The 63,745-nt window shown below is 34.6% G+C and overlaps 11 protein-coding genes across 15 annotated transcripts in view; 4 read left to right on the top strand and 7 right to left on the bottom strand.

The window, feature by feature from the left end:
* LOC105172767 (probable carotenoid cleavage dioxygenase 4, chloroplastic) lies at positions 2,568-5,767 on the bottom strand. The gene is made up of 2 exons (XM_011094343.2): positions 4,362-5,767; positions 2,568-3,074 (listed from the first exon to the last, which is right to left on the bottom strand). The coding sequence occupies exons 1-2, from the start codon at positions 5,765-5,767 to the stop codon at positions 2,714-2,716; spliced, it is 1,767 nt and encodes a 588-aa protein (XP_011092645.1). The 3' UTR covers positions 2,568-2,713.
* Positions 10,281-17,674, bottom strand: LOC105172764 (protein root UVB sensitive 1, chloroplastic). Of its 2 annotated transcripts, XM_011094341.2 has the most exons (7): positions 16,794-17,674; positions 15,995-16,270; positions 15,662-15,718; positions 15,259-15,457; positions 14,504-14,619; positions 13,818-13,994; positions 10,281-13,123 (listed from the first exon to the last, which is right to left on the bottom strand). In XM_011094341.2, the coding sequence occupies exons 1-7, from the start codon at positions 17,553-17,555 to the stop codon at positions 12,833-12,835; spliced, it is 1,878 nt and encodes a 625-aa protein (XP_011092643.1). In that variant the 5' UTR covers positions 17,556-17,674; the 3' UTR covers positions 10,281-12,832. The 2 variants fall into 2 exon arrangements, with proteins under 2 accessions (XP_011092643.1, XP_020553022.1); XM_020697363.1 differs by lacking the exon at positions 14,504-14,619 and having other exon boundaries at positions 15,428-15,457.
* On the bottom strand, positions 10,861-12,057 carry LOC105172765 (pentatricopeptide repeat-containing protein At1g31790). Its single transcript, XM_011094342.2, has one exon. It carries the CDS (start codon positions 12,055-12,057, stop codon positions 10,861-10,863), a length of 1,197 nt encoding a protein of 398 aa, XP_011092644.1.
* On the bottom strand, positions 18,490-22,488 carry LOC105172763. The gene is made up of 9 exons (XM_011094340.2): positions 21,619-22,488; positions 21,218-21,398; positions 20,909-20,986; positions 20,120-20,483; positions 19,874-19,986; positions 19,551-19,715; positions 19,258-19,397; positions 18,997-19,089; positions 18,490-18,898 (listed from the first exon to the last, which is right to left on the bottom strand). The coding sequence occupies exons 1-9, from the start codon at positions 21,729-21,731 to the stop codon at positions 18,736-18,738; spliced, it is 1,410 nt and encodes a 469-aa protein (XP_011092642.1). The 5' UTR covers positions 21,732-22,488; the 3' UTR covers positions 18,490-18,735.
* On the bottom strand, positions 29,602-33,035 carry LOC105172762 (ubiquinol oxidase 2, mitochondrial-like). The gene is made up of 4 exons (XM_011094339.2): positions 32,495-33,035; positions 32,244-32,372; positions 31,377-31,865; positions 29,602-31,283 (listed from the first exon to the last, which is right to left on the bottom strand). Exons 1-4 carry the CDS (start codon positions 32,903-32,905, stop codon positions 31,224-31,226), a joined length of 1,089 nt encoding a protein of 362 aa, XP_011092641.1. The 5' UTR covers positions 32,906-33,035; the 3' UTR covers positions 29,602-31,223.
* LOC105172761 (urea-proton symporter DUR3) lies at positions 39,206-42,621 on the top strand. 2 transcript variants are annotated; one of them, XM_020697034.1, is made up of 9 exons: positions 39,206-39,588; positions 39,683-39,790; positions 39,876-39,971; positions 40,262-40,344; positions 40,442-40,662; positions 40,909-41,015; positions 41,094-41,332; positions 41,426-42,075; positions 42,174-42,621. In XM_020697034.1, exons 1-9 carry the CDS (start codon positions 39,403-39,405, stop codon positions 42,461-42,463), a joined length of 1,980 nt encoding a protein of 659 aa, XP_020552693.1. In that variant the 5' UTR covers positions 39,206-39,402; the 3' UTR covers positions 42,464-42,621. The 2 variants fall into 2 exon arrangements, with proteins under 2 accessions (XP_020552693.1, XP_011092640.1); XM_011094338.2 differs by having other exon boundaries at positions 40,753-41,015.
* LOC105172760 lies at positions 44,130-46,893 on the top strand. The gene is made up of 4 exons (XM_011094337.2): positions 44,130-44,881; positions 45,876-45,931; positions 46,029-46,221; positions 46,362-46,893. Exons 1-4 carry the CDS (start codon positions 44,231-44,233, stop codon positions 46,713-46,715), a joined length of 1,254 nt encoding a protein of 417 aa, XP_011092639.1. The 5' UTR covers positions 44,130-44,230; the 3' UTR covers positions 46,716-46,893.
* On the bottom strand, positions 48,540-50,362 carry LOC105172759 (acyl-CoA-binding protein). The gene is made up of 4 exons (XM_011094336.2): positions 50,206-50,362; positions 49,082-49,199; positions 48,932-48,994; positions 48,540-48,823 (listed from the first exon to the last, which is right to left on the bottom strand). Exons 1-4 carry the CDS (start codon positions 50,215-50,217, stop codon positions 48,744-48,746), a joined length of 273 nt encoding a protein of 90 aa, XP_011092638.1. The 5' UTR covers positions 50,218-50,362; the 3' UTR covers positions 48,540-48,743.
* LOC105172757 (probable polyamine transporter At1g31830) lies at positions 53,716-57,704 on the top strand. 2 transcript variants are annotated; one of them, XM_011094332.2, is made up of 2 exons: positions 53,716-54,000; positions 56,094-57,704. In XM_011094332.2, exons 1-2 carry the CDS (start codon positions 53,791-53,793, stop codon positions 57,546-57,548), a joined length of 1,665 nt encoding a protein of 554 aa, XP_011092634.1. In that variant the 5' UTR covers positions 53,716-53,790; the 3' UTR covers positions 57,549-57,704. The 2 variants fall into 2 exon arrangements, with proteins under 2 accessions (XP_011092634.1, XP_011092635.1); XM_011094333.2 differs by lacking the exon at positions 53,716-54,000 and adding an exon at positions 55,279-55,490.
* On the bottom strand, positions 58,043-60,117 carry LOC105172758 (probable ribosomal protein S11, mitochondrial). Its single transcript, XM_011094334.2, has 2 exons — positions 59,853-60,117; positions 58,043-59,011 (listed from the first exon to the last, which is right to left on the bottom strand). Exons 1-2 carry the CDS (start codon positions 59,986-59,988, stop codon positions 58,380-58,382), a joined length of 768 nt encoding a protein of 255 aa, XP_011092636.1. The 5' UTR covers positions 59,989-60,117; the 3' UTR covers positions 58,043-58,379.
* LOC105172755 (ATP-dependent Clp protease proteolytic subunit 4, chloroplastic) overlaps positions 61,002-63,745 on the top strand; it is a 3,356-nt gene continuing 612 nt past the window's right edge. For both annotated transcript variants that reach the window (XM_020697503.1, XM_011094331.2), the window contains exons 1-2: positions 61,002-61,488; positions 62,625-63,128. In XM_020697503.1, the coding sequence (XP_020553162.1) occupies positions 61,055-61,488; positions 62,625-63,111 (921 nt within the window). In that variant the 5' untranslated portion in view covers positions 61,002-61,054 and the 3' untranslated portion in view covers positions 63,112-63,128. The remainder of the gene's footprint in view (positions 61,489-62,624; positions 63,129-63,745) is intronic.

Raw genomic sequence — 63,745 nt, 5'->3', positions numbered from 1 at the left:
ATAATGTTTCACTTTATTTTTTACTTGTTTTGGGTATTTTGTGGAGATAGAGAGAGAAAAACAAAAATAAATAAGTATAAGTTAGAGATAGTGTGTATGTTTGGATTTGTTTTTAGAGATAATATAAAATAAAAATGGTATGTTTGATGTTGGGTAGTAGGGAGATAAAAAGTACTGTTCATTATTAAATCATATCTCTTTTATATATATATGTATGAAAAAATATATAATTAGTTGTATTTTTTAGATGAAAAAATAATCAAAATACTGTTTTAAAATAATGCAAAATATACCTAAAACTTGCAAACTAAAAAAGTCAAACATGATGTATATTTTGGCCCATCTCAAAATCAAAATTGATCTTTACTCAAAGTCGCGCCAAGCACTTATTATGTTGCCCAATTGATTAAAAATTATTCACAAATAACAAATTAATTAAAACCCACAATTTCTAATAATATATATAGTCCAAATAACAAATGCTGAAGAGCAACCTAATTTTAAAGATGGAGGGATAGACGTGCACGCTATATAACTGAACCCATTGATCCTCCACGAAATCAATTTTGTGAATATATAGTAAAAGCAGTTGAGTCGACTAATTTAATATATTAATAATTTAAATTAATAAATACGTGTGAAGCAAAACAAAAAATTATTATAAAAATAGACATATATCCATATTTATAAAATTCGAAGTCACAATTTAAAAAAAAAAAGTAAGATTAGCTAATGAGGTAAAGGCCTCGATATATGGTAGGACCAAGCTTTTGTCTTTTAGAAAAGTTATGTATGCACTGTAATAATGTTATGAATATACACTTTATTTATTATGAAATTGTTGATATTTTTAAATAATGTCTTATATAATTTTGATATATGATGATGTGAGTAGATGTTTCTATTAAATGATTTTAAAAATGGCTCAACTAGAAATGACAAAAATAAGAATGGCGTTTCTTATTTAATATTTTGTCGACTTATTTGATTTGTTTTTCAACTTCTGACTTCAAAAATTGAATGTATGGGAGTATTGATTCTACTTCTAAAACGAAAAAAAAAATGAAATAAAAACACTTTTGCGATCATGTGCTTGTAGCTCCTTTCGAATAATAATTTTATTTTTAATATTTTTTATGTGTTCTTTATTTTTAAAAATTAAATTAATTTTAGTTATATCTTAATTTCAATTAATATATGTTGATTATCAATAATAAATATATAATTAACTAACTAATAATTATTATTATAATAAATTAATGACTACTATTAAAGTATATTTATTAATACCTACAAATTAATAGAAGTCGAATCCATCACCGTATCTTGGTGAATTAATACATCTAAAATTATAGGGTTGGTCTGAAGATGTATGCAAGTAGCAGTGATATTTAGGTGACTACATATCCTCCACAAGTTGATGTGCTTAGAATTCGTATACTTCAAATTTAACTCTCCCACACTTTTTTCTTTTCTCCCTCCCCAGTCCAGTAAATTTATAAGGTCACCCTTCTTCAACCTCCATCGCCCAAAATTTGGGCATCAGGGGTGACATTGCCCTGGATCTGACGACCATCACCTTGATCCCGGGGATGTCGCCCCCTTTTTGCAGGGGCGACGATGCCGTTGCCGTCGCCCAATCTGGATGTGACTGATTTGACGCTTACGTAAGCGGTGGTCGTCGTTGCTACAAATACATATATTATATTACATTATATATATTATATAGTTATATTATACTATATATATAATGTATATATAAATATATAAAAAAATATATTTAAATTACTTAACATTTGGACCATTAGTTTTTTACATTTTACGATCGATGATTGTTATAAGAAAGGTATAACGGTCAATTCAGCAAAAATTTAACGTCATTAGGACTTATCTAACAGAAGGAGAAAGTATGCAATATTTTGAAAAATACAGGACATTTTTTTGCCTATTTTTTTAATATAAAAAATTCTTTGCTAAACTTTAAAAATACGGAGTTTTATGCCATTTACCCAATAAAAATATTAGTTCAAAATAAACTCCAATTAAGGAAATATGATTGTTCCACAATATACTCACATTTAACTTGATCTTTGCAATTCTATAAACTCAATCTCTTATTATTGGCCTAAATTTTAATTTGAATGATCGATAACAAAATTAATTAAATTCCATAATAAATTGATTTCAACTTAATTTTGAAATAAATCGGTTCTTGAAAAATTGTGATTGCTCAAAAAAATAAAAAAGTGATAATTTTAATATTATTACTAATTATATAGATTCAGTGACTAAAGTTTTTATTTTGTTGTAATAATGAATTTCAATGTTTAATAGATATAATTATTTTTGTAAAAAATCTAATTACGGAGAATCAATGAGAAGAGGCCGTGTGTTCACTGTACACTATAAATAATTTATGATACGTGTCTAATGAAAACCTAATGGTAATATCACTATATTAGTCTTGCCACTAATAAATTATTTTGTAGATATATTATTAAATATTTGTCGTGACAACTTTATACACAATTTTTTATAATTATTACATTGTGGGCGAACACTCCAAATTATAACTTTTACGAAACACGCAGTTTATTGCGCCGAACAATTGAACACTTGATGATGTATAAAGCCATACGATGTGATATATAGTACATTAATAATTTCTATATTATTAATTAACATTATGTTTTTGAGTATGATTAGATAGTTGTCATAGTTTGTTGAGGTCAGTGTCTCTAACGAACAGGCCATGGAAGCCGTAGGGGACACGGCGGGGCAGCCTCACGGCCGCGACGATCTCTAAACTAGGAGATCTGGCATCCATGACTAGGAATCTCGACTCCCCTGTATTTTCATTGTGGACGTAAGTGACCACATATCCATCGTCCTCCTCTGCATTTGGATTGTCGGGCTGCCTAGCCACGAAGAATGGTTCACCGCCGAAGCAACCTGCCCCGAACATCCGGCTTCCCACTATGCAATCACGGCGGTCACCTTCCGACGTCGACACGTCCAGCTTCACTACTCCAGATATTTTTGGCATTGGATCCCCCACTGCTGCATACACGTACCTGCATCAGAAAATAAATAAATTAATAACGTCGACACTGATTAATTTGGTGTTTTTAGATATTATTTTTATAAAGAATTTTGGCTCTTTAATTTGTTACTTTACTAATTAGGTTCAACAGTACCATGAAAATTGCTATTTTGGCACTTTGCTCCTTGAAGAATAGATAAATGATACTTTTTTTCTGTACTAATTTTTCTTTCTTAAAGAAAAAGATGCGATATTTTTATACAAACATAAAACATTTATGCCGATTTATTTCTCAAAATTAACACTTTTGGTATTCTGGGCTCCGACTCGATCGAATCTATAAAATTCAGTTAATTATTTAAAATAATTAATATTTTTCAAGAACTATTGTTTATAAATACTTCAAAAAAAATATTATTAGTTAAAAAATAGAATATATTTTACAAATATATATTAAAAATAAAAATATTAAATATATTTATAAATATTATTCGGAAATGAGATGGGGCATCCACCCATTCCACTTGCCAATCCATCCTTGCCCGAAAAGGAGAATTTAGTATTTTGGTGCATAAAAACGTAATAATTGCTGCAATAATAATGATCTCATTTATTCCCAACCCCAAAAATTAAATCTATTTTTTATTCAATTTTAAATATATATATTATATGTATAGATTTTATTATCATCAATTTTATTTAAAAAAAATATTCACTTAACATTTATGTTGTAAAATAAAATAAAAAATACAACAAATAAAAATCCCAACCATATTTACAGTACCTGTGGTCCTGTGCAAATGAATGAGGTAGCATACTAAACTATGGGCAAGATGTCAACAACTATAATAACTTATCAATTTAGACAAAAATTCTTATTCAAATTAAATTAATTATATAATAAGTATGATATATGTATTATGTATTTAATTATTATTTTTAAATTATACATAAATTACACATTAAATATATTATTCAATTATTATGTATTTAATTATTATTTTTAAATTATACATAAATTACACATTAAATATATTATATTTATCGTATAATTGATTTAAATTCGTTCAAATTCGATTATGTTAGAATGTTCCCAATTTACTAGATAAAACTTTCTCAAGATCTCTAAACAACTATAATTAACTTTTGTTTTTCTACTTTAACTACTATAAAAAAAATTAAATCAAATCGAATATAGCAACATATATATAGAATTTCAGGTTTTAAATTCAAAACGCCAATAATAAAATTAATTTAAATTTAATTAGTTTTTAAATGATATTTAAATTTAATGATTATGTAATAATTAATTACGTACTTGTGCTTTTTCCCAACAAACGCCGGATTGATCACCCCGAAATCCAAGTTCCTGGTGGATACTGGGTGGCGGGACACCGTACCAGTTCGGAGATCAATTTTCACCTTCTCCATAGACGCGTGTATCAGATCCATCCGTTCCAGCGTATGCTCCACCGACAGTATATTCGGCGCCACCATCACTATCCAGTTCCCCTCGTCTTCATCCCATGCGTTGATCGCGTGAATAATATTGAAACCCGGCACCTCAAACCACCGCATTTCCGACTCGTCCTTGGCGTATCGTGGAATAACGCCGATCCGGGGAACTTTTCCGGGGTTGGCACCCACCGGAGAACCGCCGGCCATCAATTCCAGTGGGTTCATTCCGATTTGAATTTCGTTGAAGATCGCGTACTTTTTTGTAATGGCGAAGTCGTGGAGAAATGACGGGCTTGTCATGGAGAAAATTGGCACATCCGGCTGTTTTTCTCCGTTGGCGTATATCCTGAAGAAGGTTAAAAATGGCGGCACGGGGCCGTAGCGGAAGCCGAAGGTTTCGCCGGTTTGTGCGTCGGTTTTGGGATGCGCCGTCATGCTCATCAGGAGCTGGCCGTCAAAATCATGGCGGCCCAGAGTGTGAATTTCGCCATTTGGGTCTACTTTTACGGAGTAGGGGAGATCTGATTCGCCTAAAGCGTAGAGGCGTCCGCCAATTAGAGCTAAACTGGTGTTCGCCAAGCCAATACCGTTGATGGGATTGAACTGGCCGGCGAGAACCCGAGCAGCTGTAACTGCACCGCGCGCCGCTGAGGCGGAGAGGCCGTTGAAGCCGGAGAACACATTGGGGATGACGGGGAATCCCTTCTCGCTTTCGACTTTGTATTTATAAGTTTTAACATAGCGGCTGCAGAGGGTGGCTTTACCTTTAGAAATTCTGATGGCGTGGAGCATACCCTCTCCGTCGAAGAGGTGGTAAGGGCCGCGGGGGAGAAACTGAGGATTCGGGCCGTTGCGAATGTAAGCCCCGTCAAGGGAGGGTGGCAGGGAGCCTTGAACCACCTGGCACTCGGTGGGGGGTAGCTCATCAACCGGAGCAAAGTTATCCGAGAGAACATACCTGGGGTCGAAAGAGGGTTTAAGGGGAGGATCAATGAAGGTGTTAATCAAGTAATCAAATGCATTGAAGATGGTGGCGGGCAGCGACGGTGGCTCAGCTGGTTTTCTGGTAAGCAGCGGGGGGGTTGTGTAAGCGGGGGAGGGTGGTGGAGTAGGTTTCTTGGGTGGGGTTCTGGTGGTGGTTTGTGGGCGGTCGTCGATCTTAACGGATGAAACATTGAGGAAAGGGAGGGTGGTGGTGGGGTGTGAGTGTGTGTTGTTGGGGTGAATTGATAATTTAGGAAGGAAAGAGGAGGAAAGGGTATCCATTGATTGAGGGAGAAAAGAAAGAGTAATAATAGATAGAAGAAAATGAAATGAAAGAGGAGGAGAGTGAGAGTGAATCAAAAGTTTGGAAATTGTGGGAGTATTTATGCTGTGGGGCAAACAATTTTAGTGCAAAAATGACAATTCATTCATGCTTTGAGTTTCTGCTATACGGATTTCCTTTTTCTTATTTTAGATTTGTATTATATATATATATATATATTTTTAATATATAAATCACGTCAGTATTTTATGATAAAGGATTTAAAATGTGAATGCATTCAACATTGGTTGTGAGAGAGCATCTCAGCTGGTTGTATGGTTCCCATCTCTATTCATCTTCACTCAATCCCCAAAATTATAATTTCATCTCATTTTTCTACATTTATTAGGATTGTGAATTACGTATTAATCTTCCACCTCCTCCTCCTCTCAGTAGGGTGATGATGGGCGGGCAATCTAGGGGAGTACCAATTTCCTATGTTCTACGAGGAGGAGCATGGCGGGTAGAAGTGTGTAGGGGTTGGGTTTTAATTACTTTGTATTTTAGGCTTTTGCATACTTTTATCTTTTTTCTTTTCTCTTGCTAATCTTTTTTTATTAATGCATTCAGGCTTTTAGAGAAATACATGATAAATATTTGTTATTTTAATAGTTGATTTATGTTTTTCTAAATCATTAGTTTGTTTGCACATGAAACTTTTATTTTTTAAGATTTCTTTCTGTGATAAAAGTTTTTTATTCTTTTATAGTTGATGATAATACTGCTATATTTATAATGTAACTAAACTTAGTCATTTTATTTTTATTATACTCCTTATCTTTTTTTTGTTAATTGATAAAATGATATTGAGATTTTAAAATTATTTTAAATTAGTTTTTCTTTTTATCTTCTTCTCCCACCCCACCCAATTTGAGACGGGACGATCTACAGTTGCATCTCTTTATAGGCTATTGGACCCATCGGAACCCAAGGTAGGTTGGTTTTCACTACTCTCGGGTTCCCTGAAGATCCCCAGGCATAATTTCATTCTATGACTTGCGATTTTGGAAAAATTATCCACAGCTGATAAACATGGGTATCATACATAGGCGCTTGTATATTATGTGATGAGGGCGCAATGGAGACACATACTCATCTATTCTTTCGATGTCGTTATGTTAGAAGATGCCTGGCAACGATTTGGCGGATTGTTCAGTTTGAATGACCTAATAGAGAGTGGCCACAGGATGTTGAATGGGTTACAAGGAAATGGAGAGGAAAATATATCATTAACTTGGCATATCGTGCACTCCTTACTGCTTGAATTTACCACATTTGAATGGAACGAAATATAAGATGCTTTAAGCATACGGAGCGACCACCAAGCATAATAGCCACCATTATTGTGGAAGATATTAGACAGAGGATTATCAGTGTTAATTTATCTCGTTCTGTTAGTTCATGTGATAGATTATGGCGTATCTCTTGGCCTGTCAAGGAGAAACACCAGTTGAGCACTGTTGTACTGTACGATCTTATTTTATTAATTAAACTTACATTTACCCAAAAAAAAAGTATCTCTTCTTGCTTTATATATTTTTTTAAAGTGAGATTATTTAAGACTATGTATTTTAATATAACTTTTGAGAAAGATGAATTATATAAACAAACAATAAATTTAATTAATTCTTTATTTTTATTTTTATATAGGGCCGATCTATTTATTCAAAATCATCATATTTTATCCATTAAAAATAAAAAAGTTTATTTATAGCACCACATATTATAAAAAAAATATTTATTTAAAAGATATATGCACGGGTCTACACTAGTTTAAAATACAACAAAAAAGAAAAATTCACAATAGTTTGAGGAAAAAATTTACTGGAGTATGTTCAACAATTATTTTTCAATATAAATAAAAAGGGTGTAATACAATTTACCTCTCTGTGATATTGTAAATAAACAAATTATCCTTCTATAAAAAATAATAACAATTTGCATTCTTGTGGTTTTTAAAAGAAAGCAATTTACCTTATGTCAAAGAAGGTAAATTGCTTTATTTGAAAAACACAAAAAGAATTTGTTGTATTTTTAAAAACACAGGGAGGTAAAATGCTATTTTTTTTTCACATGAGGGTAATAAAATAATTAATGTATTTTTTGTAATTTATTCATGCATACAGATATATCATTTTCAAGTCGAATGCGAAATCAGATAATAAAATTCAATTAATACCACAATCTTTTCAGATGATAAATTTTGAATTAATACCCACAAATTTTCTGATATTAAATTTTAAATAATAACCACAAATTTTAGATAATAACATAGATTCATTGTGTTTCATGTCTTGTTTCTCAACCAAGAACAGGCCCTCCAGACTATGACATTTGCATCCCCAGAATATCTGTAACAAAATTGGGTTCCATGTAATGAATATGAATTGTAAATATTAAAGAATCCAAAATAAATAGTTGCAATGACACCTAATGAATTTTTCAATATTTGGTACCAGCTCTCACAATTAAAGAGTTGTGCGTTGGAATCCCACAAATATAAATATATATTTATTGTTATAATGTTTCTTATTTCTTTGTCTCGTTTGAATATTGTCGTCGATTTGAATTTTCAATATATTGAATTAATTTTAAAATTTGAAATATTGAATGAGGTAACGAGTCGCATATTATTAAAAAAAAAAAAAAAAGAAAATTCCATTCATCTTCGGAAAATGACTTGCAAATATCCCAGGAACCTATGGATTTTAATTTTCTAATAAATTTATCCTAATTTATAGAAAGCGACAATATAGAAATACGTTCTAATAATTATCCATCTACAAATATTTATTAAATTTGAATTTCCAATGCTATTGGTATTCAACCGAGAAGGAGAAAATGTCTATGCTAGAGTTGGTGCGTTGTACACAAAATATGTGATTAATTACCACATGCTTTAACAGTGATGTTTTAGTCTAATGATTAAGGTTAATGTTGAGGTTTTATAAAAAATTTGAGATTATGGGTTCAAGTTTAACTATGCGTGTAGGTATTTATTTCACTTTTATATAAATGTTTGTCTTACTTTATATGAGTTATTGTAATTTATTACTATTTTTCGTCATGTTAATATATTAGTTTGAATCATTGTATTATTCAAATTATCACATACTCTAGATGTTTTAAAAAATAAAATTTATCAATTATTTAACGGGTTAAATACAACTTACCCCTGTATTAATAAAAAAATAAAATTATACTTTATTTTTTCACATGAACTATTTTACACTTTTCTATGAGCACGTGAAATAAATGGTATTTAACCCATTATTTAACTATCCCCTATACTACAAATCTAATGCAGTATCTACAAAAACATGAGAGAAAAGGATGTAAAATGTGGCTAGTAAACTTTGGAGTGAAAGCATTACTATCTCTAGCCTGATGGTAGCTTTTTGATAAAATTTAACTCCAAAAGTGATTATTAAAACATAGGTTTGGCCTACTCAATTTTCGCACCCTAAGTAAATCTGGACCATTACTTATAATTCTTCAGATATTTCACGTAACGTTTTGATTGAGATCTTCTATTTCAATTTTATTATTTTTAGATAGAAGAAGAAGCAATTAAGTCTTAGGGATGACTCACTCAACCAAACAAAATCTACTACTTGAAATCATCTTATTTGAAACAAGTGACCACAAAATTTTATCCACACAAAAACAAGACCCTACTTTGCCATCTTGAATGTGAAGGGGGCCTAAAATCTGGCTTGCACCATACTTGTAATAATGCTAGAAAGGAACCATTGTCCCTTGTCTATAACGCAAATATCTTAAATCAGTGGTTCTAAAATGCTGCCTTAACAAATTTGGATTTGAAATGATTCAATTTGAACACAGCCAATGTTTTTCAAATAAAAGTAATTTGGGGAGACAAAGTAGGATTAAGGGCCACATCAAAGAATATGGAGCAGGGCAGTCTCATGTGGTAAGAATTTCACATGAGAAGTGTCTGTCCATCAAACCACATCATCCACATATTGCAAAGCTGCTAACTCTTTGAAACAGAAATAATGCTGGAAAGCATGTCTATACTGTTGGGTCTCTTTCTAAAACAGGTTCTTGCAGATGAACTATCAACTACTCCAAAAAAATCTGGTGCAGTTCTCCTCCACTGTGTGACATGTGTTTATTTTTTATCAAATGGAGATTTTTGGTTCAGGTGGTGGGGACGAGTCACTTTCAGGACAGTCGTAAAATGACTTGAGTGGATAGTAATAAGAAGAAGATAGTGGATAGAACTGCATCATTCATTAGATATTTCTTCCCTTTTTCAAATTTTCAGTAGTGAAAATACTGGTGAACATAACTTAATGGGAAAGGTTAAAGAGGAAGAAATCATACACATTTCCTTTCTCAGGATTATCAGATTGAAAGGAAATTTACAGGATATAAAGAGTGAATTCGAACAGGCTCCTTGGACATCTAAGTATAAGTGTCTTCCCAACAGTCAGAAAAATCAAGGCAAGAAACAGAAGAACGAGATTTTGATCTATTTCCATAATTCTACAGAGTCGATATGGATCCAACATTTGTGATGCCTTGCTAACATCATACAATAACACAAATGATAGCTCCTTAGCAATGTACTTCATAGTTCCCACATTTCTGCTAGATCTTTCACTGATTGCCTAAATAAGTATTAGTCTATAGAACTGCCTCATCCAGGTGTGGATCAAAGGGTAAAACGAGTACTAAATATGGCAGGTAACGGTAAAGCCCATTCGTCTTCAGCAACCATCTACAGATAGATCCAAACCAAAATACTAATAGGTATGTTGAAAGCTTGCTTTGCCTGATTAAACATCTATCACGTTAAGCTACCAGCAAAATCAAACCCATTTGGTCGCTCTCTGATTCTGTACTCTATCCTGGAAGGTGAAATGGTTGTGATCAGGGAAGCAGTTGCGGCATGCTGCTAGTGCACAGATATCAGCATGATATCATCTAGATAGGTGAAACCCAACCATCAGTGTATATGCAATTCCGTGTACTTAACTACATTCATCCATCTTGTTCTCTAGAACTCTGCTCCTGCAAACAAACCTCACTTCATTAATAATGATTCACAGGTCTTGAAGCCAGCCATCTTCATTTCATAAAGAAGTTTAATTGCCTCAATGTAGAGTCCATGTTGCGTATAATTTGTAAGCATTGCATTGCAACAGGCACCATTCCTCTTATTTTTACCAATCTCAAACATCCTAGTAGCGTCATTCAGACAACCACATTTTCCATACAAGTCGACCAATGCACACTGCACGAAACCATCTGATTCAAGCCCTAATTTCATCAAATTTGCATGAACTTGTCGCCCACACTCTATATCCCCCATCATCCTGCAAGCCTTAAGAACAGTTGAAAACGTATAGCCGTTCTTCGTCACGCCCTCCCTTCCCATCTCCTTAAAGACACTAACCACTCCCTCAAAGTTACCGTCGCTTGAACAGTTCACGATCCTAGACGTCCACACAACTGTATTTGGAGAACGAACCTGTTCGAAAACACTTTCAGCACCATCAAAACACTTCAGCTTCCCATAAAAGTTAATCAAGAAACTACACAAAACAACGTTTCTCGAGTAACCCATTTTCCATAACCAACCGTGCACTTGCCTCCCAAGCTCAAAGTCCCTTGTATACAAACAGGCTCTGAGAACACACACGAGTACACCCGAAACCAAAAGTTCCATCTGATTATTACCAACGTCTTCAAATTCTTCTTCCAGTAGCATTTCTATATAAAAATCTATGGCTTCATTGTACTTCCCATTTTCAACACAACCAGCAATCATGACAGCCCACGAATTAAAATCCCTCTGAAACATTTGATCAAACAGTTGGCGCGCGTGATCAAGGCGCCCACTCGATACGTACATCAATAAAAGCCGGTTACGCAAAGGTAAATTCATACGAAGACCACTTCGTCTCACATGTTCATGCAACTCAACGGCTTTCAAAGGGTCGCGCAATTTGGTGCATTCTTTGATGAGCGAAGTGTAAATGTCTAGTGGTATGGGCAATTTGAGACTGTCCATCAAGCGTAGAATGTCGGAGGTGGTGGCAACGGGTTTCGGGTTCGGTTTCTTGGGTGGCGGTTTGATTCTCATAGGTGTGGGTGGTCTGTGAAGGGGCAACTGGATTTGAATTGGATGATCAGAAGTGAAATTGTTGTTCTTGGTTGAAGAAACATCGATATGGAGGAGCGCAGTCTTTGCATGGGGATTGGAGGCTATTGTTTTCATTAGCGCAGCAAAGCTCTGAATCGGTGTGGGTTTTATGAGGAGTTGGTGGTATTTTTGGGCTTAGCCGTCTACAAGTACCGGACAAGTAGAAACATGAAGAATAGTGTCATAAACCAAATAAAATTATGGTCGATTTGGACATAAAATCAAATGTGATCCCACAGTCTATACTTATGTAACTATTTTAATCTCGTGATAAATAATTCGTGCGCGATTCAATCACATAACAATTATAATTTGATTTGATACAACAATACAAAGTCTGTATGAGAACTTTCCATCCATCAGATATTTTGATCAAGCAGAGTAAAGATACATGTAATCAGCATCCAATTGATTATATCGTCAAACCATCCTGTCCTAGGTATACATCCTGTCAGAATAACTAAGGATTTGAAGCAATGTTAGCCTAACTTGATCATTTGTAACAAGATCAAACAGGCAACCCACAAGATCAGTAGCAGTGAAGAGAGAATAACTGTTAACCTTGCTCCTTAAAAGTGCATAATTTCGACTTGAGCCTCTCACTGACGAAGAATTTCTGATTTCAGAGTTACAACTGCCACGTGAACCCTCCATGGGCAACACGAGAGGTGGCACGTTGAGTATATCCATCCTAACCCAGCTGTATCACTGGTTTTTCAATCTTCTATTCAATTGGAACTTCTCTAGTGGCTCTAACTTAGAATGTGGATCCTATATATCGCATCTGGATGGCCACATAACAAAACAACCCCATTTCTTGCTCAGAAACGGCCATACAAGAGATTGGTGTTCAGCTTACAGCAACAGGAGATGCAGTTCCGTCGCCTATACGGACTCGATTAGGTAAAGGCCTCGCGATGAGGCCATCGACAACCCAACCTGCAATCTCGCCGTCATTTTTGACATGGTTGAATTCCCCTTGTACATATTCCAGAGATATTTGGAGCCTTCCCCCAGGCCTGCAGTCACCAATTATGGTGCTTGATTGGATTCCAGCATTTCTCTCCAACCAGTACAAATAACAGACCTGAAACAATGACTTCAGCATGTCCTGTGGCGACGAGCTTTCTTTGAGCACCACCTGGTTAAGTTCAGAGAAAGCAAGCATTGAGAAGTGAGTTGCTATTGAAATTTCTACCACATGCAAACCATATAGACAATAGATGCAGGATACATCATACATGTGGATGTGTATGTGTCTGTGTCTGCATATGACCAGCCAATTTTTGTAAGTCGTCTAATTTAAAACACTTAACAGCTGTCTCGCAAGCTTTTACTATTTTCCATGACTATTTAAATTTTTCTTATGTAGTATAATATAGAATTCATGAAAATCCTATATCTTTTGTATTATTACAATCTTATAATGACAATTATTGCCATAGAAAAAAATAATAATACATTAAGGATATTTAATTTAAAAAATAGAAAATAGAATTTTCTTTTTCTTTTTTCTTCCTTTTTGTGCATTTGAGCTCGAACTTAATCAACAAACTTGAGAGCAAATTCCTTTTCAGAAACCTTCCCAAGAAAGAAGCCAAGTTTGAACTTCCCATTTTTGAACCAAGCTTGTACAATTTTACTGACAAATCCTAAGGGGCGGCCTCAGGTCAAGCCTGAAATTTTTAGTGCAAACCCTGAAAGACTCCACTTGAACCAACTAAATCTGCAGCCCTAACAAGCATACTGATCTCAGGCCTAATACTTAAGCATGAAGTGCACAGGACCCTAAACAGCTATACGGTATGAAAATGGAGATGTAAGCAGAGACATACAAAATATCTTCCTTCAAGCTCTGCCAGAATATAACCCTCAGCCTTGTACAAATCAAATAGAGCAATTGCATCTTCTCTGCTCTTCACAACATCCGAGAGCTTGGAGCCGAGCTGCAAGCGGCGATCAATATGAGAGGCAGCATCCTTCGCATCATTAGATAGTACTTCAAGTTGTTCCTGAAAAGTACAGGAGTCAACCATTAGCAATGGGCGCATGAAAATGTCCTAACAAGTCAACCATTTCTTTATCCCTCCTTTGTGTTCCAAGTTTGAAACCTGAATTGCTGAATGTTCAACTAACGTAGGGACTCTGCAAATGGAACCTCTAAATATTATTACCAACCGAACCTCCAAAATCTTGTAATCTTTATTAGGCATGTATCCCTCATATATAAAACCACACAAACTATGCTTAAAGCATTTATATCTATCCTGGTTTCGGTTTACCGATAAGTAAATATAAATTCACTTAAATTATGGAATGCAATCTAAGTAGGTGTAATCATTTACAAGTACACTCACTTCTCAGTGTTGGATAATGCTACTAAACCACCCCAAGACACGCTTTAGAAGAATATTTAAGCAGTTTACAGTATCACCTTTGGACTGACAGATGCAGATGACTCACATTGGTAATCTATGCTAAAAATGCAAGAAAAATAAATTTAAGGAAAAAAAGAACCTACTTCAGAAGTGGGCTTTACAATCAAAAGGGGAAAAGCTGGAAACAGTGGCTCTTCATCATTGACTTCTTTTACCGAAGGGATTAGACCAGTGAGCAGATACTGACTGAAGACTAAGCCTGTTGATGTTTTGGGAACAGATTAGGTACTATTTTCATAATGGAAGTATAGAAAGAAAAGGCACTTCGATGAAACAAAAATCTAGAGCAAGTACAAATGGTGGAATCTATGAATTTACACCTTTCCTCCATAATTGAGTAGTTGGTATGGTTGAATATAGTAAAAGCATACAAATGGTACTTCTACCTTATTAAATGATTCAAAATATAATCTTACCTATGGATAAATCCGTAATTGCATAATTTCTCATGGGCCCAATAATTCCATTGAGCCACATACGTTGAGAATAAATAGAATTTCTCCAGCAATGTACTTCTGATTATATATCAGGGAAGAAATCCCTATGATCTAATTACATTTCTAGATTTTTCTCTGTTTTTTCTATCTCATGTAATGTACAAACAGACATGACTAATAATTTTCATAAAATTTTAGCATTCCATCATTAAGCCCCCAACTCCCTTTTATCTTTCTATCGTAATAAACATGATAACAACACACCAAGATATTGAAAATTCTGTTCTAGAAATTAAAACATACAATGAACTTTAACATCCTTAAATTGGATCAGCAGCAAAATGCTGGCTAAGTTTGCAATATAATAACGTATGTAATTATAAGAGAAGACAAGGAAATACTTGCACGATATGGATTTAAAGTCCTTAGCTGAATGGATTGATATGATTTCAGATTGCAGAACATGTGGATCCAAGTTATAACACCAAAAGAAGCAAGAGCAAGAGGTGTAGAAGATTGTACGCCATTAGCTAATGCTATGCCAAGCATAATTCCTATGGATTTGCTCACCATTCCCTGAGCTTCACCCTTAGCAATGACCTGCCATGAAAGATCCCTTCAAGTTCAAGATGTAAAACTAAGAGAGCTTTCCAGTAATTGATGGTGGAAATGAACTGTTCATAGAAATATAAATTTATTTTAAAAAAGAATAACGGATGGATCAAATAAACCGCTGGAAGGTTCTAACTCAAGAACAAGTTAACTCAAAATAGAAAAGAGTGAAGTGATCTCAGAGATATTTACCTCAGCAAAGTTCCTCTGAGCAGCAAACCCAGCATAGAAACAACTCCTAGTAGCTGCCTGTCAAATACGCCTTTTCTTGTGTAAGAAGGAAAACAATCAAGTGATTCTGAGCCCTCCACACAAGGGCCAAGGCACATAAGACAAGTGTAAAATAAAGGCTCTTAAAGTAACTAAAGTTGAATCAGCAAAGCACAGAACTAGATACAAGGCAAAAGGGAAACTAAGAAGTAGAGAAAGGTATCTGTTCGAGCTTGAGATATCCTGCATATATACACTAGGTGCACAGGCAGAATAATGATGCAGGACATAGCACCTCATTTTCTCTAACGATACCTGGATTAATGCAGCTGCAGATCTTCCAGCTCCAGCGACCGCACCAATTGGAACAAAGAGATGCGGGAATGCAGGCGTCAGAATTTCCATTCCAAATGCAGCATTTTCCAGAAGATCGGCAAATAGCCTCCAACCCTTTGGATTCACATCAAAATGTCTCCCATACTTTGACAACATTATCTTACTGAGATACCCAATTCCATCCTTGAGGACCCAATTAACAGCAGCTGCTGTTGGAATTGCCCCCTTTCCCAATCCAACAGCATAAAGCAAAGCCTAGAGATAGAAGATCAATAACAAAAAGTCATCCATGCCACAAACAGGGAAACTATCAAAGAGTTCATTCATGCATTAGTTACAAAAGCCAATGAACTGCTGTTAAGTCACTTAACTTATTCAAGAGTCCATATAAAATTACTCACGAGATACTTTAATAGCCATGCGACTATCCTGCGGTTAGATATATGATACCAGAAGCTTAAATCAAACTCTCATATGCCCAACAATTATCCAAAAGTACAACGAGACTTGAGAATGTTCCACGAAAGCAAGCATCCTTATAGGACCTAAATTATCCCATTCAAAAGTCAATTAGCTATTTGTCCCTCCATACATGATTTCCCACTGACTTCGCTACTAAATTTAGTAAAATCCATTATATCTCCAAGCACTAACTACTTAGAAGAGACTGGCAAACAAGTTTTGCAGAAATTGTTCTATCGTTGCACCATTCTTCAACAAAATTTGCCAATCTATAAACTTCTAATAAACATATGCGTATTAGAGGAAAATTAACTACCTGAGTGGCAAGCACACCGCTAATTTGTGCTGCAATGCCCTGAACCCCTCTCCAAAGAGAATACTCAAGATAATCACTCGTAACACTGTCTGGAAATCCCTCAGGAAGCAGCATTCGCGTGGCCAGATCCCTACATTTCATCCAAACATCCTCCAAAGTCAACGAAGATTTAGAGTTTCCACGTTTTAACCACCAAGACCACATTGTTTCAGGAACGACGAACTCATCCTTCGAATAATCCGGCACCAGCTCAACCCTCCTCCCACCCCTAATCTCAAACACGATTTCCTCATGATTTCTCGATAAATCATCAGTCTTTGCTCGCGCCTCAGAACATGCAAAAATGAAATAGCTGAACGAAGCTGACGCAGTGATTAGTAATAAATAGACGTGTTTGGGCAGAGTTACGGAAAACGAGTCTTCCTCGCCAGTGAATACGAAGTGAGAAGGCAAGAGAAAAAACGGATTCCGGTTAAAATTAAAGAAATTGCTGCTCCCATCATCCCCGCCGCCGCCGCCTCCACCGCCGCCGCCGCTGTTGTTGTTACTGTTGTTGTCACGAGAAGGAGCTGAGTAATTGAGGGGCGTGAAGTGGGAAACGCGATTGTGTTTATGAGCGTGGACGTTAAGAACTAAGCGTTTGTCCGCGCGGCGGCGGCGGAAGGGGGAGGCGCCCAGAACACTTCCGGTGGGGGACGGCGGGAAGGAGGGCAAAGGAGGTTGGTGAGGAATGGAGAAAGGGTTGCAGGCGGAGCAACCCATAACGGCGGCGCGTGTAAGGAAATCAGTTGTGGCGCCTTTCAAAATTCTAGTTCAGAAATCTTTCCCCTCGTTTTTGTTGGACTGATTACTGATACTGATGCATCCAAATTTTCATATAAAAGGAATTAACTGAAATAAACACACAACTTATAATCGATTATTATATCTAATAAGCATTTTTTATTTTTAAATCAATAAATTAATAAATCGCATCCAAAAAAATTAATTTAAGATATTATTATGAATTAAAAGACGTTAAAATAATATGAAGTCACTTTGTGGAAAAAAATAATTATTATAATAATTTTTCAAACTATTTATATATTATAATATTATTACCTATTATCTGTGAGTATAAATCTTTTTTATATATTAATACAAACATATATGCTAGTCGTCGTTGCATGTTGTCTCCACATACTTATAAAAAAATTATGAAAAAAAACAATCATAATAGGAGAATAATAAAGAAAAAAGTTCGTGGAGAAAAACGAAACATTAGATTAGAGGGGAAAAATTGTACGAATTGATTTATTCATTTTTTAAGTGAATTGTTGATTTATTAAAAATATAAAAATTTATGAGAAAAAGAAATATAGAGAAGTGAAGTGAAAGAGAAATATGAAATAGTGAAATTAAGAAAAAAATATAATTGTTAGATTATTAAAAAAATGTTAAAATTATTATTCTAACCGAAAAAAATTTAAGAAAATAAATAACTTAAAGGATAAATTTGGATATTTAAAAATGAGTACGACAAAAAAATTTCTTTTATAATAATAAAGATACGAAATTTAGTATAATAAATTATTAAATAAAATATTTTCTTCATACTTCATTTTCTTTTTTCAAATTTTCTTTGTTTGATTTGTTTTCATAAAAATTCAGGATCCAAAAACTTGGATGGAATGACCGGTGTGAACCATCCTGACCATTAAATCATAACAAGTATGTATTCATCCTGACCATTGAATTATAAAAAGTACGTCTCTCTCTCTCCAAGGGCATTCTTGTCTATTAACCAAGAAAAGAGAAGGGCATTGCCGTCATGCTGTGTGTGTGTGTGTGTAAAGAACCATGTGAATGAAGAACAATATTTACAGACAAGAAAGTTACAGCTGAAAGTTTGATGGAGAAGGGAGTCAGTCATTACACAGAGACATCATCATCTTTGTACAAGTTATGGAACTGTTAGCCGACCACCTTTCTGTCCCAACGACTTCCACGACGTTTCAAGCCGCATCAGATGCAACTTCTCCACGAAAGGTTCTAAAACTTCTGCCTCCTCTTCTGGTGCAAAAGCCATGCAGATGCTCAGTTCTTGGACCGCTGCCTCGTATTCTCTGCAAAATTCAGTGCAACTATATTGTAACACTGTCTTAGAATCAAAGTTACCAAAAACAAGCAGTAATGGCCGGAGTTTAACATTGATAATCCTTACCTGTTATAGTACAACATCATGCCGTAGTCTCTTCTCAAAGCCCAGTTATGCGGCTGAAGGATTATTAACCTTTCTGAAGCCATGATCGCAAGCCTGCATCGTTTTGTAACATCCGGACAATTATGTACAAACTATGCGATTTATAACAAGATCCGCAGCTAATTACGTGCCTCAGACGTAATAAATTAATAATGAATGGATAAAATGGGAAAAAGAAACAATAGCAACAATGAAGACAGAAACAAGGCAGGAGATAGCTACCTCAGCTCCTGAGGCCGCAATAAAGGCATCTTTGAGCCGCTGTCCTTGTTGAACTTCTCCTCAGATTTATGAACAGACCTCAGTGGGGAAGTCAGCATCAAGCCATAGTTTGTTCTCGAAGCACGTTTCCAGTAAAGCCTCTGCAGCATACATTACTTCTTTTATTCTCGTAGTCAGAAGCATAAATTCTTCAAGAGGCAAAACTAAACTTCGGAAAAATTTCATTCAAGAGTGATACTCTATGAAGCATGCAAGTTATACAAAATATAAAGTACAGGCACGATCGAGCTCACAATCAAATTCGCCAATGCAATCCCAATGATATCTCGGTTTGTTGCAATATCGAGCCCTAAAAGTGAGTTGCTAGTTATGTCCGAGGCCTTGGATCGCGGATCATCCACACACTTCCCGTTGACAACCCCAAACAAGCTGTGTCCAGAAGTTACTTTAAACAACTCCTACAAATATTGGAAAAAAGGTCCGCATCAGAATCCGCAATGTCCAAGAGAAGATTACTCAATTATGTCAGTAACACCATATAAGTCGCTAATGAAATGGGCATCAGCACTCTAGCAAAGATAACTCGGTCTATTTATGGATTGCAACATCAACATACCTCAGGATTCCCCGTTGGGGGCCATATCAAAAATTCTTCCCCAACTCGAGATCCCACAATGGTCAGATTAAGCCTTCGGCAAACCTCAATATAAATCACGCTAAGCAAAATTGCTGTCAAGTTTTGAACTCATTACTCAGCTGACATCTTATGGAAATTAAGAGAAAGAACCAAAAATGGAATATGCAAGAGCTGAATATGGACAATTAAATACTGTGTTTGGGTTTGAGATTGACGAAAACATACCGCTGGCACACCCAGAGCCTAGCACGGAGTGCAAGTAGAAGCATTTTGAATCCACTAGTACAGGTGACCTCTTGAAACCCCTAGACTCGAAAAGGACTTTGTTTACTGCCTCCAGAACTTCGGCCAAATGACATCCTATATCTCTTGAAACCAGCTCAGCTTCAACTTCCTTTGCTATGGTATCGAGCTCCAACAACCACTCATATATATTTTTTCCAGCCATTGGCATAGCCTCCACATTGTCCCACACTTGGGCATCACAAGGTGATGCTGTATCTCTTCTTTCATTATGCAGCGTAGAAGCATCAATCTCACGGTTGAATGCCAAAAATGCCTCATCCTCGGCTGCCACATAAAGCAAAACCTACGGAACAGATTGCAAACAAAGTAACAACAGCAATGTCAGACAAATTCAGAGCTTTTAATATGACAACAAAACAATCAAAACATGGATTTCAACCACCATAATTTGGGTAACCGCTATGAATTGTTGCAGCAATGCTGCCACTCACACCCTAACAACTGTCGGTCAGTGGTGGCAGCAAATTAAAGAAGGAGCAGCCCAGTCACCAAATTTGAAACAAAAGGGTAATGCTCCCTCTAAAATGCTAGCAGCTGGTTCACTAAGCCTCGCAGCTAATCAAAATTATTAGCAAGATAAGAACCAAGAAACTATCAAATGCGTTGTGTTTGCACTTGCAGACTCCTATATCAACTTTGCTAGTATTATTCAATTCCTCAAGCATTAATAAGCCTAATAAACAGAGCAGAGGATGAAAACACAATTACCTTTGCAAGTGAGATATCTTTGTCCTTGGACTGGAAAGATATCTCCCGAGTAAATTTATCTCTAGCAGCTTTGAGGACCTGACAGATAGTGAAAACAAAGATCAGGGATTCACATAACTTAACCAATTATGCATACTAGCATAGACAATTAATGTCAATTGCACGACCGGTTTTATCTATAGTCAGGAACAGAAAAAAGAAAACAAATGAAAGACTGAGTCATTAGCAAGTACTGTTAGCAATTGAGTGGCGTATCAAGATAAGGATGGATTCTAACAGAAGAAGAGATCCGAATAAATCAATTCCAACCTCCTTATAGAAATTGGCTCTGGAAGAATTATGGGGTTCTGCTAGAGCAGAAGAAGCCAGAGGTGAAATGCCCAACCTCATCTTCTTGACTGCAGCATTTTGAGTTGTGTTAACTGTCATATAGTTCCTCTTCCCTTTTCCACAATCACTCCAACATCCACCACGACCATCAAAACCAAACCTGATGATCGTAAAGAACAAAGGGATATTGGGCATTGCCAAGAATTTGTGTTACTAGCACATATACTTCTCCTATCTACTATCTAAGCTTTTGCATAAACAAGTAAACTCACATCCAACAAACCTCTGTCTGATACACAAACAACAATCAACCGTGTTTAACTTTAAAGGAAAATTCAAGAATGCCCAATTGAATTATTGGGCTCAAAAGATCAAATTACCTGCCACAATTTCCCAAAGAAGGTACAGCCACGGGCATAGGCGCTCCAAGCCCACCAGTCATCATCATTGTCATCTGCCGATTACTCAAACCAGGCAATGAAACACGCAGCATTCTCTTGAATTCTTCTATTTAGAAAGAAAGAACACACACACACACACAAAAAGAAAAAAAAAAGGAAAAGGAATCTTTCTTGAAACCCTCCAAGCAATACCACAAAAGGGTTGTTAAAACAAGACCAAGGTTTTCTTGAAATTTGAGTAACAAGACTCCCAGCTTTACAAGAAACCAACAAAACGGTTGCTGATATTGGGCTCAAGAAGCAACAGCTGTTGTTACCAGACCCCCAAAAAACAGCAAGAAATCTTATTAAAAAAAAAAAAAAACAAGAAAACCAAGATAGAGGAGGAATGATCAAGAAAAAAAAATCAAGAATCAAGCTTCTCTTCTTCAGAAACTGGTGAAGAGAAAAGCTTGGGAATTGAATGGGACAGAGGTCTAATGGAGGGGTCAAAAGAGGCCATTTTGGGCATAGAATGGGAACTTCCGAAAGAGGAGGAAGACAAAGACAAAGGTGCTGATGATGATGAATGCAAGTGACTGAAACTGCAACTATTAGAAGAATTATAGTGGAAGCTGACACTCCTAATACCGCTAAAATTCCCAAGATCCATAGTATTGGAAATTCTCAATTCTAGCATCACCAAATATATAATCAAATCCCAAATTCTCCTTTCTATTCTTTCCCTCTCTCTCTCTCTACACCTATATATATAGGTCTGCGTGTATATAAATATTGGTTGATAGAATGGAGAAGGAGAAAAGTACACTCAAAGGGAAGAAAGCTCCCCCTTTTATTATCCCTTGAACTTCAATAGCAGCCAAAAAAAAAAAAATTGATGGCTAGGGGCAGAGCAATAGGTCTGAAATTGGAATCCAGGTAATGCAAAAAGACACAATTTTTGTTTATAGTAATGTTTTATTTCCAATGGGATTACAATAAATATTTAGCAAATTAGGGTTTATAATTTATGCAATCTACCTTTTTGTAATTTGGTTGTGATGGAAAGCACTTATAATCTACCCTTTCTGGATTATATGATAAGAAATCATTCAACTTTTCTTGTGATTAATATTAGCCCTATGGCTCGTTTTGATTCGCGTGATTATATATATCATAGGTAATAAAATTAATTAAACATCAAATTATATTATCATATTGAATGTCAAATATCACAATACGAGTAAGTTAAACGGTATATAATGAATTATGAAATTAATTATCATTTCATTTAACAAATCATCCTATTTCATCGTACCTAATATTTAAACATATTATACGAATTAAACGAGATCTTATTGTTTCAAGAAAATTTTAAAATTGATTTTTAATTTGAAGAACCCGTGATCTTATTATTCCAAACAAAAAATGTAATATTATTTTTTATTTAACGTCAGGCAAATGAGTGGGTTTTTTTTTTTTTATTTTGATAGTATTATTTTACAATCTGAAATAAAATCACCTTTTATTTATTGATATTAGTTCATTTAATTTAAAAATAAACTTATCTCTACTATAGTTTATATAATCTGAAGTCTGAACATTCAAAAAACAATATTTTTCTGTAAAAAAATTGTAATTTTTTTTATTTTTTATTTTTTTTGCATTGAAAATCGGTTTAGGTAAAAAAATTCAAATGGGAATGCATTTTCATTAAGTTTCTTAATCTAGCAGTCAAGATTCATTTAATCGAAAAATAAAAACTTTTGACCTAATAAATAGGAAATAATTAAATGGAAATTGCTTAAAAATATATCTTTTTGTTTGTGTATGTGTATAAAAACTTATGTTGAAGAGTTTTTAGTAATTTTCCTAATTATGTGTCAATTATAGTTCATATTCGTATGTGTAACATACTACTACGTACGTATCATTTAGTTGAACACAAACGTACGTCTCTCTTGTTTTTCTGTATCGACTTAAATATCTATCTTCTAAAAATCAATAATAATAATAATTAATATACACAATGTTAAATTTTAAAATAAAATTATTTTTATATAAAAACCAACTAATTCAGGAAAAAAACGCTTGATGGGGCTTGCACTGCAACCGACACCTTGTTGCGTGAGTATTGTCTGTTTTACTTCATATGGGTCTGATCATTCTAGCTAAATAAGAGTCTTGCTAGAAAAAAGAATGAAGTCAAGTCAATTTTTCATTTGTAATTAATGTGGAACACACGCTTATGTCATCAGACCTTCAAGCTAAGGGCATTGGATGGGCACAGTGGTGTGAAACGATGCGGCGCACAACGTGATTGATGTTTATTGCACGAGATATTGTTTATGAAGCGTTACGAATCCCAAATTTCTCACCCACAATTGATGTGAGACGTGCGCATGATATCAACACTACAAATTACGTCGCATAATGACTTTTGTTGCATCGCATTTCTAAGTAAAATAGTTGATTCAAATAAACACAAACTAACGGAACATACACATAATAATAATTATTTTAGGAAGTACGAAAGGGTTAAATTATGTTCAGGACGTAATAATCAATAAAAAGAGATAAACTATATTTACATCTTTTGATCTACAGTCTGTTTACGCAAACTACTTCCGTCTCTTGGATAATTGCACACACCTACTAAAAGAATTATTGTCATTTACACAAACTATTCATACCTTCTGAAAAAAATTATAAATACACTCTAAAAAATATCAATATTATTATATAAATTATTCTTATTTTTTAATTGTCATGTATGCGAAAGGCATAAATAATTTATGTAAACAGGTGAGGAGTGTGACTAAAAAAAATTGGGGGGTAGATGGAGTAATTGAGTATTGTATAATGTCCCAACAATGTAGAAGGAAGGAATTATTAATAATTGATATTGACATATAATAAAGAAATAGTATTGGGAAGACTGACCAAATATGAGAGAGAGTGATGAAGATAAGGTTGTTATAATATACATTTGTGTATGAATGAAATAGAAATGGGGATAAGTTGAGACAAGATAGTCCATCATGTTTCAGCTCTTGCCCCAACATAAAAAGAGGAGGGGAGGGGACTACTACTACTACCATACTTTCATATATTAAATTTTATTGTCTTTTCAATAAATATTTTCCTCGTAAAATTATATTTGAATTGAAAAATTTGTGTTTGAGGACAGAAACTTGAAAGAAAATTTTGAATGTATCATATCAAAGAACTTAAAATACATTAATGTTTAATAAAATATAATTTAAAATTTAAATTAAAATATTTGATTTTTTTTCAATATAAAATTATTCAAATAAATTTTAAAAAATGTATATTATTATTATTATTGTGTGGGTTGTGTGCGGGCGTGCAAGAAAATAGGGAATTTTATCCAATTCTTATGAGGCGGGGATGGGGATGATGAGATGTGATGATTGGATGAGATTTTAGAAGGCAACATTATTGGTGGAGGGGTCAGCCTTCCTGACGTCTGCTTGCAGCTGATCCCAACCCACCCACCCATCCACACGCACTCATTCATTATTGAAGAATGATTGGTTATTAGGATATGTTTGGCTTTTCTTCTTCAAATTCATCATTATTGACTGTAGACATCTAAGGAGGGTGTTTAAGGTATTTTTGTAATTCGATTCATTGAGCAATATTCAATCAATATATGATATGATTAATAACAATAAATAAATTACAATAACTCACAGACAAATACTCACACATGAGAGACTCAACCACATGATCTAAAATTTATTTATAAAATTTCAATTATAATCTTAATTAAGACATTATTAATTTGTCAGAATCACTGGCAACGAGTTAGTACCATACAATCTTGATTTAAGTAAAATTTGGACATTTATAGTTAAACTTATTACAGTATTTAGGACCAATTATTATGTTATTTTTGTGTACCCCTCAATGTCTAATTAATTCTTCCGTCGCAATTAATGTAACTTTTACTGCACCGATTGACATACTAATTGTTCACTGTTTATTTCATTAATTTGATTTCGTCATGAGTTTGTAATGCATTAATCCAAATAAATATGAATTTTTATTTAATTTTTTTTGTTAATATTAACAAATTCTATAAATTTTACTGTCAATTATTTGTTGTACTAGCTGCACTCCACAAAGTCTCACTTTTGAAGACTTTATTTCTTTTCCCCCTTGCAATCATTGTGGGTCAAGTTGATATTTTATAGTAATTTATATTCTCTATCTATACTGTGAATATGCTAAAATACCTAATAAGCATAGTATATATTTATGAAAAATGAACAAAATTATCGACTACTGATATGTACTTTGAATTATTTAATCGTATAAAATAAGACAAATACCTATATATTTGATGAGATTTGGACATATTTATGGGACTTTTGTCTTAGTCAGTAGACTAAAACATCGTTGGTCATAAATTTCTATTGAAATATGTGAAAATTTTAAACTTTCAATTATTATAGGAAGTACATAAATGTTTTTTTCTTGATTTAAATTACAATAATAGTAATTGCTAAAAAGTCTTGAACAAAAAAATGTAAGGAAATTACAAGACGGTATGTCAGACAATGCATCGTCTTTATTATATAATATAATGTCAGCAATGCAGATATGAAGGAATAATTGGAGAGCGGTAGGTGCAACTCCAAGATTTATAAGCAAAAGACATTAAAGACTAACATTAATTAATTTAAGGATAATTATATTTTTACCCTTTAAACATCTGGTATGTTTTATATAATTACAGAAACTATCCCTAACAGCCATCAAATAAAAATAGTTTGTGTAATAATGTCGACGTTTTTGGGGGTGTACGTATAATTTTTTAAAAAGCAGGGATGTTTTGTGTAAATAATATTAACGTTTCTAGTGGATGTATATGTAATTTTTTAAAAGGAAGGGTGGCTTATGCAAATAGAACATAGATTAAGGAGTGTAAATGTCATTATTCCATTAATTTATCGTCTCATGAGCAAAATTATCACAAACTATTGTTCGAAAGAAGTACACGAAAAACCCAAAAACTATTATTTTTTTTTAATATTTTCTAAATCAATCAATATACTATCGTTATAATATTCAGCTCGCAATACATCAATATATTCCCATCAACTAACAAATTCAAAATGAACAAAGAAACAATATACTTCTATTAAAAATAAATTAAATACCTACATTCGTGACATTCAGACTCACAACCTTACAGCTCAAGCAATGAATCATTGGTAAAAAATAGTTTATTTTACAATTATCTTATATTATCATATATTTTAATAAAAAGCTATTAAAAATTTAAATTAATCATTTAAGCATATTTTATTATGATATATATATATATTAATCTCAATTGCTGAGACAGCAACTACAAGGATCGGACAACGCATTCCTCCTTTCTCCACTGACTTCCAGAAACTAACATAATATTGCATTTTCAAGAATTTAAATATAAAGAGAAGAATTTGACGAAAGAATTTTAAATAAATTTATATTAGATGAATTTTAAATTCACCAGAAAGGCTGAAAAAGAAAGTTTAATATGGGAGTATTTAACTCCAAAATATATTGTACCCAAAAAAAAAATTCAAATATATGAGTCGAATAAGGTTTAAGATTGTTTATATTGCTATTTTAAAATTTATCCTTCTATAATATTGTAAATGAACAAATTATCCTTATGAAAAAAAAAATGCCATCTAGGAGTAAATTGGTATTTTTTTTCATAAAGGGTAATTTGCTCATTTTGCAATATTACGACAAATTGTATTTTTTTCTATATATATTTATATACTTGTGGACATGCCAGAAGAGATATGGTTTTTTTTATGATCAATAGTGAAAAATCATAATAAATATTAATTAAAACTGAACAACTGCTATTATTCATAATTAAAATTATGATAAATGTTGATTAAAATTTAAATTTTTATATTGATATAATAACTGTATAGATCGTATCATAACTCTTAAGTCATAATTATTTATAAATATAAAATAAAAAAAAATGATTTTTTTATAGGGACGACCCCGTCAATCATCCAAGACTCGCATATTATTTGTTATTTACTCAGTCTTTTTAAATTATTGAAAGTCAATAATAGTTTGAAGTTATAGTACAGGACAGGTGGTTCATTCTAGCCCTATTCCAACCCACTTTTCTATAATAAAAATAAAAAAGGGATCAAATAATAATTTCTCTACACATAAGACATTTATAGGTCGGTCAATGTGACACAATTGGAGGATTGGGACACAAATACTTTAGCATTGTAGACATAAATTTAAGGGTTAAATATATTTTCTTATTACTGCTATTGCTAATGAACTATTTTTATGGCAAATTCAAGTTTGAAAATAATGTTTTAGGGAAAAAGAAAATTTTCGTCTTATAATTTTGGTTTGAATTCATTTTGATATTTTATTTTTTACAATATTAGATTTAGTCCTTTATCTATCAATTTTTCATAGGTTTGGTCCTTTAGCTTAATGTACGGACTCTTTTGCCATTTGATATAAAGGCTAATAGTCAATGCTAATGTTCTAAGTGTAATATAAATAAATATTTTTTCGACAAACTTAAATTCTTATACCATTTTAGGCGAACATTAGTTACGAGATGCAAAATGAATGGATATATATGGACTAAAATTGGTTTTGTGTAAGGGTAAAACTATTTGAAATTGGATCAAAAGGACTAAAATAAACAATTCTGAAAGTTATCGAACAAAATTAAAATGGATAAATTTAAAGAATTAAAATTAATAATAGGCAAATTTAAAGGACTAAACAAATAATTTTCGTTAATGTTTTATGAAATTTTGTATTCTAAATCTTCTTAATATGTAGTAGTGATGTGGGGGTTTGCCTCAAGATCTTGAGAATTTACTCAAACGCCCCCAATTTTTATATTAACTATAAAACAGGCCACGATTCACATTTTTTACATACAGATCGTACCGATTTGATTCCAATCTAACTTGAACCTGGATATGTATAGACTCGCGATGATCAATAGATCATTCCTAAATTAATAGTTCAACTTCGGCTACATTATACTCTACTAAAACTTTCACCTTCCTCATCTTATAACTTTGTTGACTTAAGCACTGAAAGTTATAATCGGAGCTTTCCCAGTACAGTTCATAACATCTTTTATTTTGCAAATCATGTTTCAAGATTCCAAATATACTAAAGCACATTGCGATCTTTCCTTATATAGATTAGACCCTTGTGACGTTAATAAATTCAAATACACATCATATAACAATTTTTAATCAATTGTATTAGATTTTGTAATTTTACTATTTTTTTGTTTTATAAAAAAAAAAAATAGCATCTTATAATGCAGCCGGTGTGAGACAATATCTACCGATATTATTGCCAATACCATTGGTCTGAACAAAGAGTGTACTTGGGTAAAGCTTAGAATTGTACTTGCAGTCGCTGTTCTATTTCAAGAACTTCAAATGGGGTAATTTAGCACTTCAAGAGCCATTGCAGGAACTTCTCTTGATTGCATTAACGTCATACTTTTTATGTAGGAGTGAAATTTAAGGTTGTCTTTCTCCGGCAGTCTGAATATTCTATTGCAAAATGATATGAGTTTCCAGGAATTATATACTGATTAATGTCATTTTCTTGGTTAAAACATACTGTACCTGTCTTTGTGTTATTCCTTAAATCCCCACTTCTTCTTATGTTGCAAAGGCAGAGAAACATAGGAAACAAAGTGTTGCTTTTCCGGTCAACTTTTGGATTTCTTGTTATTTGTCGCCAGTCATTTGAATTTTTTCTGGATCAACCTGTACATCTCGTCCTGTAATTTGTTAAGAATCTTTGCCTTTAATCCTTTTCTTTGGCTTTTCCTTTCGCCTTTCTGCTTTTGATGCAAACAATCAGCGGAATTAAGGGTGGAAACGCAAGACTTGTTTCTTTCTTTAAGCTTCCGAATCTTGATTCACCAGTAACTACAATGAGTTCTCTGTCTATATATATATGTACATTTGTTGGATGAAGTTTGCACAATGAATGCGAAGTGGAAGTAAAGACGAAGTGAAATCAAGCCATCGACTCAACGGCATCTTGTTCTTGGTTGATCATGAATACAGAGAGTTTGAAGCAGCCGTCTGATATGCCAAAAGGGCCGTCTCCTGTCGTCCCCCTTCTTGCGGTGGTGGGATTAGGCCTACTCCTCCGTGGCAGCTCCTCCTCTGTCAGCCTCAATCTCCCCCTGGTGTCGGAGGGCGAAAATGCTGTCTTTACATGCTTCATCTTTATACCGGTTCTGGTGCTCCTAGCCGTCTATTCCACCAGCCACACAATAGTGTTACCTCTTGCTCTGATTCTTGTAATGTACACGGTGACTACTATGCTTCTCGGCCCCCTCATGCTGATACTGATCATATACTTGGCTGGTGCTTACTTGGCTTCTGTGAAATGCAACGGGGAGGAACTTGGGTGGGGATGCCTGTTAGTCATAGGCTTCTTTTTGCTGCATTGGGTGTTGTCAGAAGAGGGACGCCAATCAGGGTTGTTGGTGCTCGCTATAATGATCTTCCTCTGTTACCATTGTTTCCCATAGATGTTCGTCGGGACTGATTTGGTGTCTTTTTTGTAAATTGTTCTGTGCAATTGCTGCAGAATCTCAGTTGGCATTACGTGGTAATAACAAATGGAGAATGATTGCTCTGTCCACTGATGGCATTTTGAGTTTATGTTACATCAAACAGCTTAAGATCAGATGATTGTGCCTTTTCTCTTGCTACCTGAACTCAACTGTTCCATTGGAACACAAGCAAATGCGTAAAGAAACATGTTACCACAGTACTTCAGTAAAAGAAGCTATGTTCTATGATGTAATAATGTAGATGACTTCTCTTCCTCTCCACATAAAGATTGTGAGGCAGAGAGTTCGCCAAGTCCCAACATAATACCTTCACGCCTCAGGTAGTCTCCTAGACCGTAGGAGACGTGCGGTTTGCTGCTACTTTTCCTTGACCTTCTTGTTACCACATGAACCCTTCACACTCACCAACTCATTAGCTTTTAAAATAGTAAACCTAAACAAGAATTCCATTCAGGAATTCAACAGATTGGCTCAAGCAGATTGCCATCCTCTGGTTTCGCCTAAATCCCTTTTCAGTTTTGCGAAGAAATGAACTGAGAATAGCTCTGCCGCGCAATTTTATAGTCTTCAAAAGCAACTTCCTTTCAAATTAATCTATATACTAATGGAGACTGCTTCTGAGATACTTCACAATCCAACTCAATCCAATTTCCCCGTCTAGAAACCAGTTTTTCTTCAGAAGAAAGTGCAGGATGTAATCCTGCCAATTTAAACCACATTTACAAGCGTAAATTAGTATCGGTCCAAAACTTTACATCTTTATTAATCAATACCCGACGCTCATCAACATATATATTTGTGCTGACAATGAAATTTATGTACATAAACATAATTCAGACTCTTCAAGACCAAACACAGAGAAAGAAGGACAACAAAAAATCAACATTTTAAGATATAAATCAGAGTGAGATTCATTCTTCATGCCGCGTTCCCTAGTGTAGATCAGAAACCTCTGTCCATCTTATTAGTGATATCCGATCGGGGCCGGTGCTTCCTTCAGTTCGTGTCCCTGGTAGTGAATATCCTGCAACCAATGCCAACAGCATCTTATCAGCATACAAATCAGGCATAAAAGACAGAGTCTGATAATAGGAACTTGTTAAGATGTTTCACGTACCGATGCAAAGTGGTTGACATCACGGTGGTGGGCCTCATCGGCTCTGACAACCATGACGACATCACGAAGTGTTGAGTTCTTCGGCAGGCGCCAATAATCAACAGCAATAGCCGGAGCCGGAACATTCTCAATGGTGCCCTTGTCCAGCTCTTTCAAGAACTCTGTATAGGAATGAATTGCTTCTTCTTCCAAATAGCCCACAATGCGGTGAGCCAGCTTTGGAGAAATGAGATACGTCAAGAAGTAGGCGTTGAAGAAGACGCCCTGGACCGCAAAGACGAGGGCGCGCTCATACCACCTCGGCTGAGACACCTCCATGAAGGTCATGAGATGCATCCTCTCATTCTCAGCTTCTTCAAGGAGGGCCTTTATCCAGCCGCCACTGTGCTCGAACCGCCTCAGCGACTTGCAGTGCAGCAGCATGCCTCCCACCATCCCGGGGACGGCCGCAACCGTCTCCAGCATCATTGCACGCCAGCCATACCGCCTCTGCAAAATTGGAGAAAGATTAATTCTTGAAATGCAAAGAATTTAGAAACCACTCTTTGCTAAGATGCTAAATCAAATACTGTAACTGCTACAGCACAAAACATTAGAAGATGACAAAGAAGCCAAGGTTGTACACTGTGGACAGCAAATCAACTTCAACTACACAAACTAACATTCTTGATTATGAGTTTATCACTTGCCATTGTCATTAACTAACATAAACAGATAAATTCTGTTCACGCCCAAAATATTTCAAATAAACCAATAATGGCAACGTGTAAAGATTCTAACTTCATAGACATGTTGATTACTTTTTCTTCAAAATAATGTCGATTTTCAATCTTAATATGATCAATTCATGCAAAAGCAATAACATACCTGAAAAAATAAATCAGTAGGAAATCTAAGAGCCTTGACTGTCCAATAGGCCACCTTGTCCAAAAATGTGACTGGCGCATGATGTTTACTCAGATCTATTGACAAATCAGCCTTGTATGCCTCCCATGGCTTCATTTGCAAAAAACCCAAAATGATAAATTAGACCATATAAATACGCAACTATATATATATATATATATATCAAGAATTAAGATATATATGAAGTAAACGTTTTTGCTTTTGGCTCCTACCCTAAAGCAGTTCCACCTCCATTCCGAGCCATCCTCTTTGGTAACCTTCGCAGGCTCAACGCCCCAGTAACTGACAATCGACTTATTACCATTTCCACCACCACCAGCGGCGGCGCCACCATCCGATCCCGCCTGCACTTTCTTTTTCTCCTCCTCCTGCTGCCTCTCACCCAAAGCCAATGTACTGGCGTTACGCGACCCAAGAACCGGGACCCTCATCCACGTCACCACCACTTTTTCAGGACCCTTAGCAGGACCATGGACAAAGTTAGCGGCGCCACCATGAACATAGCCACCAAGTGCTGCTACATCACTTGCAGCACCGCCTCGTGAGACGGCGGTCGAGAAGTAACGCGGGCCGACGTGGGTTAGCACCGATCGCGCCACCCTTGTTGCGCTCCTGCTCATCATCTTCCTCTTCAGGACAAAATCAAGAGATCTGAACAAGAAATTAAGGTTTACAAGAATCTTGGAGAGAAAACTTTGAGAACAAGGTTTTGTTTGCTACGTTGTCGCGAGCTGTTGTTGTATGGTGGCTGAGGGGCGAGAAGCTGTCCTTTTATAGGGGTATAGAGGTAATATCACGTGCATGAGTTGGTGGAAGGCGCCAAGGCGGTGGTGATGTGCTGTGAACAAACAACTAATACGTATTTTCATTTTTCCACTTTTGACCTTTTGATATTTTGTGAGTATTTAATGTAGATTATCATTAATGCACGTAATTAACGATTTTAGAGTATTCTGGAGACGGGGAAATCACGAAAATGGCCCTAAATCGAAGTTCAATGAATATGCATGGACGAGTATTCGTGGAATATTGTAGTTTGGTTAACAAGAAAGTGAACAAAGAAGTAGTTCTAGAACTTTAGTATCGAAGAAAAAATTTGATTCGGGTTAATCTTGCTTAGTCGCGATCAACGCTCACGATCTCTCTATGCCACCAATTTGAACATGTTATTTGGAGATAAAAAAAAGAACATTAAGCTAATCGAGTTCGTCCCAACGACGACACTCTGATGCTTAAGTAAGATAGAGATCGAAGGAAAACTTCAGCGATCTAAATATGCGAGTGAAATACTATATGAGTATCAAGTACCTTGTCCCTTTATGAGTTGGAGCATTTATAGGAGAAGAGTTGGGGCCCACCACTGGGCAGGTGTTGCTTCCATGGCCACGCATGCAATGACTAAGCAGCTTTAAGAGATGGCACCTATTCTGGTCAATTTACGGGTCGGACCCGGGTTATCCTGACCCGATAGAGATGTCATCAAGCCATAATGGGTGACAAACTACCCAACGATCGCACCATGTGACCTCCTAAATGTCTTCTGTACACCCTAGTATGCGATCACACATGCGACCACACTCTTCGACCTTTGTGCTTTAATAACATCCTCATCAAAATTATAAGAGTAAATTAGACTGATCTTTTCTAAATTTGACATAATTATGAATACCTCTTTATCGTTTGAAAAATTATAAATACCTCTATAATGTTTGATAAAATTATGAAGTTTTTATATGGATGTATGAAATTGTCAACTTTACTTTTTACTGCATCATTTTTTTAAAAAAATTAAAAATTTATAAAAAAAATTGAAGAATGGGTGGAAAAATTTTAAAAATTATAAAGTAATTATCCACTTAGTCCATAAAAAAATAAAAAAATATATAAAATTTTAATTTCTAATCCATAAGGGCATTTTGATCAGTTCACCATAAAAAATAGATGGAAATCTAATATTGGGCTAATTGTTAGAGGATCGTTAAAACTAGGGGGTATTAATAATTTTTCAAACAACAAGGGGGTATTCATAATTATGTCAAACCTCAGAAAGTCATTGTAATTTACCTAAATTATTATTGAAATTTTTTTTTTGTTAAAGTAAGGACTTATTTGTTAGACAGAAGTAAATATTAAGAATGCTAAATGTAATTTTTCAAACTACAAAGAATTTACGTATAATTACACCAAATTCAAGGGAGGGAAATGTAATTATCCCTAAAATATAAATTAGGGAGTTCAAATGTAATTATTTTTAAATATTTTTATTAAAAAACTGGGTGGTTGACTGAAAATTGACGGAAGTGGAGGGCATTAACGGAAACAAATGCACGCATCCTTCAAATACCAAATTGGGGGAAGAATGATGCGTGGAGGGCAATATTGGAATTGTAAAAACAGCACGTATTTAATTGGTGGGTGTATTGTGTGTAAATCAAAATAAAAAAATGGAAAGTGTTTTCTTGGGGAACAAGTCGATGAAACGTTGCGTGTGGGTCAAAGATGTGGCTGCTGATTACCAACTTGGAATACCCCAATTTATTAATTTGAAATTTTGATATGTTAATAATGGTTTTTAAATTTAAATATACTGAATAACGTAATAAATCATATATTAAATAATATAAAGTTTTCGAGATAATAATGAGAATATTTTTATACATTAGTATAAGTATAATTGAACGAGCCTGTTCAATTTTTGAATTAAATATAATACTCTTTATTTTTTTAATTTAATTTATGAGTTTTATTAATTATGAGCCAAAATAATTACATGGGCTAGGGGCGTCTCGTCTGTGTAAAATCGAATCAAAATTTGCCATGTCGAATGTGGTATACAATATCGAGTCAAAATTTCCGATTAGCTAATAATTAAATAAATTTCAGTTAGATTTGGATTTTTACAGAATTAAAATTTTATCTTTTGAGAAAAATAAAGGATCTTATGTTTAATAACTTATTTGTCGATTAATTATTCTATTTGGTGCTTATCGGGGTGCGATCGAGCCATAAGGATAGAAAGATTTTCACCAAAATTATAACTCGAGATGATGCGAGAACAACGATTAAATATGACGATAACGTGATCTAATTCGTATAGAATGCAAAAAGTGAGCTAAAAATCGAGAGAAAATGAGGGTAAGAGTATGAGAAAATGTGAGTGTTGAGTCGTTCGTGATTATCTAGACAAAAATATGATCATCTTGTAGAGTCTTGCCGACTTTGCCTAAAATTCCAAAAATCTGTTACTTGCTGCTCAAATAGTTGATTTCATTATTTGGAGTTAGTTGAAAATTTTTTAGTATGACGTGTCCAAGGTGTCAGCAACTTGTGTAACTTGTCGTCTCTCTTGTATACTGATTCACCTTGTTTCTTGAGCTTTCTAGGTTAGTAGGAATAAACCATACTATGGGCTTAATACTTTTCTGACCTGGGCTGCTCGGTTGGGCCCTACTTTTTTAGCTTTGGTCTTCAAAAAAATAATTGAGGTTGTATCAATATACAATTAATTATTAATTAGAACATTATTGTTTTTTTAAAATAAATATTTAATATTTATATATTATAAAAATTCAATATCAATATAGTTCAATTTATCAATGTAAAAAATCAACATCCAACTGAATATCAAAATTATCAAAAACAATTATCAATTTTCAATTCAGTCAATTTTTTATGAATCCCAATTCAGTTCAGTCAATTTTTTATGAATCCACCAACCTTTGATCATCGCGAAATTGAAAACGATATTAATTTGTATAATTATATTATTTAATTAGTCTATTTATTAAATTGAAAAAAATTGCAATTCTCTCTCACGAAAAAAAAAACAGAAAAGAAACAGAGGTACGAAAACTTAATTTTAATTTATATTAATTTGTATAATTATATTATTTAATTAGTCCATTTATTAAATATTATTTATATTGAGCTATGTACTATTTAATTGGAATATTTTAAGAGTTTGGCTATTTAAAATAGTATCGAATTGAATATCAAATCGGATATAAAAATGATATCGTTGGTTGATTAGATTATTAAATTTGCTAGATTTAAATATTACTATAATTAATTTATACAATTCCATCGGAATTATTAACTAATTACGCAATTCTATGTATTGTTATTTAATTAAATTAAATAGTATCGAATTGAATATCAGATCGGATATAAAAATGATATCGTTGGTTGATTAGATTATTAAATTTGTTAGATTTAAATATTACTATAATTAATTTATACAATTCCATCGGAATTATTAACTAATTACGCAATTCTATGTATTGTTATTTAATTAAATTATATAGTTCTGACGGATTGACAGGAAATTCATAAAAATATTCTGAAAATTATATTTAAGGTATATTATGTTATTAACGACAAAAATGAGGTTTTTAATGATAATCTAATTTGAAATGTTATTAAAAATGATAGTTAGAAATATATAAGGGGTTTGGTTAAATGAATGCCTACGAATTAATTGATAAATTATAAGTATTTTTATGAAGCCTATAGTGTCTAGTTATTAAGAAGAACTAGAACGAAAATTTATATTTCGATAGAAATAAATATTAAAGAATTATTAGAATTGGTGAGAATAATACTTAATATTCTATTTAAAAGTTATAATATTCTCGATATATTAATTATATGCGTTATAACTCATTATAGGATACGGGGGTAAAGTGAAAGGATCGAACCATTACCTATTGAGTAGATAAAAGCATGTAAGGTCGAGATAAGTAATAATTAGCATTATCTATATATGTTTCCTTTATTTGTGGTATTGCTGTTATATAAATTTGTGAATTCATGTTGAAGTTGGTTTATCTGAAATATATGACTGGTGGATGATTTAATTTGATTGACGATATGGTGTACTTGAAATGAAAGAATCCATTAAAATATTATATTTATTATATGATGTGTTGTGGGTGTCCGAAAATGAGAATATATCGATATATGGTTTTATGTTACTAGTTGCTTACAAGATTGGTGATATGTGGAAATGAGGAAGTGGTGGAAATTAAATATAATTGTGATATGAATACCCTTTGATGCTGTTGAAAAGCCTGTAAGGCGAAATGAGATGAAAAGAGCTATGATGCGATATGAGAAAGAAATAAAATAAAAAGAGCTTTGATGCGATACAAAAAAGATGTGATACAGAAAGAGCTATGATGCGAGATGAGATTAATGAGCCGGCTGCCAAGGGGATTCACGTGAACTTATATAACAGTGAGATTGAGTTGACGGGAAAAACACGATATCACCTTCTGGTAAGCAAACTATGAAAAAAAAAAAAGTTTAATTGATTATTTTATTGCGAGTTAGCTATAGGGTGTAACAAAGATGATTATGTTGACATTAAATTGACTATATTCTATACATGTTTGAAACTTATAAATTCTTAAGTGTTTCTAATTTATTTTTAAAATTGTAATAATTTTTTAGTTTTAGTTATATTAATTACGCAATCAACATACGCAACATCTTTAAATTCATATTTTATCCAAGTATTTTTTAAAACAAAATTTCAACGCATTATAAATTCTAAAAATATAAAAGTTTTAAAAAAATTTAGTCAAAGCTGCTTCATTTATATATATAATAATCTAATAATTATTATTATTATTATTATTATTATACATCATTTTCTATTTTATTTGTTTTATTTATTTGATTTTGGTATCGTCACACAGCATTGACTTGGAATATACTAAAGTCAAAAGAATACGCCAACTGTCATTGTACTTAGCTAAAATAACTGTTTGGACGTTCCTCGCAGCAACGCTTTCAAACATACTGACAGAAACGTTTCTTCAATTTAACGATATACATATGCACTTGTCTCGAATACTTTTCTTCAATGTCGCAAGTTGCAATATTTTCTTCATCCAAGTTCACATAAACTCACAATGCCTCCTTCCCTCTTATTTGTTGTCTAGCCCCAAACCTCTCAAGTTACCCGGGGCACAATCCATGGTTCCCGTGTAAGATTTTTTTATGGAAAATCTCGTATTCGAATCTTAAGTGTGTATATAAAAAAGGATAAATTATAATAATTTCTCATGAAGTTTGATATAATTATAAATACCCCTTATTGTTTGAAAAAAATTATAAAAACCTCCCTGATATTTGATGAAATTATGTAATCCTTGGATGGAAATATGAAATTGTCAATTTTATCTTTATTGTTATTTTTTAAAAATTTAAAACTTATAAGAAAAATCAAACGGGTGGATGAAAAAATTTTAAAAATTATAAAAATATTGTCTACTTAGTCCATAAAAAAATAAAAAAATTTTAAAAAATAAATAAAATTATACCTTTTAATCTACAATGATATTTTGGTCTGGTCACCACAAAAAATAGATGGAAACCTAACGGATTGAGCTAATTGTTGGACGACCGTTAAAATTAGAGATATTGATAATTTTTCAAACAACAAGAGGATATTCATAATTATGACAAAATTCAGAAGTTGTTGTAATTTACCTTATAAAAAAAATTAAAATTACCACAACTCGTTATTTTGAGAAACGAATGTTGTTTTGATATCTACAACTCGTTATTTTGAGAAACGAATGTTGTTTTAATTAAATATCTACATAGTAACAACTCTAAGCATCGAACAAAATGACAACAACATTTTTGTCGGATGTTAATCGATAATGTGGTTTAAAAGTTCAAATCGATAGAAAAATGACAACAAAATACGAAATAGAATCTCTTACTGTTACCAAATTTTAATACCATATTAAAGGATTTCCTTACCTAAAAATTTAAATTATTGAAGAACAAACACTCAGTACTAATATCTTAAATCGAAAGGTCGAATCAATACAACAGGAAAGCATGCAAACGCACAAAAAGTCTCCTATCCGGCTCAGTAGGAAAAGAAAACAAATTGAGAGTGACTGATTAAAACAATCACTGCCATCCAAGAGATTCCTCCAGCATCGTATTAGCTTGAAAATACATACATTGTTTGACTCACGAACTGCTATAATCAGACATTATAGTATATCCCGTCACAAGAAATTACAACTTCGCTTCTTGCTGTAATATATATGTTGAGGATCATCAGTGAAGAAAGCAGAGAACTGTAAGCAAAAATCTCATGGCTTCTTCGCCGGCCACAAACTGCCCGCCGTTCGAATTCTCAGCAAAGTATTATCATGAAGACGGCGGAGGTTGTTTCAGGCAGGCCAGTTTCTTTGAAGGAAAGGCTGTGCTCAATCAGGGTGTTGGGTACTCCGTGATTCTTGGATTCGGGGCTTTTTTCGCTGTCTTTACCTCTTTCCTGGTAATATCTATTTCTTACCCATTTCTATGCCCAAAAGTATAGTACTAAAGTTTACTACTTGTGGTCTGAAAATCTCGTGTTGGATTACGATTAGGTGTGGCTGGAGAAGAGGTATGTGGGTTCTCGTCATACGTCAGAATGGTTCAACACAGCAGGTAGGAATGTTAAAACAGGGCTGATTGCAAGCGTGATTGTGTCCCAGGTAATAATATAAATCAGGTTGCTGTCCCGTCCTGAGCATCACAGTTGAAAGTGTTTTCGGTGTACTTAAGGTTATGATTCTGCAGTGGACTTGGGCTGCTACAATCTTGCAGAGTTCCAACGTTGCCTGGGAGTATGGAATTAGTGGTCCTTTCTGGTATGCAAGTGGAGCTACCATCCAGGTGTGTCTTAGTCTTACATTTGTCCACTGCAAGTATGTTGTTTTGTTCTTGATGCACTTATTGTCGGAGTGGAGTGTGCAGTATGATCCATTATAATTTTACAAGGTTTTGGGGTCGTGTGCGCGCAGTTATACAGAGTGTTTTGGGTGCCATCTAGTGTTGTTGTGAGAAACTTGTGTTTAATTCTTAGAAGAAAAAAACTTGAGCAGGTGGAGTTAAGAGCAATTTATCTTTGAAGTTCTGTTTGAAATATGTCCTAATACTTATTAGTTTCAAGAACAAATAAACAGGTGCTCTTGTTTGGTGTAATGGCCATTGAGATCAAAAGAAAAGCTCCTCATGCTCATACTGTTTGTGAAATTGTGAAAGCAAGGTTGGTTGCCTTCTTACTAATCCAGGAACATCTGATGATTTTATTTCATGTTTCTTAACATTGTTAGTGAAATCGAACTGCTTCTCTTGTTTGTCAGATGGGGAACTGCCGCTCATATTGTCTTCCTAACATTTTGCTTCATGACAAACATCATTGTTACGGCCATGCTTCTTCTTGGCGGATCCGCAGTTGTGAATGCTCTCACTGGAGTGAACATTTATGCTGCAAGTTTTCTCATACCTCTCGGTGTTATAGTCTACACACTAGCAGGAGGGTTAAAAGCCACGTTCTTGGCAAGTTACATTCATTCTGTAATAGGTAGGTAACCTGCTCATTCAAACAACCTTAATGAAAAATCTACTAGACTGTCCTATTTCCATGAACCATAATCGTGGTTCTTCATTGCAGTGCATGTGGTTTTAGTCATCTTTGTATACCTAGTCTATGTTGCTAGCAATGAACTTGGCAGCCCAAGCACTGTTTACCAACGTTTGCTCGAAGTTTCCAGTAAAGCACGAAGCTGTCAGGATCCAATTTCTCATGTTGGCCAATCTTGTGGTCCAGTTAACGGCAACTATAAAGGGTCGTATGTCACAATGTTGAGTTCTGGAGGTCTTGTTTTTGGCATCATCAACATTGTTGGGAATTTCGGTACCGTTTTTGTTGATAACGTATGTGTTTCCATCACTTAGCATTTCAATTTTCCCAATGGGCTATAAATCCATTTTTAACAACTACTGGAATTACAGGGATATTGGGTAAGCGCCATTGCGGCAAGACCATCATCAACGCACAAGGGCTACTTGTTGGGAGGATTGGTATGGTTTGCTGTGCCGTTTTCTTTGGCAACATCACTCGGTTTAGGAGCATTAGCCCTTGATCTACCGATAACTGCAACTGAGGCGAGCCATGGACTTGTTCCTCCTGCCACTGCAATTGCTTTGATGGGAAAAGGCGGATCGGTGCTTCTCCTCACAATGCTCTTTATGTAAGCTTATAATCAACAAATTCAAAAAACTTAGCCTAAATTTCTTTCTACACTACAAACTTTGTTGAAAAATCTATGTAAATGGTGATTCAGGGCTGTAACATCTGCTGGTTCCTCTGAACTGATTGCTGTTTCTTCATTATGCACGTATGACATCTACCGTACTTACATTAATCCCGATGCTAGTGGGAAACAAATCCTAAAAGTGTCGAGGATAGTTGTTCTAGTCTTCGGATGTTTGATGGGAATCTTAGCTGTGATACTGAACAAGGCTGGAGTTTCTCTTGGTTGGATGTATTTGGCAATGGGAGTGTTCATTGGATCTGCAGTTCTTCCCATAGCTTTCATGCTTCTGTGGAGAAAAGCAAATGCAACAGGTGCAGTTCTTGGTACGGTTACTGGTTGTCTGCTTGGAATTATAACTTGGTTGACGGTTACAAAGGTAGAATACGGGCGGGTGAACCTTGACACAACCGGAAGAAACGCACCAATGCTTGCTGGAAACTTGGTTTCTATACTTGTAGGTGGAGGTGTTCATGCTGGATGCAGCTACATTTGGCCTCAGGACTATGACTGGGAGACGACTAAACAGATTACCGTTGTCGAGAAGGAGAAGAGCGAGTTATCAGCTGACGAGTTCAAGGAGGAGAAGCTGATTAGAGCAAAGAGATGGATAGTGAAATGGGGCGTTGGCTTCACTTTAGTCATTGCTGTCTTGTGGCCTATTCTTACTCTCCCGGCAGGCAAGTCTATTCTATCTATAACCTGAACAACCATAGATGTAAGAGAATTATCTGTAGTTATGATTTAAAGGTCTAACACTTGTGTTTCGACTATGTAGGGCAATTCAACACGGGATACTTCACATTCTGGGCAGTGATAGCTATTGCATGGGGAACAATTGGTTCGGCAGTAATTATCATTTTGCCGCTGGTGGAAAGCTGGGAGACGATCCAGAACGTCCTGCTCGGCATGTCCACTAATGATAGGTTAGTCGAAAAGATCGAAGAGCTGAATTTCAAGCTGCAGACCATCATATCAGCAATGCCAGAAGCTGAAAGAATCTACTTACTTGAGAAAGAGAAGGCCAAGAAGAAAGAAGCATCAGAAATAGAAGTTCAGATTAAATAACTTCATGCACATGTTTTAGGACATATAAACTTGTTTGAATCCAATGTTAAGGCCAACTATATCCTTAACCTATATACTAAGTCCGAGGAAAAAGGCCAGCTTGTTCAAACGAAAAATTTTAGGTCGGATCAAATTCATTTAAACGCGAAAAGCCCACATATTATATTGATCGTTTAATTAGCGTATAGTATAATAAAAGTGATCAGTCACGTACCAGAAAATATGATTGTTTGGATCAGATCGGACATTCTTGAAATTTTTGGTGTTCAAAGGAAAGCCAAAGGTGCGTTAGAAATTGTTCAGATATGGTAATAAAGAGCATGTTGAAAGCCTGAACTACCCCTTCTGGGACCTGAATCTGTTCATATGAGAATCTGCATTTTCATTAATGAAAAGGTGACCGTTGAATCAACATTTCATTAATTGCAAAAGGATCTCTTTCGCCTTTGGCCCCTTCACTAAGGGTAAATTGTGTTTCGGCCCTTCATTTCTTTTATTTGCCATATTTAGGGTTTGACGTATATAAAATTGATATCTAAATTATAATAAATGATGGAGATGAGAGAAACTAAAATCTTCATCAAGAAGTTTTCGAAGTTAAAGGATGTAATGGGACTTCTCAATTTTTGATAAAATTGTTGGTATATTCTCTAAATTTAAATATTCCTGAATATTGTGGTGAAAATCAATTAAAATATTTTTTTTTCTAAAATGACCTACGTATTTAATTGAAGAAAAACAACCCTATCTAACATATACTAAGGTTTCTCAATTCCGAAATGGAAATTGTTGGCCAGCCAATTAAAATATCAGGTCGACGGATTCTGATATACTGGTCATGTGTTGATTGTAGTAAGTATAAAGTTATTGATTTGAATCTATTTCTATGGTCTTTCATTACAAATTAATATTCTTTTATTACTTATAATAGATGATTATTAAATAATATTATTAAATTATTTATTATAGCTTGATCTACTAATATATTATTACATAAAAGAAGTAGTTTCAGTATCAAACTTTGTTAAGTAGTTCGAAAGTGTCAAATGCGAAGTTTAAGGGTGTGATTGCAATTACCCAGTATATAGATACTAAAGGATAATTATATTTTCTCTTGAAGTTCAATATAATTACATGTAAATTTTTTGTGGTTTAAAATATTATATTTAGTACCTTAAAGTTTGCTTCCGTATAATAAATAGATCAATTCGTTAGTCAAAATTCACTGAATTTATTGATATTAGAAAAAAAAAGTCAATGAAAATCAATATTGATTTATTAATGACTTATTGCAGATCAAATAAATCTTTTATAATTAAATTACCTCATCACATGCATTAATATGTCAAAACGTATAAGGGTAATTTGGTAATAAAAAAATTTATTTGATCATACAATAAATTCATAATAAATCAACTGATGGTAAATATATATTTTTATTTGATTTTTGATTAATATATTCAAATTTGATAAATTAATTAAAAATAAACTTATTTATTAGATAAAAATATATTTTAATAATATTAAATATAATTTTTGAAACTAAAAGAGATATAGGTGTAATTGCAGCCAATTTAAGAAAAGAATGGTGTAATCCTCAAAAAGAAAAGGGGACCTTACATAGAAAACAAAAAGGAGTCTTTTAAAAAAGAGGCAAAGCCACAAACAGACATCTCAAAACCCACAAAGTACACACAAAGCTGAAAAGAGCACTCACAGATAAAAAGGCATCCAGTTTCCAAACAGAGACAACCTTTTCACAGAGCAATGGCTGCTGCCCAAGAACAAGAAGAAACCCATGAACACCACCTACAACAAGAACTCAATGATGATCAGCATTATGGGGAGCTCTTGGCCTCATATTTAGGCCTCAGTTTCACAATCTTTCTTGGGTTCTTGCCCAAGTACTCCATCCCTTTACTCTCTGCACTGCAGAACAAGAACATGGCTCTCTCCTTTAAGCTCATGCAGGCAGAGGAGCAGCTGAAGCAGCTTCACTGGAGAAGGAAGGAGGACTCCAAGGCCAATGCAAGAGTTGTTGAAATCTTTGCAAGCCACAGACATGCTTGGCAGCAGGAAGAGAAGAGGCTGTTGCAGCAGATCGATGAGAGGAACGAGGAAATATCGTATTTGAGGAGTAAAGTTGAAGACTTTGAAAGATTGGAGGCTGAGATGAATGCTAATGTTCAAGATTTGAAGAGGGAAATCGGTGAAAGGGATGAAATGTTAAACTTTGTGAGTAGAAGTAACTGTGAAGTGGAGAAGAGTAGTGGGGAGTGCTTTGGTGACATGGGGTTGAGGGTGGAGGAGTTGGATGCAATGAGAGCTGTATATGGACAGAGTAACAATGGGTTTAGTTCAGATTTCTTGAATTCTGCTGAATCAAAGTTGTGGTCTGAAAAAGCTAATACCTGGCCGGTAAAATTAAACTATTCTTCATTTCAGCTTTTTGATTTTTGTTCATGCCATCAAATTCAAATGTTTGCTAATATCTTAGTCCTGAAGTTTGCTCCTCTTTCTTGATGCTACTGTCCTCAACTTCTGATATCTCTCTGCCCTTTTTCATTTCTCTGTAACAAAGTAATAGATTCTTCATCATTGCTGTTGTTATATTATATCTTTCTTGGCATTACTGAGTTTCATGTTTTCTATTTTCCCTTTGTTGGCAAGATTCCAAGATGGGATTGGGCCACTCAACTTCTGAATGCTGCTATAGCCTATAGTTCTAGTGCTTTGGGATCTAATGTTTTCTTTCTTCTATCCAATGTAGTTCTTCCATTGAAAATCCTGCGGAAATAGATTTGCCAACATATCCCATTACTATCATTTGGCTTCTCCCTAATAGTTTCTCACTGGCGAGGGTTTTTATTGTTATAATGTGTTGTGAAAAATTTAGTCTTTTCGAAATAAGAGTACAGTTGATTCCATATGTCATTGACATTTCAAGTAGAGTTGTCAGCTTAGAATGATAGGTCCTCTTTCTGCTCTTCTTTTGTTTCTTTTTTCATGGATTTTTCCTTTCATATTCTTATTCTCTTATCTTTGTGCATTTTACCTTTCCTGATTCTTTTGTATGCATTCATGTATGTGATTGCTCGATATCACTGGAGCTCCTTGCCGGGACCTGGGCTTTGCAAAAAGTAGGTTTCTGAACAGTGTGTGTATTTGGCCTTTACAAGATCTGTTAACATTATTTGGATTTGTTTCTTCTGGAAAAGTTGTTTTTAAATATAAGTTGCTCTGCACATTGTAAATGACACACTATCAAGTTAAGATTTAAGAATGACTAGACTTGCTTATCAAGATGCTCTATCTCTTATCAAGATGCTAATTTGGCTGAAAAGTTTGAATTGAGTCCTTGCTGGAATCACATCGTCTTTTTAATAGATGATTCTTGATCTTCTTTGTGTAGGATATGCAGTATGAATCTGTTGAATCAACGTACCATTTAAAGCATTTTGTGGCAAGGTAATAGTACTAGTATCAACTGAAGAACTTGAAGAAAATCTGATGCTAAAGCTAATCACATTGTACCTAATGAATTGCCGTAACTTTTCTTGTTTAGAAGGGAATCCCCTTGGAAAGTAGATGGTGACTCTGCTGGAGTTTCTTCTAAACTAAAAGCACTCGAGCAGGAATTATTAAATATGGAAAGAGTTTGTAAGGCAGACCTGTCAAAGGTACCATCGCAAATGCGTAAGCAGGCCAAGAGGTATCAAGCATTAGCTGGGAAAATAGGCGATCTCTGTGGAAGAATGGTAACAGTGATACTTATGTCTCAAACCTCTCTAATACAAAAGCACCAACCTGTGCTAACCTTGAGTTTTCCTTTAGTTTGTTAATCAACTCATTCTATGCTATCTTAAAGATTTTCTGAAAGGAGCCCCGTTTTCTGCAGCAAGCCAGTGATCCCAATGAGCCCACCCTCAGTTCAGAGTTTAGGACACAAAGGCAAACCGAGTATTTGCTTGAAGCATTTCGGCTGCAGCAGCGTGCATCTGAAACTAATCAGAAACTGACGGCATTACAGACTGAGACTTTAAAGAGCTATCAAAGAGAGGAGCCTGACGGCCAGGCGAAACTAGGCACAAAAAGATCACTAGACTCTATTAGAAACAACTTTAAAGAAATCCAGAGAAGCTTAGAGATATGGCTGGCCAGAATTATAGGAGATCTTGAAGGAATTCTGGCCAGAGATGGTGCTTCTCGTGTAAGGGAATACTATGTCTCCAGGTATCCTTTTGTTCAATAAAAATGTTGGTCCTCACTTGCTCTCTTTTTTCTTTTTTTAAGCTTTTCTGGGGTTAATGCAAATGAAGTAGTTTGAGCAGCCAAATCATGCTCTTAGCTAGGATGTACAATTCTTAATGATCTTTAATCCATGAGACGAGGTCATTAGTTAGATCACTTCACATATTAAAATTGGTTAGATGATAAATGAATTGCCATGTAAGGCAAACATTTTGATGAGTAACAAAGGCAAAAAGAAAAATGAGAATCAATTAAATCATTCTTAAAACTTAAATCAAGGAACATAAGGTAACATTAGTCTCTATCCGTATGCAAGGTAGAGCTGAGTTGTGGTATCAGGGACAAGTTGAAAAAAGAGTACCTTCTTGGACTGAACTAACAGTGGCTGTGCTTGAGAGATTCGAGGATCTTGATTATGAAAGAGTGGTATCTGAGTTTAACATGTTGCGTCAAGAAACCACTGTCAATGCCTACTTCGAGAAATTTGAAGAGTTGAAAGCCCACATGCTGATTCAACAAGAACTTAAATGAAGACTTCTCTATGATGAAGTTTATCAGTAAGTTGAAAGATGAAATTAAAGGTTATGTGGCCATTATGAAACCTACTACGTTGAATCAAGCTATTGTTCTTGCTCGAAAGCAAGAGACTATGGTGGATGACATCCTTAAGAAATCCAACCAACAACAAAAAAGTAACCCAAACAAAAACCCTTACAAACCACCAAACAAGAACCAACCTTACAAGCCTGCTTTCAAACTTTCCTTCAAGAATAGAAAAGACAACCCACCATACAGGAGATTCCTCACTGAAGCAAAGGTCAAGGGTAGGAAAGAAAATAATCTCTGCTATAAATGTGATGAACCTTACACCCCTGGTCATAGGTGTAAGATCAAGCATATGTATATGTTAATGAGTGAAGAAGATGCTAAGGCCTATTAAGAAGAAGGGGAACAACCTGAAGTAACAAGTGAAGAAGAAAATGCCACTGTTTCCTTCCATGCAATGTGTCGGAGTATCAGTAGCAAAACACTGAGGGTTAATGGGAAAACCAATGACAATGATATCCACATTCTTATTGACAGTGACAGCACCCATCGTTTTGTAGATGAAAAATGTGCAAGTCCTAGGGTGTAAGTTGGAGTAGACTACACCAACGGTGGTGAGAATTGCTGATGGAGGGAAGGTGTTGAGTAAGCTTTATTGTCTTGCCTTCTATTGAGAGGTACAAGGGTATCAATTTACATTTTGAGGAGGTTAATTCAATCATTCTTGAAGTCCTGTGATGGAATAACATTGATACCATGCGTTTTTCCTTCAGTCCGAGCTTTGAATTTGCTTACTACAGTCTTGTTGTTCAATTGATTATGCTACCTTAAAAGACTGTTTTAAAAGAATCCTCTTTCCTACAGCAGGCCAGTGATCCCAATGAGCCCACCCTCAATTCAGAGGTTCAGGCACAAAGGCAAGAGTATTTGCTTGAAGCATTTCGGCTGTAGCAACCAGCAACAGAGACATAACATCTTTTTCTCAAATCATCTTAAAATTGGTAATTTTTCAAGTGGTCCTGATACTGAGTTCATTGCAAAAATCTCTCTTTTCTTTGGCATAGGGGACCAGGTAATGGGAATAGTGCTTTTGGCATTGGGTCCAAGAGGGCTTTAGTAGGAACAGATAAACAACTATGGTAACTTTATGGAATCAGAGCATCTCCTCCAATATCAATCATCTTTGAGAAAAAAGGAGGGGTAGGCCAAAAAAATGTTCTGCTGAATCGGGCAGATGGGCTGCAAGCACATTTCTACAGCTAATTCTCAAATTCAACCAGAGAAAAACATGAAAAGCATCATTATTGTTATAGCATGGATTCATAGTACAGAGCAACATCAGTTCAAGCATAAACAGATCAGAGATCACCAACAGATGGAGACTACGAACGTTGAGAACCAGAGTGCTTCGAAACTTATGACATTATAGTGTTTCAGAAAGTCAGGCACAAGTAATTCCCACATGAGCACTTAATTCAAGTAATCAACTCGAAGCAGCAGCTTCTTCAAGCAACTGCTTCACTTTGGTTATATAATCACCCATTGCTTCATCCTGAGATTTTCCTGTCATAAGTGGAAAAACAATATGGTGATCAACCTTAAGTTCAAGATATTCAGTGATAGCATGGATCAGCATACAGATTCTTGAGGGGGTAAATCCGAATCAAATACCTTCAACAGCCTTCCATGCGTCCCACTTTGCCTTGTCTTTCATGTTAAACATACCAGGACGGCCTGAAATTTGACACAAAATAATCTCGTTTCAATTTGCAGAAGGAGAAGAGATATGTGATACAGACAACAATTATTTGGTATACGTACTTGTATTGATGTTTCCAACTGTGGCTTGCTTGAATAATCCATACAGAATTAGCAGGTTCTCATTGGTGGTATTCTGAGGCAAGGTCTTGGCTTTTGCACAATGCTCCTCAAATTCCTCCTGGAGCAAGAGAAAAGTTAGGCTTCAACTTCAGTCAACGGATAGCAATTTTCACAGCATAAAAACAACTTCTCAGATTGCAAGGAGTTGTTTTATGAAAAAAGAACACAGCTGCCAGAGTGTCATTCGTAAATATCAAAGAAATAAATCTGGGTGTCCAAATGATTCGCTTAGATAGAAGCTACGCTTCACTTAATTGATCTCATATCGATCTCATATGTTTGGACACACTAGCCATGGATTAAGCTCGGAAAGAAAGTAGCAACTGAAAACAATAAACTTTTTAAGCATTAGACAAAGACTTCTGCACAAGCATTGAGGTTTAGTAATTCAGCAAACAAGGATTCAATGCAACTTGTTAAAAGATCCAAGATTTAACTCGTACTTAAACAAAGATCAGAGATGCTTCCATACAACATATCCTCACACAGACTACACTCTATTTTCCACTCAGATACATCTAATCATAAACATGAAACCCAAGACATCCAAGATAATGGACTAAACTCAGAACCTCTTGAAGTTCAAACCTCGAACAATTACAATCTAATGGGCTCTGGGGCTATTTCCAGAGTTCCAAGAACATGCCTCACTGAGTGCAAAATCACGTACGGAGAATAAGAAGATTGATCAACAATTGCACACAGATCTAAGCGGAGAAACGAAAAATTAAAGTAAACCCAAACAACTTCTCCACAGATTCAACAACAAATCAGTATAAACCTCAAAACCCATAAACCCAATAAACAGATCCAACACTACAGACTTGATCTTAACCAATTTCATCAATCAATGCCGCAACCCCCTCTGAACAGCATATCCAATACAAGTCCCAAATCACACGAATTACATCTACTGCATACCAGAACATGCCCAGATCAGCAAACACATGATTGGATAAGAAAGGAGAAGCACACTCATGCCAAACCCGCCGAGAAAAAACTTCAGAAAGCAAAGAAATTACAAAGTGAAGTTAAATTGTGTATGAGACATTCAACTGATGCACCTTCAAACCCATCTTTCTGAACTCAGATGCGCTCGCAGTCTCAGAGAGTTGAGGGATCTGGTTTGCTGAGCACCGTCTGGCAAGGAATACGAGTGCGGGGCGAAGGTTTTAATGTTGCGTACAGCGAATTGTACATGCAATAATGTAATGCTGGGGAATTTTCTAATACTTTGTGTAAAGTATTTTTATTCCTTTATTCTTATATTCGTGTTTAGAACAAAAGTTTGCTCACTTTATGTGTTCTGGTCTATTCGGATGTGTGTATATTTATCTCATTTTATATAAATTTATTATAATTTATATCATTATTTTTATATTAAAGTACTAATTAAACCGAATCACCATTTAATTTATTAAAATATTAATGTAAACATATAAAGATTTAGTATTATTTAATATAATTGTATTTATATTTTATTTATGCATTATATTCTTTTTATTTAAAGAAAAATTTTATACATGTAACACGTATATGTTAATTAAAATAGAAGAAAATATAATAGAATTTAAAATAAAAAATTCAATTTATAATTCGAAATGCAAAATACACCCCTAGTTAACATTTACTCATCAATAAATAATTTTTACTGCATATTAGAATTTAATAGGTAAAATAATTAAAAAAAAAAGAATAGTTCAAGAAATAAAAAATAATTAATGAGAATAAAATCAAGTGGGGGCTTCCATGCTACGTTCTCAAATTTTAGAGAATGCGTGTAGGCATGTGAAGATGAATAATGACTTCAACAAGTACATTTTTTTTATTATTTTTTTATTTTTTATGAAAAATCCGAGTTCCAATTATTGACCTCTCGATATGATAAAAAAGATGTGATGTCAGTTCAATCAGCCAATAAATGTTAAAAGTACAATTTATGTTGAGATTGAAAAATTGAATCAAGGGAAGAATTTAAATAACTCCATATGAAAAAAAATCAAAATTCATTAGTTTTTAATAAAATAATAGTTTAAAATTAGATTTGAAATTGTTCAATTTTTTTAAATTTATAATTATCCAAATAAATTTAGGTTGTATTTGGATTGAAAATTTTGAAATTATAGATTTTAAATCCTTAATAACAATTTTTTAATTTATTTGGATAATTCTATATTTTAAATTCTTCAATTTTTTAACTATGATCCATTGAATATTGAGGGATTTTAAATTCTTCTCAAATTGAGTCATTTGAGATTCTTCCTTCAAATCGTCAAATCAGATCTAAACCCATCGATCAAAATATATTCTTAACGGATTTGTGATTAAGAATTTAAAATGCATGATTCAAATTAATCAATCTAAATGGACCCTTACAACTGCATTTGGATGAAAGAGTTGGATTTGAAATAAGAATTTCAATGACTCCATATAATGGATTTGTTATTATGAATTTGACATCTTTAGTTCCAAACGTTCAATTCATTTTAGTCCGTTAATTATGATCAATATTTGTTTTAGTTTAATAACTATGCACTTCTTTTATTAAGTCCTTTAAATTTTAAAATTGCTGAAATTTAGTCTTTCGATGGTTGAAATTTTGATTTTTAGTCGAAAAAATGACATGGCATGCTAATTGAATATTTTGTGAGAATTTTTAGTCCTAGGTGACTTTAGACATAAGTTGAGAGGAATATTAGATATAATTATAATATATAAAATTAAATTATTATTTAAAAAATAACAAAATAGATTTGGGTGATGGACTCGCCCAGAGGTTGAGGACGATCGTGCCGTCCAGAGGTGCGATCACCTCTGCAGTGGGCTGCCGTGAGGGACGCTTTGATGAGCGGTGACGTGCTGTGCTCACTTCTGCTGCCGTGTTGTTAGTTATTAAAAAAAATTATGAAAATTAAATTTTTAAAAAGAAAATTAAAAAATATTTTAAAAAAATTAAGAAAAGTGATTTACCTTTTTTAATTATATAAAAATATAAAAAGAATTCAATATTATATATAGGAATCGCCCAATCAACTTCAAATTATATGACTGTATACATGAATATACACATAAATAAATGGCGGGACACTTAAATAAAAAAATGACCCACATGCAATTTTTATTACAATTAAAAGTTTGATAGAAAATTACATATAAAATCTTAAATTAAACTAAATTTTATTAATTTAAAAATTAAAAAAATATAATTATAAAATTAAAATTAATATTAAATATACTTAACCAACTTAAAAAAAATAAATTTTCCTAACATAAAGTTATTGTGGTGGGGTTGAAATAATGGGCCCAACTTGTAAACGGTTTACAAGTCATTTTCTTTCATTATTTATTTATTTATTTCATGGTAAATTCCAGCCATTTTGGATGTGAAAACAGTAATAAATTGTCGGCAAATTTTAATTACATCTGTATATAAATTATACCATGATTTTAATTACACTTATTTTATAATTAATTAATGCTGAATAAGACTCGACTCGGATAAAAATTTTATTTTTACGTTTTGCCTTTTGGTAGGTGACTATAATTAGATTCGACATGTGCATAACTTTTCTTTTTGTCCTTTTTCTTAAATTAAAATTTTGAATATGTTAATTATAAAATTATCTTTAGTAACATTTTATAAATTGTTCATGATCCTATATCATCTAAATATGTATTTTTTTAAAAATAAAATCCACATTATTATATGTTCATTAATAGGGTAGGAAATTGGACCCAATTTTTAAAACTAATTTCCATTTTGTCTTCATTGATAGGGTGGCCGCAGACTAATATATAATCCGAGTAATTTATAATTATCTAAATTGAATTAAGTGCTAACATACACGTAAAATGGTACATCAAGTAATAAATATTTTTAGGCATTATACATGACACAACTATATTATATATTGTACAAAAATAAAAGGGATAATTACACTCCATCCCTATGAAATTTGGTGTCATTACATATACACCCCCTATGGTTTGGAAAATTACATCTAACACTCTTAAAACTTGCTTTCATCTAATAAATAAGTTCGTCTGTTAGTCAAAATTCATCAAATTTGGTGATATTAACAAAAAAAAATTCAAAAACAAAATAATATATAACCACGATTGACTTATTACTGGTTAAATAATTTTTTTTATGATCAAATTACCCTCATACGTCTTCACGCAATAATTCATGTGAGGAGGTATATATATCTCACCGTTATAAAGGTAGTTTAGTCCGAAGAAAATTGTTTGACCTGTAATAAGTCAGTAATAAATCAATGAGGGTAAATATCAATCTCATTCAATTATTTTTGTTGATATTAGCAAATTCAGTAGATTTTGATCATTTGAGGGACTTATTTGCGAGACAGAAGCAAACTTCAGGGAACTAAATGTAATTTATCAAATTATAGGGAATTTAAGTGTAATTATATTAAATTTTAGAAGAGGAGAGTGCAATTATCGCAAAATAAAATTTACTTTAGTATTAAGGGGCTGAAAACTATTAACACATAAATAAATTTATTAAAAAAAAAATCAAACGAGAGATATCAAATCATATGAATATATAGTTAAAAAAAAGAGGAGGATTTGCATGAATTATATATAGATGTCCTTTTCTGTCTTGGGACTTTCGGAGTTTGCAACCAATGGCGGCTGCCGTGGAGATAAGCAAGAGGAGTAGTTCAGTGGTAGTGTCTCAAATACACGGTGATGATGCCTCCTCCATAGATATCCCCACACCACAGAAAATAACCGGTAGCCCACCTGCTGTCGACGCCGATGGAACAGTACTGAAAGTTGCAGTTGCTGATGATGCTCAAACGCAGACTTCTTCTCATCAGACAACTCATGACCAGGTGTGTGTTTTGAAGGTCTTCTTAAGGCATCCAATTTAGGGTTCTTATCCCTTTCAATTATTGCAAAAGATTTGAAAACACATGTAGATATGGGCTTTAGTTTGTCGTCGTTAATAGGTTGGAGAGTCGGAGAAGTCTTGTATACGAGAGTGAATTGCTTTGTGCTGATGTGATAAGATTTATTTTTATTTATTAGTATTTTTATGCTCTATATATGCATGTTTTTTGTATAACGATTGCAAAATGATTATGACTTAATTCTACGAATATCATATACTTTGTTGATGCAGCTTTTACGTGTCTAGAACTTTTTGGTTATATATTCAATTTTTTGTTATGTATTTCCAACTTTTCGTACAAGAATTTATTACCCTATAGCTTCCGTTTGGTTGAGGTTGGAATATTTGAACGACGCATGATTTTGTGGAGTGACAAATCATATAATAAATATTTTATACTTATTCTATAATAGATTCGAAGCAGTTAAATCTAATCTGAATAAAAAGATGAAATTGTGGTAGGGGCAAAAAATAAAGCAGTTGGTGGGGTGCGCCACGTGGATATGGAGAGTAACTATTAGCCTTAAAGTTGAATTAATTCATCAATTTAGATCAGTACAGCGTGAGAATATATTTAGTGTAGACCATATCATATAAGTAGTTAGAATTTCTTTTGTTGTGGAATATGACATAATTTGATATTCTTACATTAAAGAAAAACATGGAAAGAGAGAAGTAATTGTGGGAGGTAGGGATTTGTTTTGGCAGTTGGACGTCCCATTCGCTTGAGCAGGAGGAATAGTTTAGTCTTAGGTTATACAGTTCAGTTGCAGAAAAAATGGACAAGATCTACAACATGTGAAAATCAGTTGGATTCTTGAAATTAGTTGTCCTGAAATTGGGCATACATTCACAACTCATCTCTTTAGTGTTGTTACCTCCTCATTCATGCTCTTTCTAATTATGATCAAGTAAAATTAATATTCTCTTTTAAGTAAACATTTCAGAAGAATACAACTATGTCATGTCGGTGTCCTCGATAATAAGCTGAAAAATGATATTTTTGTTTTATCATTTCTGATCTTGAATTATTAAAATGAATTTAATTTAATTTATAAGCAATCTTCTATCAATGTTTGTAACTTGTTTATTTGTTGGGAAGGGAAATGAACGAATTTGATCACACATGAAGCTGTTGAAGCCCAATCTTGTTTGGGATTGAGGCCGCCCATGTAATTGATTAGGATGTTGGGCCCTTTAAAAATGATGGGTTTTGCTAGAAAATAAAACTCAGATCTTTTGTTTTGAATTTTTTAAAAAATTACACGTGAATCGTGATTCTTCATGCGTGGAGGAGCACTAAGATTCAGGCACCGACGCTGCACACTCTGTTTTCCACTAAATCCATACACAACAGCCCTCTCCGGCAATTCTCCTTTTCCAAAGAATTTGATTTGTAATGGTGGATTGGTTGAGTTTACTCGGAACAAGGTCTGCGGTTTTCATGGCCTCTCTCTTCCTCTCCCGTCTCCACTATTCTTATGCATGTTGAATTTTACCATCTGGGTTCTGTTTGTGTTTGGTTTATTTTCTATTTCAGATTTCAAGAAATGGTTTTTTGTGCTATGGGATTAATCTTCACTCAATCTTATCATCTCTGAATTTGGGTTGGGTTGTGGGGTGGCCTACCCTCTGGTCAACTGTGTGGGTTTTCACTTCTTGTAGGTGTAACTCCGGTCAGATTGGATGTTCCCATTTCATAAGTAAACTTGAGTGTTCTCTCCAATATCCTTGAATTTATGGGCATTTGTCTGATGAGCTCGTTTGTTACTTCTCCTGCATCTGCCCTAAAATGGGCAGTCTGCATTGAATCTATGGTTATGCTGTAGTTTATGTTAATGAAGGCTTGAAGTGGTTTGATGCATTTACAGTTTACTGCATTGCATCAGAGTTCTATCTTCTTATTGTTTACTTGTCTAGATATGGAGTTTACTTTCTACTTCTCATATATAGGAAGATTGTTTAATTAGTCATTTCCTGCTTATCTGGTACATTATATAGTTAGTCATGTTGATAATTGGATACCGAATGCAGAAATTAAGGAACGGAGGAAGCGAGCAAACTTCCAATACAATGGGGGGAAATGGTGCTGCTGATTATGTAGGAATTAGTGAAGGTCCTCCTAGAGTAGTAAATCATGGTAGGAAACTCTCGGTGTTGCCCCTCGTTTTCCTCATATTTTATGAGGTATCAGGAGGACCTTTCGGTATTGAAGATAGTGTTAATGCTGCTGGTCCGCTTCTTGCTCTTGCTGGCTTTTTGATATTCCCATTAATATGGAGTGTTCCGGAAGCCTTAATAACTGCGGAGATGGGCACCATGTTTCCTGAAAACGGTGGTTATGTAGTTTGGGTCTCGTCGGCTCTGGGGCCGTTCTGGGGTTTTCAGCAAGGTTGGATGAAGTGGCTGAGTGGAGTCATTGACAATGCCCTTTACCCTGTGCTGTTTCTTGATTATCTGAAATCGGGAATCCCTGCGTTAGGTGGTGGTCTGCCTAGGGTTATGGCCGTGCTGGCCTTGACAATCGTCCTAACGTACATGAACTATCGAGGTTTGACAATAGTTGGATGGGTTGCTGTACTTCTTGGAGTTTTCTCTATTCTGCCTTTTGTGGTCATGGGATTCATCTCAATTCCAAAGTTGAGGCCTAAAAGATGGTTAGTTGCAGATATTCACAATGTGGACTGGAATTTGTATCTGAATACTCTTTTCTGGAACCTGAACTACTGGGACTCAATAAGTACACTTGCAGGAGAAGTAGAAAACCCACAGAAAACTCTGCCAAAAGCTCTGTTTTATGCACTGATTCATGTCATTCTCGGATACTTATTTCCTCTACTTACTGGCACTGGTGCTATCCCTCTGCGTCAAGACTTGTGGACCGACGGTTACTTCTCAGACATAGCAATGATTGTTGGTGGTGTGTGGTTGCGATGGTGGATTCAGGGGGCTGCAGCAATGTCAAATATGGGCATGTTCATGGCAGAAATGAGCAGCGATTCTTTTCAGCTGCTTGGCATGGCTGAAAGAGGGATGCTTCCCGAGTTATTTGCGAGGAGATCCCGTTATGGAACTCCTCTCGTGGGGATCCTGTTTTCAGCTTCTGGTGTGCTTCTGCTTTCATGGCTGAGCTTTCAAGAGATAGTAGCTGCAGAAAACTTCTTGTATTGCTTTGGAATGATCCTGGAGTTTATAGCATTTGTGCGGCTTAGAATTATAGCCCCAGCAGCCCCTCGTCCTTACAAGATACCAGTGGGGACCTTTGGTGCCATTCTCATGTGCGTCCCTCCAACCATATTAATTTGCGTTGTCTTGGCTCTCTCTTCACTCAAAGTGATGATTGTTAGTCTTGCTGCTGTTGTGATTGGGCTGATATTGCAACCGTGCATCAAACACAGCAAGAAGAAGAGCTGGCTCAGATTTTCTGTCAGCTCCAACCTTCCAGATATTCATGCTGGTATCCATGAGAATGAAACTTTAATTATATGAACGTTAATAGGTTTTGAAGCTCTTGCAGAAGAAGTGTTTTGCGTTCCGACTTTCGATCTTGTAAATGATTGATACTCCAAGAACAGCAATACAAACAGATATCATCACGTGTATACTAGATTCTTATTTGAAGGGCAACTTCTTATGGTTGTTTCATTCGGACAATGACATAGAATACCCCAACACCACCCCTCCTTTCTTAGTCATTCCAACGTGCACCTAGGACAATGATTGGTTGTCAATTATGATCAATGTCCGGAAGCTGAAACTGCAGGAAAGCACAAAAATGCATGGGTATCTATTGCATTTATTACTCAATCAAATGAGTGCGTAGGTTTTAACTCACAAAGGGGGTCAGAATAAAATTCCATCTACATGCATCAGTTGCATAAGCAAATTCAAAAGCTTGATAAGAACGCTATGATTTTACGTCTATAGCTTACAGGCAAATTTATGACAATCCTCACAAGAAGTATAAAATAACAGGCAGCAAGGAAGATAAACCCTTTCCTGTTCTTTTCGGAATTAATGAAATCAGTTTCATGGTTTTAATTGATGTAAAGATGACATGTCTGTGCGACTTACTTGGAGGATCAAGGATTAACAGCCAGATGCACGGAGAAAACAAGAATAAACCTTTTTTTTCCTCTGTCTATGGAAGTAACTATAATTCTAACCAATTGATAGACACGCAGTAACAACAATTGACCATTTTTCCTCGAAATTATTCTAATCTAATAAACAAGTACATTCTTCAATCTAAACTCGGACAACCTGCCTCAATCCCCATTTCCATGGAATGCACATTGAAATCTGCCAGATTCCAAGAATTCATATACGGCGTTTCTTTGGGAGACGGCAACCATTATGTGGTTTCCGAGTTGTGTCCTCAATGTATACAACAGGATTAGTATCTCCCCGCATATTAGAGTAGCCGTCTTTAAAGCTCAGAATTGCTTCCTTCTTTCTCCTGAAAAAGGTAAATCCATTGACTTTCACCACAACTGATCTAGTTTTCATCTGTCTCACTCTACGTCCTATATCCTCTGCAGCTGCTTCACCAGAGTATCGAGTGAGCTTACCTGCTTTCCCCGCCAATTTCCCAGCAGAAACTCCAATCTTTTTGTTCCCTTTAGAATCTGTTAATGTGACGAAGGCATTATTACGCATCAGCTTTATGTGGACAATATCAGCATTGGACTCAACTTGAGCCTGATAAAATGGAGTTCGTCCATTTAAACCAGGGCCTCTTTCCTGGAGTAATCCCTGAACATAGTCCACAGATCTAGAAGCGCCTCCGGCCTCAACCTCAGCTTGTTTTCCAGAGTGTATGAAACTCCTCAAACTCAGAGCACATGGCAAAGAGATATTCTCCAAACCTCTTACCAAACCCAGCTTCATGCCCAGGTTCCCCAAAATTGATGACTCAACATGTGCCTCCAATTTGGAATTCTTAGTCAAACCTGCATACATGATATGGAAAAGGAACAATGAATATTTAAAATCATAAGAACTGTCGTTAAACGGGGTGGAGTATATGACAAACTTGAACATTTCTAGGACCCCGCCAATTTCCTAGGTTCTTGACAATAATCTGATCACATATAATCATATTCTTTCAGAAATGCTGATGGAGTAGGGGTTGGTACATTTCCAAACAAAATCTTGGAAGTCAAAAACCATTATGCTTGAGTACAGATCTGCCACCGCGTCGGACAGACGGCAAATTACAGCAACCACAAATAAGATTTCATGTATGGCAACAGACATGATTCTCATATGTGACCTTCATTTCCGAATAGAACTAGAACAAGGCTACTAAATAACCCTTTAGGAAGTTTAAAGGCATCCTATTACATAATACACCTCCATAACTGCATCCACTTAGCTCGTTAACAAACTATACACTTCAGTTTCCCCTGATGCATTTCCATACTGCATATCTGCAACGAATTCCTATTGATTTTCCCACTTGGTCTAGGCTATATTTTCCGGAAATTAAGAAACAGAAATTCAAAAGGAGAAACAACAAAGAATAAGTAACATATACTTAAGTTTACACAACATAGACACAAATCTTGGCATATTCATCTGAGAATTCAAGCATAAAGACAAAAACCAAAATTAGCAATTTCAGTACACAAATTCGGAATCAATATTCCATAGCATCCGGTAAATTGCAAATGAAAACAGACGAAAATAATTTAGGCATAGAAACAAAAATTCTGCACATATTCAAGCACGCGACTAATAATTAAAAGAAATCAGCTAAAAATATACAAAAGGAGAAAATATCAAACCAACCGGAAAAAGCCTCCGCGTTCTTTGTGATGTGGGAAAACGCCTGAAACTGTCGACCAAATCCAGATCCATCTACCCGAGAAGCTTGTTTATAGATCCCGGCCCGAAGAGCGGACCCGAAAAGAGTTCTTTGGAACATCGTCCCTGGGTTTTACTGTCAGATATTTGGTATAGAGCAGAGAAAGAGATGAACAAAGAGAAGGTTTTTAGGGTTTATTATTCTGGATTTCCCCAACTGCACAGTCCAGACATTACACTGCTCTGTCACTCCACATTTACTCAAATTAATTTTAATTTCTAAATATATAATACCAATCAAAAAGGGGGAAAAAAAACTTATTTGTATTTTTCATCTGAATTTTTCTTTAATAATATATTTTGATATAATATATTATTATTATATAATGTAAGATTTATACTATTATCTTTTTTTCCTAGATATATAAAAGTACATATATTACATAAATAAAATAAATAATTGTCCAATTCCATTAACAAACATTCACAATTTATCTTTTCACCTCGATAAATTTATGATTTAGAGGTTGTTTGATTAAATTTATTTAACATATTTTATAAATATAGTTTTTAAGATATTTTTAAAATTTATAAGAAATTTGATCTTATTTTCACAAATAAACTTTTTAATGTATTTGATTAAAATAATAACAAATTAATGGCGATTTTTTTATTAATATATGATCAATTTTAAATAAATTTGTTAAAATTCTTAAAAAATATATATTTTTTTTTTACCTTTTTGGGGCAAATTACACTTTTGGTCAATATACATTGTGTTAAAATTGATTTTGATCATTAAATATTTTAAGACACGATTTTTTCCCCCTAATTTTTAAAAACTGCTACAGTTTTGGTCTGATCGTTAAAATTGAGATTAAAGATGTTTAGAATAAGGGAACCATATGGATCAAAATCATAATATTTTATTAAATATTTGAAAATTTTATAAACTTACCCAATAATGTTATTTTTAAATAAGCTCTCTAATATTGCAAAAGATAATGATATAATGAAATAGAATAATTTACTATTTCAAAAATTAAGTTGGGTTAAGTGGGCTTTCACTGGGTTTTCCCCATGGGCCCAATCTAATCTATAGCCCAATCCACGATATTTCATCCTTCTTCCCTCAACTCCTCTCAATCTTCCTCTCTCCCACGCGCGCACAAGCTCACGGAGTTGCAATGGACTCACTCACCGTCTCCACATCCTTCACTCACCACTGCTCCGTCCCCACGCGCCGCCGCAGCCTCCTCCAAGTGCCACCACCCACCACCCTCTTCCTCCAGCCTTCTAAGCTCCCTGCACCTAACCTCCTACTCAAATGCTCATCTTTCACTTCCTTCCACAGCCACCATCGAACCCTCAACTCCCCCAATTCTCCGGAATCCCTTGTGCTCCACCTCTCCGCTTCTAGTCCCCAGACGCCGGCCACCGCCATGCGTGGTGCGGAGGCCGACGCAATGGGGTTGTTGCTCAAGGAGAGGATAGTTTTTTTGGGGAACAATATTGATGACTTTGTTGCTGATGCGATTATTAGTCAGCTGCTTTTGTTGGATGCTCTGGATTCGACTAAGGATATTCGGCTTTTTATCAATTCCCCTGGTGGGTCGCTCAGGTGTGTGAACAAATTTGTCCCAATTAATTTTCTTTCTTCACAGTTTCTTGTTTCTGGAATTTGCACATGTACTTACTTCATAGTATATTGTCTGTCTATTTCACAGTTGAATTGGCTATTTTCCTCTTGAGTTTTCTGGTTGATGAAATTGCTATCCAACAGATGATTTTGTTGTATAGGTGGTCGAGATAAACTTCATGCTTAACTCCATTACAAAGTTTACTAGGAATATGTAGTTGGTATTTCTTTTGGACATTCTCAGCGTATTCATACCTGTGCCCATCAGAGTGTTGGCTAAGATATAGTGGCGGTTGTCTCGTACAGTCTCTAATGAGTTTCTACATATTAATTGAAGTTGCTATATTGCCGGAGTTTTTAGATTTGGAAGATCTCTTGTTCTTTTTGGATCTTTCTTGTTCTGTCATTTAACTTACTCGTTTCAACATATCCTGCATCTTAGGTTTCAAATTTAACTTGTTCGTAGTAGAAAGCAAATGGATGTTCTGGAATTTCACCCAGTAACTTGGGAACAGCTGTTTGTTACTGTACATGTTCCTAGTTCAATTCGATTTTGGGTTTTCCTTTAAAAGGCCCATGCTTATTCCCCTTAGTTATACTTATTGGAGGATTCAACTTGTGTATATACTGCACTTCTGTCAGATGATATGCTTCTGTAACATGGAGGACTTCTTGACAATTGTGCAGTTGTTTGCAGCTCTTGATTCTCCTGCCTTGCTTTCCAATTCAAAAGAAAAAAGAAGGCATTGAGAAAAAGAAGTACCGAAAACCTTAATGTGGCTCTTGTTGCTTTCTAGGAAACTTTCTCTTCTAAAGCTATTCAATTTTTTTGTAAATTCTGTCCAAATACATGCTGGAAAGTTCTTAGCTTGGTGCTTCTTTATAACCATATTTTTCTTGAAATTTTCCTTCTGGTTAGCTGCTTGAGTCCTAAAAGAGATGGTATATACAAGCCAAACCTTCTTTTACAATTTACATAATACAATATCATCTTCGTCAGTTTTAATAATTATGATCTAGTTTTATTATTTCATTTTACTGCTTATTGAGCAATTTATATTAGTGTATTGATCGATTTCTTGCTCAGTTGAATAATACTTAGCTTTGCTATCCATCAGTGCTACCATGGCAATCTTTGATGTTGTACGGCTTGTGAGGGCTGATGTCTCCACAGTTGCATTAGGCATTTCAGCATCAACAGCTTCCATCATCCTTGGTGGCGGCACTAAAGGAAAGCGCTTCGCGATGCCCAACACACGAATCATGATACACCAACCACTTGGCGGTGCTAGTGGACAAGCGATAGATGTGGAAATTCAAGCACGGGAAGTCATGCATAACAAGAAGAATGTCACACAAATCATATCTGAGTTCAGTGGACGATCATTTGAGCAAGTCGAGAAAGATATTGATAGAGATCGTTACATGTCCCCCATCGAAGCAGTTGAATATGGTATAATAGATGGAGTCATTGATAGAGATAGCATTATCCCACTTGTGCCTGTGCCTGAAAGGGTTAAGGCCTCTACATTCAATTACGAGGAGATAAGCAAAGACCCGAGGAAGTTTTTGACCCCAGATATCCCTGACGATGAGATATATTAGGCAGGCAATTATTACAGGTATTCTATTGTTTATGGTTCCATTTCACACTAGACCAACTTATGGTTCCTATTCTCGATTGTCATGATGAGCTAAGTAATGACCATACATATATGTGCATGTATCTGTATCTATATATCTATTTATCTCTTTATATACACACATATATGCTTATTCAGCACGGAAAGAAAGAACATAAAAAAGCAGCTAACTAACAGTCAGTCCTAGAACGATTTCTCTCGATACTTCAACTGCAAGGATCATTTTGATTTCTTTTGCATATCAAAAAACTTTGTTAACCATATACATATTGTTATCTTTTGAGCACATATTTGTTCAACTCGGTTTAATCATTATTTTATTGCTTGGGCGACCTGTTTTCTTGCCACTTGGCATGGCACCCGAAGATCCAATACATGAAAATATCATCAAATGACTCTGATTCTGTGTCTATCTGTAGTGTCTAATACAGAAATCACCAAAAAGCCAAAAATTATTGCTCCAGAGGGAGAAAAGAACCAGAATAAACAAATTAGTGTGAAATTTGGTTTCATAAGAGATTTTCAGATTGGTGTTTGATGATCATGAATGCTGTTGTTGCAAATTTATGTATTTACCTTGTTGCTACCGCTCTTTG

This window comes from Sesamum indicum, linkage group LG10 (assembly GCF_000512975.1).
Source record: "Sesamum indicum cultivar Zhongzhi No. 13 linkage group LG10, S_indicum_v1.0, whole genome shotgun sequence".
NCBI lineage: Eukaryota > Viridiplantae > Streptophyta > Magnoliopsida > Lamiales > Pedaliaceae > Sesamum > Sesamum indicum.
This window is presented reverse-complemented; position numbering and strand designations above follow the sequence as displayed.

What these genes read in the sequence shown, in the direction of transcription:
- LOC105172758 (XM_011094334.2), bottom strand. Translation starts at nt 59,988, where the DNA reads ATGTTCCAAAGAACTCTTTTCGGGTCCGCTCTTCGGGCCGGGATCTAT. An exon ending in GAACGCGGAGGCTTTTTCCG is followed by an intron (nt 59,012 to 59,852) that starts GTTGGTTTGATA and finishes TCATGTATGCAG; the next exon opens with GTTTGACTAAGAATTCCAAA.
- LOC105172759 (XM_011094336.2), bottom strand. An exon ending in AGTTGGAAACATCAATACAA is followed by an intron (nt 48,995 to 49,081) that starts GTACGTATACCA and finishes GTCAAATTTCAG; the next exon opens with GCCGTCCTGGTATGTTTAAC. An exon ending in CGCATGGAAGGCTGTTGAAG is followed by an intron (nt 48,824 to 48,931) that starts GTATTTGATTCG and finishes CACTTATGACAG; the next exon opens with GAAAATCTCAGGATGAAGCA.
- LOC105172764 (XM_011094341.2), bottom strand. Translation starts at nt 17,555, where the DNA reads ATGGGTTGCTCCGCCTGCAACCCTTTCTCCATTCCTCACCAACCTCCT. An exon ending in TTGTAAAGCCCACTTCTGAA is followed by an intron (nt 13,995 to 14,503) that starts GTAGGTTCTTTT and finishes TGTACTTTTCAG; the next exon opens with GAACAACTTGAAGTACTATC. An exon ending in AGCTTGAAGGAAGATATTTT is followed by an intron (nt 13,124 to 13,817) that starts GTATGTCTCTGC and finishes GAACTTAACCAG; the next exon opens with GTGGTGCTCAAAGAAAGCTC.
- LOC105172767 (XM_011094343.2), bottom strand. Translation starts at nt 5,767, where the DNA reads ATGGATACCCTTTCCTCCTCTTTCCTTCCTAAATTATCAATTCACCCC. An exon ending in TTTGTTGGGAAAAAGCACAA is followed by an intron (nt 3,075 to 4,361) that starts GTACGTAATTAA and finishes TTTCTGATGCAG; the next exon opens with GTACGTGTATGCAGCAGTGG.
- LOC105172762 (XM_011094339.2), bottom strand. Translation starts at nt 32,905, where the DNA reads ATGATGAGCAGGAGCGCAACAAGGGTGGCGCGATCGGTGCTAACCCAC. An exon ending in GGAGGTGGAACTGCTTTAGG is followed by an intron (nt 32,373 to 32,494) that starts GTAGGAGCCAAA and finishes TTGCAAATGAAG; the next exon opens with CCATGGGAGGCATACAAGGC. An exon ending in CTACTGATTTATTTTTTCAG is followed by an intron (nt 31,866 to 32,243) that starts GTATGTTATTGC and finishes CCAATTTTGCAG; the next exon opens with AGGCGGTATGGCTGGCGTGC.
- LOC105172763 (XM_011094340.2), bottom strand. Translation starts at nt 21,731, where the DNA reads ATGCTGCGTGTTTCATTGCCTGGTTTGAGTAATCGGCAGATGACAATG. An exon ending in TTGCATTGGCGAATTTGATT is followed by an intron (nt 19,398 to 19,550) that starts GTGAGCTCGATC and finishes TGTATGCTGCAG; the next exon opens with AGGCTTTACTGGAAACGTGC. An exon ending in TTGCGGCCTCAGGAGCTGAG is followed by an intron (nt 19,090 to 19,257) that starts GTAGCTATCTCC and finishes AAAACGATGCAG; the next exon opens with GCTTGCGATCATGGCTTCAG.
- LOC105172765 (XM_011094342.2), bottom strand. Translation starts at nt 12,057, where the DNA reads ATGAAAACAATAGCCTCCAATCCCCATGCAAAGACTGCGCTCCTCCAT.
- LOC105172761 (XM_011094338.2), top strand. Translation starts at nt 39,403, where the DNA reads ATGGCTTCTTCGCCGGCCACAAACTGCCCGCCGTTCGAATTCTCAGCA. An exon ending in CTGTCTTTACCTCTTTCCTG is followed by an intron (nt 39,589 to 39,682) that starts GTAATATCTATT and finishes GATTACGATTAG; the next exon opens with GTGTGGCTGGAGAAGAGGTA. An exon ending in CAAGCGTGATTGTGTCCCAG is followed by an intron (nt 39,791 to 39,875) that starts GTAATAATATAA and finishes ATGATTCTGCAG; the next exon opens with TGGACTTGGGCTGCTACAAT.
- LOC105172760 (XM_011094337.2), top strand. Translation starts at nt 44,231, where the DNA reads ATGGCTGCTGCCCAAGAACAAGAAGAAACCCATGAACACCACCTACAA. An exon ending in TTAAAGCATTTTGTGGCAAG is followed by an intron (nt 45,932 to 46,028) that starts GTAATAGTACTA and finishes TTTCTTGTTTAG; the next exon opens with AAGGGAATCCCCTTGGAAAG. An exon ending in GCGATCTCTGTGGAAGAATG is followed by an intron (nt 46,222 to 46,361) that starts GTAACAGTGATA and finishes CGTTTTCTGCAG; the next exon opens with CAAGCCAGTGATCCCAATGA.
- LOC105172757 (XM_011094332.2), top strand. Translation starts at nt 53,791, where the DNA reads ATGGCGGCTGCCGTGGAGATAAGCAAGAGGAGTAGTTCAGTGGTAGTG. An exon ending in ATCAGACAACTCATGACCAG is followed by an intron (nt 54,001 to 56,093) that starts GTGTGTGTTTTG and finishes TACCGAATGCAG; the next exon opens with AAATTAAGGAACGGAGGAAG.